This window comes from Triticum urartu, chromosome 5, assembly GCF_003073215.2.
Source record: "Triticum urartu cultivar G1812 chromosome 5, Tu2.1, whole genome shotgun sequence".
Taxonomy (NCBI): Eukaryota; Viridiplantae; Streptophyta; class Magnoliopsida; order Poales; family Poaceae; genus Triticum; species Triticum urartu.
In genome coordinates, this window is record NC_053026.1 from 530,220,199 (window position 1) to 530,292,287 (window position 72,089).

At 45.7% G+C, this 72,089-nt stretch overlaps 3 protein-coding genes and 1 non-coding gene across 4 annotated transcripts; 3 read left to right on the plus strand and 1 right to left on the minus strand.

Moving 5' to 3' along the window:
- The first annotated feature begins 23,298 nt into the window (after positions 1-23,298).
- LOC125510407 (cyclic nucleotide-gated ion channel 17-like) lies at positions 23,299-28,280 on the plus strand. The gene is made up of 7 exons (XM_048675576.1): positions 23,299-23,598; positions 24,290-24,800; positions 25,416-25,628; positions 26,035-26,339; positions 26,448-26,559; positions 26,966-27,202; positions 27,358-28,280. The coding sequence occupies exons 1-7, from the start codon at positions 23,540-23,542 to the stop codon at positions 28,039-28,041; spliced, it is 2,121 nt and encodes a 706-aa protein (XP_048531533.1). The 5' UTR covers positions 23,299-23,539; the 3' UTR covers positions 28,042-28,280.
- A 151-nt stretch (positions 28,281-28,431) lies between these two features.
- On the plus strand, positions 28,432-30,265 carry LOC125510408 (BTB/POZ domain-containing protein At3g05675). The gene has a single exon (XM_048675577.1). The coding sequence runs from the start codon at positions 28,469-28,471 to the stop codon at positions 29,861-29,863; it is 1,395 nt and encodes a 464-aa protein (XP_048531534.1). The 5' UTR covers positions 28,432-28,468; the 3' UTR covers positions 29,864-30,265.
- A 486-nt stretch (positions 30,266-30,751) lies between these two features.
- Positions 30,752-30,824, plus strand: TRNAR-UCU. Its single transcript has one exon. It is a non-coding gene; the product is annotated as a tRNA-Arg (tRNA).
- A 1,350-nt stretch (positions 30,825-32,174) lies between these two features.
- Positions 32,175-35,458, minus strand: LOC125556603 (BTB/POZ domain-containing protein At2g46260-like). Its single transcript, XM_048719299.1, has 5 exons — positions 35,175-35,458; positions 34,213-34,340; positions 34,073-34,136; positions 33,226-33,505; positions 32,175-33,108 (listed from the first exon to the last, which is right to left on the minus strand). Exons 1-5 carry the CDS (start codon positions 35,341-35,343, stop codon positions 32,490-32,492), a joined length of 1,260 nt encoding a protein of 419 aa, XP_048575256.1. The 5' UTR covers positions 35,344-35,458; the 3' UTR covers positions 32,175-32,489.
- Between the last annotated feature and the right edge of the window lie 36,631 nt (positions 35,459-72,089).

Below are 72,089 nucleotides of genomic sequence, written 5' to 3' on the forward strand. Positions count from 1 at the left end.
ACCGAACCCTTCTTGGCCTATCTTAATAGGCAAGAACTCCTAGTGATCAAAACGAGGCCTGTCACATTGTCCGACTCTCTAAGGCCTACAAAGTTCACGAAGGAGAACTCTACAAGAAAAGCACTACTGGAGTCCTTCAAAGATGTATCTCCGAAGAGAAGGGGCGGCAGCTCTTGGCCGAAATACATGCTGGCCTTGGCGGCCATCACGCCGCAGCTCCGGCCCTTGTAAGCAAAGCCTTCCATACATGTTTCTTTTGGCCCACGGCCCGAGAAGATGCATAGGCCCTTGTACAGCGCTACGTAGGATGCCAACTCTTCGCCAATCAGAGCCATATGCCGCCCACTGCCCTAAGAACTATCCCCATTACCTGGCCTTTTGTGGTCTGGGGGCTAGATATGGTCGGACCCCTTAAAGGGGGAAACCACAAGAAGAAATACCTACTGGCCTGGTCATGGTGGATAAATTCACTAAGTGGATAGAGGCCAAACCAGTAAAAACAGCTGAAGCCGGACCAGTGATAGATTTTATATCCAGCGTCATACACCGTTATGGTGTCCCGCACAGCATTATCACTGACAATGGCTCCAACTTCACAGTCGATGAGGTAAAAAATTGGTGTGCTAACCTGGGCATCAAGCTCGATTACGCCTCCGTATATCACCCTCAAACAAACGGTCAAGTCGAGCGGGCCAATGGCCTAATAATGAGCGGCATCAAACCCATACTAGTGTGATCCCTAAAGGAGTCGGATAAACACTGGGTCGAAGAACTCGATTTCGTACTGTGGGGGCTGCGGACCACGCCCAACTGCACGACCGGATACACACCATTCTTCATGGTGTACAGTGCAGAGGTTGTCTTGCCCTACGACATTATTCATGATTCACCTCGAGTTCGCATGTATGAAGAGAGAGAGGCAGAGCTTGATCGACAGGACGACTTAGATGGCCTGGAGGAGGAGCGCGATGTCGCCAAAGCCCGGTCCGCATTTTATCAACAACAAGCTCGAAGATACCAAAGCAGAGAAGTGCGGGCAAAGACTTATTGTGATGCCTGGATATTCAAGCTACATTAACCCTCCGCTAATGATGCCACGTCACCACGATTACTGTTGTTAATCTTGCGATGATTCAAATCCTGTTCAAATTTCAAATTTAAAATCAAGTCAAACAATTAAAGTTTTCAAAAGTCAAAACTAAAATGTTCTAAATGTGACAAATAATTAATTGGCAATATTGGTGGAGAAACCACATTTTTATAAGATAGTTAAATGCACTCAGGTAATTAAAACAAGAGCTAAAACATTAATTAAATGCCTTTTATAAATTATATAATATAAACCATCTTAATTAGGGTTCAAACTTTTTGTGGCAGTAGGTTTAAACATAATACTAATTTAGAAGTTTGTTTTGTATTTCAGTTAAACTAAAATACAATAAAGACTAAAAGAAAACAAAAAAATAAAATAGAAAAATTAAACAAAAGGGAAAAACAAAACTAACAAAAAAAGGAGGACCCCCAGGCCAACTGGGCCAGAGGAACCAGCCAGCCCATCTGGCCCTAACCGGCCCAGCCCCACTCCCTTAACCGCCCACTACGACCGAACCCTAACCCTATCCACCCCACTCGCTCCCCACGATCCCCTCTCTGGTCGCTCCTCTCCTCTTCTCTCAATCCGATCGGGAAGGGGATCGAACCCCCCCCCCAGCGCCTGAGACCGCTGACCCTGGCGTCGCCCCGACGGCCGTGCCCCGCCACCCAGTGCTGCCCGATGCCGCTTGCCGTTGCCCGCCGTCGCCTCCCCGCCGCTGTGCGCCGTTATCGTCGCCGGACCTCTACGTCGCCCGAAGCCGCGCCCGCTCGACGTCGCCGTGCGCCACCACCGCCGCCCGAAGCCCGCGCCGCTTCCTCTCCGTCATCGACCTCGTCCACAACTCCTCCCCGAGCCCCGCTGCCTCGAACCCTACGGCCCCCGTGAGCTTCCCCCCTCCTCCGCTCTCCCTCGCCCTGCCGCTCGCCCCTCCGCCGCGCGTGCGTCCATGACCGCGCCCACGCGCCGTCCAGCTGCCGCCCCGGCTCCCTCCGCCTCCCTGCTGTCGGCCCGCACTCGTGGACCCCTTCCCCCTCATGGTCTCGCCGTGTGCCCGACGCGCCGCACGCCCGCCGCCGTGCTTTGCCGCCCGCATCGGCGCCTTGCTCGCGCCCAACACCCGTGGCGACCGCGCCGACCCCGTCCGAGACCGCACACCCCCGCCCTCCTTCTCCTTCCATCGCAGCTCGCTCCTACCACTGGCCGCGCACGGGCCGTGGCCTCGCCGGCTCTGCCAGCACCGCCACAGTGGCATGCGCCATCGCGGCCCCCCTCTCCCGCTCGCGCTTGCTGTCGTAGCGCGCGCACCCGCCGCACCCGCGCATTGCCCATGCCCCGAGCCTCCCTCATCACGCGCTAGCCCCATTGCGCTGCTCCGGCCCCGCCCGTCTCTGGCCGCCTCCGCTCAGGGCCGCGCCCTCGCTCCCCGCGCCCGCCTCGCCTTCGCCTGCCGTGGACGGACGGCGAGCCACGTCGCCGACCACACGCCCGGCGCCGGCGCTCCGGCGCACACCCGCGCCCGCCCCATTGCCTCGGGTCCGCCCTGATGGGCACCACACCCGCAACCGCGTGCCCGTGCCTGTTAAGGCCCATAGGGCCTATGACAGTTGGGCCCCACGCCCCAGAACGTTTCAAAAATAATAATTAATTAATTGAATTATTATAAATAAATAAATATTAATTAACTTAATTGATTTTGTTTAAAATTAACTAATTATGATTAATTAACCTAATGACTAGTTAACCTAATTAACTAGTGCTAATTAGTTAAATAGTCCCTAACAGGTGGGACCCACCTATCAGGTTGACCAGGTCAACACCCTGTTGACTACTGACGTCATGCTGACGTCAGCAAGCACTATTCTAGATAATGTTGAATTAAATTAATTAAATAAATGCTAAAATTAATTTAAATCTTTTAAAATCAATATAACATAAATCGTAGCTCGGATGGAAAAACTTTGTACATGAAAGTTGCTCAGAACGATGAGACGAATCCGAGTACGCAACCCGTTCGTCCACCACGCATCTCTAACATAGCGAACATGCAACTTTCCCCCTCTGATTCATTTGTCTGAAAACACGAAACACCGGGGATATTTTCCCGGATGATTCCCCCCTTCACCGGTATCACCTCATACCGCGTTAGGGCACCCCTAGCACCGCTACTTGTCATGTCATGCATCGTTATGCATCTGTTTGCGTTGTATTCATTGTTTCTTCCCTTTCTTCTCTCTGGTAGACTACGAGACAGGCGTTGCTGCTGGTGCCCTGGTCGACTACGTTGTTGATGACCCCTCCTTCTTGCGAGAGCAACCAGGCAAGCCCCCCTTGATCACCAGATATTGCCTATTCTTCTCTCTACTGCTTGCATTAGAGTGGTGTAGCATGTTACTGCTTTCCATTAATCCTATCCTGATGCATAGCCTGTCATTGTTGCTAAAGTTATTGATACCTTACTTGCAATCCTAATTGCTTAGTATAGGATGCTAGTTTATCATAAGTGGCCCTACATTCTTGTCTATCTGCCATGCTATACTATCGGGCCGTGATCACTCGGGAGGTGATCACTGGTGTATACTTATATACATATTATATATTACCTATGGTGACTAAAGTCGGGTCGGCTTGTAGAGTACCTGCGAGGATTCACGGATTGGGTCCGAAAGGATGTTTGTCCCGACGTCCCTCTGAGTGAACCTTTGTGGCGGAGCGACAGGGTAGGTTGAGACCACCTAGGAGAGGGGTGGGCCTGTTGAGGAACGTTGCAGAAAACAAAAATTTTCCTACGGTTTCACCAAGATCCATCTATGAGTTCATCTAGCAACGAGTGATCGGATGCATCTACATACCTTTGTAGATCGCGAGCGGAAGCGTTCAAAGAACGGGGATGAGGAAGGCATACTCGACGTGATCCAAATCACCGGAGATCCTAGCGCCGAATGGACGGCACCTCCGTGTTCAACACACATACGGTTAGCGTAACGTCTCCTTCTTCTTGATCCAGCAAGGGGGAAGGAGAGGTTGAGGAAGATGGCTCTAGCAGCAGCACGACGGCGTGGTGGTGGTGGAGCTGCAGTACTCCGGCAGGGCTTCGCCAAGCGCTATGGAGGAGGAGGAGGTGTTGGAGAGGGAGAAGGAGGCAACCAAAGGCATGGATCAAAAAACCCTCCTTCCCCCACTATATATAGGAGGGCCTAGGGGGGCGCCGGCCCTAGGAGATCCAATCTCCTAGGGGGCGCCGGCCAAGGGAGGTTTCCCTCCCCCCAAGGCACCTAGGGGTGCCTTCCACTTGTGGGACTCTTCCCCTTTGGAAACCCTAGGCGCATGGGCCCCTTGGGGCTGGTGCCCTTGGCCCATGTAGGCCAAGGCACACCCTCTTACAGCCCATGTGGCCCCCGGGGCAGGTGGACCCACCCGGTGGACCCCCGGGACCCTTCCGGTGGTCCCGGTACAATACCGGTGACCCCGAAACTTGTCCCGATGGCCGAAACAGCACTTCCTATATATAATTCTTTACCTCCGGACCATTCCGGAACTCCTCGTGACGTCCGGGATCTCATCCGGGACTCCGAACAACATTCAGGTTACTGCATACATATCCCTACAACCCTAGCGTTATCGAACCTTAAGTGTGTAGACCCTACGGGTTCGGGAGATATGTAGACATGACCGAGACGACTCTCCGGTCAATAACCAACAGCGGGATCTGGATACCCATGTTGGCTCCCACATACTCCACGATGATCTCATCGGATGAACCACGATGTCGAGGATTCAAGCAACCCCGTATACAATTCCCTTTGTCAATCGATATGTTACTTGCCCGAGATTCGATCGTCGGTATCCCAATACCTCGTTCAATCTCGTTACCGGCAAGTCACTTTACTCGTACCGTAATGCATGATCCCGTGACCAGACACTTGGTCACTTTGAGCTCATTATGATGATGCATTACCGAGTGGGCCCAGTGATACCTCTCCGTCATACGGAGTGACAAATCCCAGTCTTGATCCGTGTCAACCCAACAGACACTTTCGGAGATACCTGTAGCATACCTTTATAGTCACCCAGTTACGTTGTGACGTTTGATACACCCAAAGCACTCCTACGGTATCCGGGAGTTACACGATCTCATGGTCTAAGGAAAGGATACTTGACATTGGAAAACTCTAGCAAACGAACTATACGATCTTATGCTATGTTTAGGATTGGGTCTTGTCCATCACATCATTCTCCTAATGATGTGATCTCGTTATCAATGACATCCAATGTCCATAGTCAGGAAACCATGACTATCTGTTGATCAACGAGCTAGTCAACTAGAGGCTTACCAGGGACATGTTGGTGTCTATTATTCACACATGTATTACGATTTCCGGATAATACAATTATAGCATGAATAAAGACAATTATCATGAACAAGGAAATATAATAATAATGCTTTTATTATTGCCTCTAGGGCATATTTCCAACAGTCTCCCACTTGCACTAGAGTCAATAATCTAGTTACATTGTGATGAATCGAACACCCATGGAATTCTGGTGTTGATCATGTTTTGCTCTAGGGAGAGGTTTAGTCAACGGATCCGCTACATTCAGGTCCGTATGTACTTTACAAATCTCTATGTCTCCATCTTGAACATTTTCACGAATGGAGTTGAAGCGACGCTTGATGTGCCTTGTCTTCTTGTGAAACCTGGGCTCCTTGGCAAGAGCAATAGCTCCAGTGTTGTCACAAAAGAGCTTGATCAGCCCCGGCGCATTGGGTATGACTCCTAGGTCGGTGATGAACTCCTTCACCCAAATTGCTTCATGCGCTGCCTCCGAGGCTGCCATGTACTCCGCTTCACATGTAGATCCCGCCACGACGCTCTGCTTGCAACTGCACCAGCTTACTGCCCCACCATTCAAAATATACACGTATCCAGTCAACGTAACCTTTTACGATGAGCTCTTCGTCACCTCCATAAACGAGAAACATTTCCTTAGTCCTTTTCAGGTACTTCAGGATATTCTTGACCGTTGTCCAGTGTTCCTTGCCGGGATTACTTTGGTACCTTCCTACCAAACTTACGGCAAGGTTTACATCAGGTCTGGTACACAGCATGGCATACATAATAGAACCTATGGCTGAGGCATAGGGGATGACACTCATCTCTTCTATATCTTCTGCCGTGGTCGGACATTGAGTTGAGCTCAATTTCACACCTTGCAGCACAGGCAAGAACCCCTTTTTAGACTGATCCATATTGAACTTCTTCAATATCTTATCAAGGTATGTGCTTTGTGAAAGACCTATGAGGCGTCTCGATCTATCTCTATAGATCTTGATTCCTAATATATAAGCAGCTTCACCAAGGTCCTTCATTGAAAAACTCTTATTCAAGTAGGCCTTAATGTTGTCCAAGAGTTCTATATCATTTCCCATCAAAAGTATGTCATCTACATATAATATTAGAAATGCTACAGTGCTCCCACTCACTTTCTTGTAAATGAAGGCTTCTCCATAAGTCTGCGTAAACCCAAACGCTTTGATCATCTCATCAAAGCGAATGTTCCAACTCCGAGATGCTTGCACCAGCCCATAAATCGAGCGTTGGAGCTTGCACACCTTGTTAGCATTCTTAGGATCGACAAAACCTTCCGGCTGCATCATATACAATTCTTCCTTAAGGAAACCATTAAGGAATGCTGTTTTGACGTCCATTTGCCATATTTCATAATCATAGAATGCGGCAATCGCTAACATGATTCGGACGGACTTCAGCTTTGCTACCGGTGAGAAAGTCTCATCGTAGTCAACCCCTTGAACTTGTCGATAACCCTTAGCGACAAGCCGAGCTTTATAGATGGTCACATTACCATCCGCGTCTGTCTTCTTCTTAAAGATCCATTTATTTTCTATGGCTCGCCGCTCAACGGGCAAGTCAGTCAAAGTCCATACTTCGTTTTCATACATGGATCCTATCTCAGATTTCATGGCTTCTAGCCATTTGTCGGAATCCGGGCCCACCATCGCTTCTTCATAGTTCGAAGGTTCACCGTTGTCTAACAACATGATTTCTAAGACAGGGTTGCCGTACCACACTGGTGCGGAACGTGTCCTTGTGGACCTTCGAATTTCAGTAGGAGCTTGATCAGAAGTATCTTGATCATTATCATTAACTTCCTCTCTAGTCGGTGCAGGCACCTCAGGAACATTTTCTTGAGTTGCGCCATTTTCCGGTTCAAGAGGTAATACTTCATCAAGTTCTACTTTCCTCCCACTTACTTCTTTCGAGAGAAACTCTTTCTCTAGAAAGGATCCATTCTTGGCAACAAAGATCTTGCCTTCGGATCTGAGGTAGAAGGTATACCCAGCAGTTTCTTTAGGGTATCCTATGAAGACGCATTTTTCCGACTTGGGTTCGAGCTTTTCAGGTTGAAGTTTCTTGACATAAGCATCGCATCCCCAAACTTTTAGAAACGACAGCTTAGGTTTCTTCCCAAACCATAATTCATACGGTGTCGTCTCAACGGATTTCGACGGAGCCCTATTTAAAGTGAATGCGGCAGTCTCTAAAGCATAGCCCCAAAAAGATAGCGGTAAATTGGTAAGAGACATCATAGATCGCACCATATCTAATAGAGTGCGATTACGACGTTCGGACACACCATTACGCTGAGGTGTTCCAGGCGGCGTGAGTTGTGAAACTATTCCACATTTTCTTAAGTGTGTGCCAAATTCCTGACTCAAGTATTCTCCTCCACGATCTGATCGTAGAAACTTGATTTTCCTGTCACGTTGATTCTCAACCTCACTCTGAAATTCCTTGAACTTTTCAAAGGTTTCAGACTTGTGTTTCATTAAGTAGATATACCCATATCTACTCAAGTCATCAGTGAGGGTGAGAACATAACGATAGCCACCGCGAGCCTCAACACTCATTGGACCGCACACATCAGTATGTATGATTTCCAATAAGTTGGTTGCTCGCTCCATTTTTCCTGAGAACGGAGTCTTGGTCATTTTACCCATGAGGCATGGTTCGCACGTGTCAAATGATTCATAATCAAGAGACTCTAAAAGTCCATCTGCATGGAGCTTCTTCATGCGTTTGACACCTATGTGACCAAGGCGGCAGTGCCACAAGTATGTGGGACTATCGTTATCAACCTTACATCTTTTGGTTTTCACACTATGAACATGTGTAGCATTACGTTCGAGGAAGAATAAACCATTCACCATCGGAGCATGACCATAAAACATATCTCTCATATAAATAGAACAACCATTATTCTCGGATTTAAATGAGTAGCCATCTCGAATTAAACGAGATCCCGATACAATGTTCATGCTCAAAGCTGGCACTAAATAACAATTATTGAGGTTTAAAACTAATCCCGTAGGTAAATGTAGAGGTAGCGTGCCGACGGCGATCACATTGACCTTGGAACCATTCCCGACGTGCATCGTCACCTCGTCCTTTGCCAGTCTCTGCTTATTCCGCAGCTCCTGCTTTGAGTTACAAATGTGAGCAACTGCACCGGTATCAAATACCCAGGAGCTACTATGAGTACTGGTAAGGTACACATCAATTACATGTATATCACATATACCTTTTGTTTTGCCGGCCTTCTTGTCCGCTAAGTATTTGGGGCAGTTCCGCTTCCACTGACCACTTTCCTTGCAATAAAAGCACTCAGTCTCGGGCTTGGGTCCATTCTTTGGCTTCTTCCCGGCAGCTTGCTTGCCGGGCGCGGCAACTCCCTTGCCGTCCTTCTTGAAGTTCTTTTTACCCTTGCCCTTCTTGAACTTAGTGGTTTTATTCACCATCAACACTTGATGTTCCTTCTTGACTTCTACCTCTACTGATTTCAGCATAGCAAATACTTCAGGAATGGTCTTTTCCATCCCCTGCATATTGAAGTTCATCACAAAGCTCTTGTAGCTTGGTGGAAGCGACTGGAGGATTCTGTCAATGACCGCGTCATTCGGGAGGTTAACTCCCAGCTGAGTCAAGCGGTTATGTAACCCAGACATAGTGAGTATGTGCTCACTAACAGAACTATTTTCCTCCATCTTACAGCTGAAGAATTTGTCGGAGACTTCATATCTCTCGACCCGGGCATGAGCTTGAAAAACCATTTTCAGCTCTTCGAACATCTCATATGCTCCATGTCTCTCAAAATGCTTTTGGAGCCCCGGCTCTAAGCTGTAAAGCATGCCGCACTGAACGAGGGAGTAGTCATCGGTACATGCCTGCCAAGCGTTCATAACGTCTTGTTCTGCAGGGAGAACAGGTGCGTCACCCAGCGGTGCTTGTAGGACATAATCTTTCTTGGCAGCTATGAGGATGATCCTCAGGTTCCGGACCCAGTCCGTGTAGTTGCTGCCATCGTCTTTCAGCTTGGTTTTCTCTAGGAACGCGTTGAAGTTGAGGACTACGTTGGCCATTTGATCTACAAGACATATTGTAAATATTTTAGACTAAGTTCATGATAATTAAGTTCATCTAATCAAATTATTCAATGAACTCCCACTTAGATAGACATCCCTCTTCTAGTCATCTAAGTATAACATGATCCGAGTCAACTAGGCCGTGTCCGATCATCACGTGAGACGGACTAGTCAACATCGGTGAACATCTTCATGTTGATCGTATCTTCTATACGACTCATGCTCGACCTTTCAGTCTTCTGTGTTCCGAGGCCATGTCTGTACATGCTAGGCTCGTCAAGTCAACCTAAGTGTTTGCATGTGTAAATCTGTCTTACACCCGTTGTATGTGAACGTTGGAATCTATCACACCCGATCATCACGTGATGCTTAGAAACGAACGAACTGTCGCAACGGTGCACAGTTAGGGGGAACACTTCTTGAAATTATTATGAGGGATCATCTTATTTACTACCGTCGTTCTAAGTAAACAAGATGCAAAAACATGATAAACATCACATGCAATCAAATAATAATAGTGACATGATATGGCCAATATCACAAAACTCCTTTGATCTCCATCTTGGGGCTCCATGATCATCTTGTCACCGGCATGACACCATGATCTCCATCATTGTGTCTCCATGAAGTTGCTCGCCAACTATTACTTCTACTACTATGGCTAACGCGTTTAGCAATAAAGTAAAGTAATTTTCATGGCGTTTCTCAATGACAGCAGGTCATACAAAAATAAAGACAACTCCTATGGCTCCTGCCGGTTGTCATACTCATCGACATGCAAGTCGTGATTCCTATTACAATAGCATGAACATCTCATACATCACATATATATCATTCATCATTCATCACAACTTTGGCCATATCATATCACAAAGCACTTGCTGCAAAAACAAGTTAGACGTCCTCTAATTGTTGTTGCAAGTTTTACGTGGCTGAATTAGGGTTCTAGCAAGAACGTTTTCTTACCTACGTGAAAGCCACAATGTGATTTGTCAACTTCTATTTACCCTTCATAAGGACCCTTTTCATCGAATCCGCTCCAACTAAAGTGGGAGAGACAGACACCCGCCAGCCACCTTATGCAACTAGTGCATGTTAGTCGGTGGAACCGGTCTCACGTAAGCGTACGTGTAAGGTTGGTCCGGGCCGCTTCATCCCACAATACCGTTGAAGCAAGATAAGACTAGTAGCAGCAAGAAAGTTGACAACATCTACGCCCGCAACAAATTGTGTTCTACTCGCGCAAGAAGAACTACGCATAAACCTGGCTCATGATGCCACTGTTGAGGAACGTTGCAGAAAACAAAAAATTTCCTACGGTTTCACCAAGATCCATCTATGAGTTCATCTAGCAACGAGTGATCGGATGCATCTACATACCTTTGTAGATCGCGAGCGGAAGCGTTCAAAGAACGGGGATGAGGAAGGCGTACTCGACGTGATCCAAATCACCGGAGATCCTAGCGCCGAAAGGACGGCACCTCCGTGTTCAACACACGTACGGTTAGCGTAACGTCTCCTTCTTCTTGATCCAGCAAGGGGGAAGGAGAGGTTGAGGAAGATGGCTCCAGCAGCAGCACGACGGCGTGGTGGTGGTGGAGCTGCAGTACTCCGGCAGGGCTTCGCCAAGCGCTATGGAGGAGGAGGAGGTGTTGGAGAGGGAGAAGGAGGCAACCAAAGGCATGGATCAAAAAACCCTCCTTCCCCCACTATATATAGGAGGGCCTAGGGGGGGCGCCGGCCCTAGGAGATCCAATCTCCTAGGGGGGCGGCGGCCAAGGGAGGTTTCCCTCCCCCCCAAGGCACCTAGGGGTGCCTTCCACTTGTGGGACTCTTCCCCTTTGGAAACCCTAGGCGCATGGGCCCCTTGGGGCTGGTGCCCTTGGCCCATGTAGGCCAAGGCGCACCCCCTTACAGCCCATGTGGCCCCCGGGGCAGGTGGACCCACCCGGTGGACCCCCGGGACCCTTCCGGTGGTCCTGGTACAATACCGGTGACCCCGAAACTTGTCCCGATGGCCGAAACAGCACTTCCTATATATAATTCTTTACCTCCGGACCATTCTGGAACTCCTCGTGACGTCAGGGATCTCATCCGGGACTCCGAACAATATTTGGGTTACTGCATATACATATCCCTACAACCATAGCGTCACCGAACCTTAAGTGTGTAGACCCTACGGGTTCGGGAGACATGTAGACATGACCGAGATCGCTCTCCGGTCAATAACCAACAGCGGGATCTGGATACCCATGTTGGCTCCCACATGCTCCTCGATGATCTCATTGGATGAACCACGATGTCGAGGATTCAAGCAACCCCGTATACAATTCCCTTTGTCAATCGGTATGTTACTTGCCCGGGATTCGATCGTCGGTATCCCTATACCTCGTTCAATCTCGTTACCGGCAAGTCACTTTACTCGTACCGTAATGCATGATCCCGTGACCAGAAACTTGGTCACTTTGAGCTCATTATGATGATGCATTACCGAGTGGGCCCAGTGATACCTCTCCGTCACACGGAGTGACAAATCCTAGTCTTGATCCGTGTCAACCCAACAGACACTTTCGGAGATACCCGTAGTATACCTTTATAGTCACCCAGTTACGTTGTGACGTTTGGTACACCCAAAGCACTCCTACGGTATCCGGGAGTTACACGATCTCATGGTCTAAGGAAAGGATACTTGACATTGGAAAACTCTAGCAAACGAACTATACGATCTATGCTATGTTTAGGATTGGGTCTTGTCCATCACATCATTCTCCTAATGATGTGATCTCGTTATCAATGACATCAGTGTCCATAGTCAGGAAACCATGACTATCTGTTGATCAACGAGCTAGTCAACTAGAGGCTTACTAGGGACATGTTGGTGTCTTTTATTCACACATGTATTACGATTTCCGGATAACACAATTATAGCATGAATAAAGACAATTATCATGAACAAGGAAATATAATAATAATGCTTTTATTATTGCCTCTAGGGCATATTTCCAATATCATCACGCTTCTGTTGGGGAACGTAGCAGAAATTTAAAATTTTCTACGCATCACCAAGATCAATCTATGGAGTAATCTAGCAACGAGGGAAGGAGAGTGCATCTACATACCCTTGTAGATCGCTAAGCGGAAGCGTTCAAGTGAACGGGGTTGATGGAGTCGTACTCGTCGTGATCCAAATCACCGATGATCCTACGTGCCGAACGGACGGCACCTCCGCGTTCAACACACGTACAGCCCGGTGACGTCTCCTACGCCTTGATCCAGCAAGGGGAGAAGGAGAGGTTGGGGAAGACTCCATCCAGCAGCAGCACGACGGCGTGGTGGTGGTGGAGGAGCGTGGTACTCCAGCAGGGCTTCGCCAAGCACCGCAAGAGACGAGGAGGGAGAGGGGTAGGGCTGCGCCAAGAAGGAGATGTTCTCGTGTGTATGGCAGCCCAAAACCCCCACTATATATAGGGGAAAGGGAGGGGCTGCGCCCCCACCTAGGTTTCCACCCCTAGGGGTGGCGGCCAGCCCTAGATCCCATCTAGGGGGCGGCCAAGGGGGGAGAGAGGGGGGCGCACCACTAGGTGGGCCTTAGGCCCATCTGAGCCTAGGGTTTCCCCCTTTTCCCTTCTCTCTTCGCCTTGGGCCCTGGTGGGGGGGGGCGCACCAGCCCACCTGGGGCTGGTCCCCTCTCACACTTGGCCCACGCAGCCCTCTGGGGCAGGTAGCCCCACCTGGTGGACCCCCGGGACCCTCCCGGTGGTCCCGGTACGTTACCGATAGCACCCGAAACTTTTCCGGTGACCAAAACAGGACTTCCCATATATAAATCTTTACCTACGGACCATTCCGGAACTCCTCGTGACGTCCGGGATCTCATCCGGGACTCCGAACAACATTCGGTAACCACGTATATCTATTCCCTATAACCCTAGCGTCATCGAACCTTAAGTGTGTAGACCCTACGGGTTCGGGAACCATGCAGACATGACCGAGACTCTCCGGTCAATAACCAACAGCGGGATCTGGATACCCATGTTGGCTCCCACATGTTCCACGATGATCTCATCGGATGAACCACGATGTCAAGGACTTAATCAATCCGTATACAATTCCCTTTGTCTAGCGGTATTACTTGCCCGAGATTCGATCGTCCGGTATCCCTATACCTTGTTCAATCTCGTTACCGGCAAGTCTCTTTACTCGTTCCGTAACACATCATCCCGTGATCAACTCCTTGGTCACATTGCGCATATGATGATGTCCTACCGAGTGGGCCCAGAGATACCTCTCCGTTTACACGGAGTGACAAATCCCAGTCTCGATTCGTGCCAACCCAACAGACACTTTCGGAGATACCTGTAGTGCACCTTTATAGTCACCCAGTTACGTTGTGACGTTTGATACACCCAAAGCATTCCTACGGTATCCGGGAGTTGCACAATCTCATGGTCTAAGGAAATGATACTTGACATTTAGAAAAGCTTTAGCATACGAACTACACGATCTTTGTGCTAGGCTTAGGATTGGGTCTTGTCCATCACATCATTCTCCTAATGATGTGATCCCGTTATCAACGACATTCAATGTCCATGGTTAGGAAACCGTAACCATCTATTGATCAACGAACTAGTCAACTAGAGGCTTACTAGGGACATGGTGTTGTCTATGTATCCACACATGTATCTGAGTTTCCTATCAATACAATTATAGCATGGATAATAAACGATTATCATGAACAAGGAAATATAATAATAACCAATTTATTATTGCCTCTAGGGCATATTTCCAACAGTCTCCCACTTGCACTAGAGTCAATAATCTAGTTCACATCGCCATGTGATTAACACTCACAGGTCACATCGCCATGTGACTAACACCCAAGAGTTTACTAGAGTCAGTAGTCTAGTTCACATCACTATGTGATTAACACTCAATGAGTTTTAGGTTTGATCATGTTGCTTGTGAGAGAGGTTTTAGTCAATGGGTCCGAACCTTTCAGATCCGTGTGTGCTTTACAAATCTCTATGTCATCTCCTAGATGTAGCTACCATGCTCTATTTGGAGCTATTCCAAATAACTGTTCTACTTGGAGCTATTCTAAATTGTTGCTCCATTATATGCATCCGGTATCTCTACTCAGAGCTATCCGGATAGGTGTTAAGCTTGCATCGACGTAACCCTTTACGACGAACTCTTTTTACCACCTCCATAACCGAGAAAATTCCTTAGTCCACTAGTTACTAAGGATAACTTTGACCGTTGTCCTGTGATCCATTCTTGGATCACTCTTGTACCCCTTGACTGACTCACGACAAGGCACACTTCAGGTGCGGTACACAGCATAGCATATTGTAGAGCCTATGTCTTAAGCATAGGGGACGACCTTCGTCCTTTCTCTCTATTCTGCCGTGGTCGAGCTTTAAGTCTTAACTTCATACCTTACAACTCAGGCAAGAACTCCTTCTTTGACTGATCCATCTTGAACACCTTCAAGATCATGTCAAGGTATGTGCTCATTTGAAAGTACCATTAAGCGTTTTGATCTATCCTTATAGATCTTAATGCTCAATACTCAAGTAGCTTAATCCAGGCTTTCCATTGAAAAACACCTTTCAAATAACCCTATATGCTTTCCAGAAATTCTACGTCATTTCTGATCCATAATATGTCAACAACATATACTCATCAGAAATTCTATAGTGCTCCCACTCACTTCTTTGGAAATACAAGTTTCTCATAAACTTTGTATAAACCCAAAATCATTGATCATCATCAAAGCATACATTCCAACTCCGAGATGCTTACTCCAGTCCTTAGAAGGATTGCTGGAGCTTTGCATACTTATTAGCATCTTTCAGGATTGACAAAAACCTTACGGTTGTATCATATACAACCTTTCCTCAAGAAAATCGTCAAGGAAACAATGTTTTGACATCCTATCTGCAAGATTTCATAAATAATGCAGTAATCGCTAATATAATTCCAACAGACTCTTAGCATCGCTACGAGTGAGAAAGTCTCATCGTAGTCAACTCCTTGAACTTGTCGGAAAACATCTTAACGACAAGTTGAGCTTTCTTAATGGTGACATTTACCATCATTGTCCGTCTTGCTTTTAAACCCATCTGTACTCAACGGCCTTACGACCATCAAGTAGTTCTTCCAAAGTCTACACTTTGTTTTATATATGGATCCTCTCTCGGATTATATGGCCTCGAGCCATTTATCGGAATCCAGGCCCACCATCGCTTCTCCATAGTTCGTAGGTTCATTGTTGTCTAGAAACATGACTTCCAAGACAGGATTACGTACCACTCTGAAGTAGTACGCATCCTTGTCATCCCACGAGGTTTGGTAGTGACTTGATCTGAAGTTTCATGATCACTATCATAAGCTTCCACTTCAATTGGTGTAGGTGCCACAGGAACAACTTCCTGTGCCCTGCCACACACTAGTTGAAGAGACGGTTTAATAACCATATCAAGTCTCCACCATCCTCCCACTCAATTCTTTCGAGAGAAACTTTTCCTCGAGAAAGGACCCGATTCCAGAAACAATCCCTTATTGCTTTCGGATCTGAGACAGGAGGTATACCCAACTGTTTTGGGTGTCCTATGAAGATGCATTTATCCGCTTTGGGTTCGAGCTTATCAACCTGAAACTTTTTCACATAAGCATCGCAGCCCCAAACTTTTAAGAAATGACAGCTTAGGTTTCTCTAAACCATAGTTCATACGGTGTCATCTCATCGGAATTACATGGTGCCCTATTTAAAGTGAATGTGGTTGTCTCTAATGCCTAACCCATAAACTATCGTGGTAATTCGATAAGAGACATCATGGTATGCATCATATCCAAATAGGGTGCAGTTATGATGTTCGGACACACCATCACAATATGGTGTTCCAGGCTGTATTAGTTGTGAAACAATTTCCACAATGTCTTAATTCTGTGCCAAACTCGTAATTCAGATATTCATCTCTATGATCATATCATAGATCTTTTATCCTCTTGTCACGACGATCTTTCAACTTCACACTGAAATTACTTGAACCTTTCAATAATTCAGACTCGTGATTCATCAAGTAACTATACTCAACATCTACTCAAATCATTTGTGAAGTAAGAACATAACGATATCCACTACATGCCTCAGCACTCATTGGACTGCACACATCAAAATGTATTACTTCCAACAAGTTGCTTTCTAGTTCCATTTTACTGAAAACGAGGCTTTCAGTCATCTTGCCCATGTGGTATGATTTGCATGTCTCAAGTGATTCAAAATCAAGTGAGTCCAAATGGTCCATTTGCATGGAGTTTCTTCATGCATATACACCAATGGACATGGTTCGCATGTCTCAAACCTTTCAAAAACGAGTGAGCCCAAAGATCCATCAACATGGAGCTTCTTCATGCGTTTTATACCGATATGACTTACGTGGCAGTGCCACAAGTAGGTGGTACTATCATTACTATCTTTTGGCATGAACATGTGTATCACTACGATCGAGATTCAATAAACCATTCATTTTAGGTGCAAGACCATTGAAGGTATTATTCAAATAAACAGAGTAACCGTTATTCTCCTTAAATGAATAACCGTATTGCGATAGACATAATCCAATCATGTCTATGCTCAACGCAAACACCAAACTCGATGGTAGAAGGAGCGTGCGATGCTTGATCATATCAACATTGGAAACACTTCCAACACATATCGTCAGCTCACCTTTAGCTAGTCTCCGTTTATTCCGTAGCTTTTATTTCGAGTTACTAACACTTAGCAACCGAACCAGTATCTAATACCCTGGTGCTACTACGAGTACTAGTAAAGTACACATCAACACAATGTATATCCAATATACTACTCTCGACTTTGCCAGCCTTCTCATCTACCAAGTATCTAGGGTAATTCTGCTCCAGTGGATGTTCCCCTTATTATAGAAGCACTCAGTCTCGGGTTTGGGTTCAACCTTGGGTTTCTTTACTAGAGCAGCAGCTGAATTGCCGTTTCATGAAGTGTCCCTTTTGCCCTTGCCCTCCTTGAAACTAGTGGTTTAACAAACCATCAACAATTGATGCTCCTTCTTGATTTCTACTTTTGTGGTGTCAAACATCGCAAATATCTCAAGGATCATCATATATGTCCCTGATATATTATAGTTCATCACGAAGCTCTAGCAGCTTGGTGGTAATGACTTCGGAGAAACATCACTATCTCATCTGGAAGATCAACTCCCACTCGATTCAAATGATTGTTGTACTCAGACAATCTGAGCACAAGCTCAACAATTGAGCTTTTCTCCTTAGTTTGCAGGCTAAGAAAATCGTCTGAGGTATTATACCTTTTGACGTGGGCACGAGCCTGAAATCCCAATTTCAGCCCTCAAAACATCTCATATGTTTTGCGACGTTTCAAAACCGTCTTCGGTGCCTCAATTCTAAACCGTTTAACTGAACTATCACGTAGTTATCAAAATGTGTATGTCAGATGTTCGGAACATCCACAGACGACGTTCGAGGTTCAGCACACTGAGCGGTGCATTAAGGACATAAGCCTTCTATGAAGCAATGAGGACAATCCTCAGTTTACGGACCTAGTCCGCATAATTGCTACTATCAACTTTCAACTAAATTTTTCTAGGAACATATCTAAACAGTAGAACAGAAACGTGAGCCACGACATAATTTGCGAAGACCTTTTGACTATGTTCAGGATAATTAAGTTCATCTTATGAACTCCCACTCAGATAGACATCCCTCTAGTCATCTAAGTGATTACATGATCCGAGTCAACTAGGCCGTGTCCGATCATCACGTGAGATGGACTAGTCATCATCGGTGAACATCTTCATGTTGATCGTATCTACCATACGACTCATGCTCGACCTTTCGGTCTTCTGTGTTCCGAGGCCATGTCTATGCACATGCTAGGCTCGTCAAGTTAACCCTAAGTGTTTTGCATGTGTAAAACTGTCTTACACCCGTTGTATGTGAACGTAAGGATCTATCACACCCGATCATCACGTGGTGCTTCGAAACGACGAACTGTAGCAACGGTGCACAGTTAGGGGAGAACACTTCTTGAAATTTTAATGAGGGATCATCTTATTTACTACCGTCGTTCTAAGCAAATAAGATGTATAAACATGATAAACATCACATGCAATCAAATAATAGTGACATGATATGGCCAATATCATATAGCTCCTTTGATCTCCATCTTGGGGCTCCATGATCATCTATTACAAGAACATGATCAATCTCATACATCACATATATCATTCATCACATCCTTTTGGCCATATCACATCACATAGCATACCCTGCAAAAACAAGTTAGACATCCTCTAATTGTTGTTTGCATGTTTTACGTGGCTGCTATGGGTTTCTAGCAAGAACGTTTCTTACCTATGCAAAACCACAACGTGATATGCCAATTGCTATTTACCCTTCATAAGGACCCTTTTCATCGAATCCGATCCGACTAAAGTGGGAGAGACAGACACCCGCTAGCCACCTTATGCAACTAGTGCATGTCAGTCGGTGGAACCAGTCTCACGTAAGAGTACGTGTAAGGTCGGTCCGGGCCGCTTCATCCCACGATGCCGCCGAATCAAGATAAGACTAGTAACGGCAAGAATATTGAACAAAATCAACGCCCACAACTACTTTGTGTTCTACTCGTGCATAGAAACTACGCATAGACCTAGCTCTGATACCACTGTTGGGGAACGTAGCATAAATTCAAAATTTTCCTATGTGTCACCAAGATCTATCTATGGAGTCATCTAGAAACGAGGGAGAAGTGGATCTACATACCCTTGTAGATCGCACGCGGAAGCGTTCAAGAGAACGGGGTTGATGGAGTCGTACTCGTCGTGATCCAAATCACCGATGATCCTAGCGCCGAACGGACGGCACCTCCGCGTTCAACACACGTACGGAGCGGAGACGTCTCCCACGCCTTGATCCAGCAAGGAGGAGGGAGATGTTGATGGAGATCCAACAGCACGACGGCGTGGTGGTGATGGAGCTCGTGGTTCTCCGGCAAGGCTTCGCCAAGCGCTGCAGAGGAGGAGGAGGTGTAGGGGCTGCGCCAGGGGAAGGGTCTTGGTGTTCTGGCAGCCCTCCCACCCCCACTATTTATAGGAGAAGGGGAGAGGGGGCTGGCCCCTTCAGATCCCATCTAGGGGAGGGGCAGCGGCCAGGGAGGGAACCCTAGATGAGTTTTGGGCGCCCCTACCCTTAGGAGACTTGCCCTCCAAGCCAGGAGGGGAGGCTGCCCTAGGGGAGGCGCCCCCACCTCTCCTGGTTATGTGAGATGGGGTGGGAGGGGCGCACAGCCCCTTAGTGGGCTGGTGTGCCCCTTCTCCTTGGCCCATAAGGCCCCCCAACACTTGTCGGGGCCTCCGAAACCACTTTCGGACACGCTGGTCGTCACCCGGTACCCCCGGAACAATTCCGGACTCCAATACCCTTCGTCCAATATATCGATCTTCACCTCCGGACCATTTCGGAACTCCTCGTCACGTCCGGGATCTCATCCGGGACTCCGAACAACCTTCGGTGACCACATACTATTTCCCATAACAACTCTAGTGTCACCGAACCTTAAGTGTGTAGACCCTATGGGTTCGGGAACCATGCAGACATGAACAAGACATCTCTCCGGCCAATAACCAATAGCGGGATCTGGATACCCATATTGGCTCCCACATGTTCCATGATGATCTCATCGGATGAACCACGATGTCGGGGATTCAATCAATCCTGTATACAATTCCCCTTGTCTATCGGTATGTTACTTGCCCGAGATTCGATCGTCGGTATCCCCATACCTCGTTCAATCTCGTTACCGGCAAGTCTCTTTACTCGTTACATAACGCATGATCCCGTGGCTAACTCATTAGTCACATTGAGCTCATTATGATGATGCATTACCGAGTGGGCCCAGAGGTACCTCTCCATCACACGGAGTGACAAATCCTAGTCTCGATTTGTGCCAACTCAACAGACACTTTCGGAGATACCCGTAGTGTGCCTTTATAGCCACCCAGTTACGTTGTGACGTTTGGTACACCCAAAGCATTCCTACGTTATCCGGGAGTTGCACAATCTCATGGTCTAAGGAAACGATACTTGACATTAGAAAAGCTCTAGCAAAACGAACTACACGATCTTGTGCTATGCTTAGGATTGGGTCTTGTCCATCACATCATTCTCCTAATGATGTGATCCCGTTATCAATGACATCTAATGTCCATGGTCAGGAAACCATAACCATCTATTGATCAACGAGCTAGTCAACTAGAGGCTTACTAGGGACATGTTGTGGTCTATGTATTCACACATGTATTACGGTTTCCAGTTAATACAATTATAGCATGAACAATATACAATTATCATGAACAAGGAAATACAATAATAACCATTTTATTATTGCCTCTAGGGCATATTTCCAACACCCCCTCCCATAGGGAGTCCGAATTGGACTAGGGGAGGGGGCATGCCCCCCTTTCCTTCTCCTCTTCCATCTCCCTTTCCTCTTTCCCCCTCCATGAGAAGGAAAAAGGGGGGGGCAATCCTACTAGGAGTGGAGTCCTAGTAGGACCCCCCTTGGCGCGCCCCTGGTGGCCGGCCTCCTCCTCTCCCTCCTTTATATACGTGGGTAGGGCACCCCTTGGAGACACACCAATTGTTCCAAGCTGTGTGCGGCGTCTCTCTCCACAGTTTACTCCTCCGGTCATATTCACGCAGTGCTTAGGCGAAGCCCTGCGCGGATCACATCACCATCACCGTCACCATGACGTCGTGTTGATGAAACTCTCCCTCGACCCTCTGCTGGATCAAGAGTTCGAGGGACGTCATTGAGAGCTGAACGTGTGCCGAACTCGGAGGTGTCGTACGTTCGGTACTAGATCGGTTAGATCGCGAAGACGTTCGACTACATCAACCACATTATACCAACGCTTCCGCTTTCGGTCTACGAGGGTACGTGGACACACTCTCCCCCTCTCGTTGCTATGCATCAGTTAGATATATCTTGCGTGATCGTAGGAATTTTTTTGAAATTGCATGCTACGTTCCCCAACAATGGGTACATGCAGCCATGTCTTACACAACATTGCCCCAACCTTCCTTAGCGTAAATGTGAGCTACTTTTGCCGAACGTCGTACCCATCGAACCTTGTAGGCTCCTTTAGAGGACAACAACCCCTACCCCTTACTTCCTCAATCATAGGTCCATACACTAAAAGTCTCTCACGTTAGATTGAGTTTGGCTGCCACAACTTGGTAGTCGGTCTCCATCACTAGATTGTCTATGCTCAACTCTTCGGCTAGCTACACCACTCGGCAACACACCTTGACGTCTGCTAACTATGGCTTAGTTTTGGTGGAAAAAACTGTCATGCTCCCGCAATGAAGATGCCCTATGGTTCCTAAGGACAACACCATCACCTCCTCTGTCGCCGATTTAAGTGTTGCCTTGTCAGCATTGGCTTTGACCCACCCATCCTCAGGAGGAGTCCAAGGAGACCTCGTCGGGGGGCGGATGAAAAGCCTGAATACGCTTAGGAGCAGTTGTTCATTCCTCCAAGAAGAAGACCACCTTGTCGACCATGATATTAGGGTCACATATTCTGCAACCGTCTTTTACCTCATTTCACGTCGACGAAATCTGATAGACCGCGTGAGAGAAATTTCTGAATCATACAAAACAAAAATCTCTTCAATATACAAAGTGTTTCGCGAGAAGCTTGTTGACGAATATTGGCATTGCTAGTTTTACTTGTGTTTTCGTGATTAAATGTGTGTTGTTTGGTCTTATGATTTAGTAATGATCCTCGCTTGGGACAAAAAGCTGCTCTTTGAACAATCGTAATTCACATGTGTCTATTGGTAGAGTTGTTTGAATAATAATGGAGAAAATTACGGTGTGTAGCCCCTCCTATGCATGCTTTTCTTCCCCTCCCTTGCAAGGCGACTTAGGCAAAGCCTTCCCCCTCCCCCATCGATCTCCACCGATGAGTCCATGGATCCAAACTCGGGCTAACTCAAAACCACGTGGATTTGCAGGATTTTGAACAGATCCCGGCAAGGGTGAGGATAACCGAACAAACACTAAGTAGTTGAATTCCCGAACTTAATTTTGCATGTGCAATTTGCCTTTCAAACCCTATCTTTGTCTCTCACAAGACCATCCTCATAATTATTTTGACCTAGACTGAAGTTTATCAGAGTCCCCACGCATAGAGAGAGGACTATCACGACAAGCTGGCGGTGCATGATGATGACTGAGCCAGACGTTGGGCTTGAACCAAGATGCGCTCACAAAAGTAGACTTTGGAACCATATGGTACTATCCACCTGGGTAGACCCCTCGTCCAAGAATGAGCACTCCATTCAGTCGTGTGCGTAAGGCGGTTTAGGATCCTTGCCGGTCAAACATTCTTCCATCGCCATGAAGAACCGGACCAACACCGCCGCCGCGAAATCGATATGGATAGACCCGAATAGAACAATGTTTTATGATTTATAATCATTTTCATTCGAGTCGTCGGAGTATCTCGATAACAATAGAAGGTCAGAGCTACATCATGGAGACCGTGTCAATGTCCAAATCGACATGCATTTGTGTCAGTCTGAAGGGGGAAGGGTGGATTGACCTTGCAATGAAAATATCGGACCCCACCTGCCAGTGTGAGGGATTTTTTGACCGTGTGGGCACCCCGAGCTTTCGGCAGACACTTCCACGAACGAACAGGCAGCCATCGTCTGGTCCGCTCGGTCCAACCTTTCCTCTCCCGAAAAAAAAAGAAACAACTGCAAAGGCAACAGCCTTTCTCCGCCGAATCACCGGACCCGCGCGCGCGAGCTCGTCGTGGCATGGTGGCGATCCGCGGCCGGCAGCAGCGCCAGCAGCTTCGCCGCGCTCTCCGTGCCCCGCTCCCCTGACCGGCCGCGCGAGATTCGGAGGAGCGGCGGCGGCGGACGCCATGTTTGGGTCCCGGGTCCAGGATGGGGTGGAGATGCAGCAGCGGCGGACGACCAACAGGTGCGTGCCCGCGTTCTCTCGGCTCTCGTGGGCGGCTGGATTTAGCGGCACGGGGCCTCCCCGGAACGCTGCCCGTGAAGAGGAGGGACGGCCCTCCTGGGACGATCGAGGATGCCGCGTTAGATTATTTTTGCTTGGACTAGGTGTTGACTTAGGGGGAGAGGAGGATTCTGGCCATGGTTTGAGTTGGAGTAAGTTGTAGTGAGTTGGAGTTGGCAGGATTTAGCTTCGGCGTCTGCTTCGTTGCTGCCTCGGGGGATCGAACCAGCCGAATTCGAGTTTTGGTTGCTTAGGCTTGACAAGGCGTACAGTACGTTGGGGAGTGGTGGTAGTTTTGGAGCTGGGAATAGGAATGTGAGAGCTCATTTTGCTTCCCTATGTTCTAGCATATGCATGTTTGTTTGCTACTAGTACTCATTTGTATGCATCCAGAAATTAAGGACCAAAAGTGAAATAGGCTATATTTTTGACTCAGCTTACTTCATTTATCTACCAGTTTCCGTGCATCGAGGAATTAAGGACCAAAATGAAACATTATGTCATTGCGATGCTACCTAGTTACCAGGAGATTGCAGATGAGAACAACTCCTGTTGTCATCTGTTCCTGTGGGAGCTCTCAGTATCCACAGACCATTTCGACGTTGTGCAGTTTTTAGCACTTCTCTAAGTTGCTCTTCTACTCTGTCTTCAGGATCTTTCCCGATGAGAGGCAGGATCAATCCAAGATGCCGTTTCAAGCCGGACGGGTCGACAGATTCGCTGCCAACAGGATAGACCCAAAGACCCTCGAGAAGCTCAAATTGATGAATGAGGGCAACGTGCCATGGCACAGCCGCATCCTCGACCCCAGAAGCAGCGTGCTGCTGACATGGAACAGGGTGTACCTGGTGGCCTGTCTCTTCGCGCTCTTCATCGACCCTTTCTTCTACTACCTGCCATTTGTCAGAGTCATGGACCAAAGCACTGGTGTTTCGTGTGTTGCCGAGGACCAACGATTGAGAAATACTATGACCGTTCTGCGGACACTCGCTGACTTGTTTTATGTGCTCAACATTGCGATCAAGTTCCATACTGCATATGTAGACCCAAAGTCCAGAGTCCTAGGGAAGGGAGAGCTTATTGTGGATCTAAAGAAGATTCAAAGAAGATACGTCACATCAGATCTCTGTATAGACATACTTGCAGCCATACCACTTCCACAGGTAAATAACTCGAATCTTGTTGCGGCACTTGTCGCATTTTTCATGGCAACTACCTTAAGTATATTCCACTTTTCCAGCTAAAGTGTTAATATCCATATTCTTTCGTACTTAAATTGATTCATTATCATCTTTGTGGCAAAGATTGGTATGGTTCGTTGGGTGAGCACTGAACAGCAAGCCTTTAGTTGAGCCTATTGGATTCTTTCCCTTTGATTCGCTTTCCAAACCAAGACATCTGGACAGTGCCTCTTGTTTTTACATTAACCACATGAATTTAACCAGAAAATCGAAACTTTTAAAAGGTGGACCCAACTAGGTTTCCTCTGCAAAGAGTCAAAAAATACCCAAAAGATTTATTTTCTGTTAACTGCCACTTATATCCCATAGGTCTTTTTTCCTTTTCGTACTTCATCTGTTAATCGCCACTTAGATAATTTGTAAATGTTAGGAGTTTATGAAATCTAGAATTGCCAACTTATTTCAGCCAAACTTTATGCAAAATAAATTTATCTGTATAACTGAATTGTTTGACGACTAATTATCCCAAATATTGAATATCTATTACTTGATTGTTAAATCTACAGTGATAATGTGAATCTTCTGTTTTTTTTGCAGGTTACTGTTTGGTTAATCATGCCTGGGATTAAACGCTCAGATTATAACATCCAAAACACTACATATGCTCTTATTATTTTGGTTCAGTATGTCTTAAGAATGTATCTCGTTGTACCTTTAAGCAATCAAATCATCAAAGCTGCCGGAGTAGTTGCAAAGTCAGCCTGGGGAGGAGCAGCATACAATCTTCTGCTCTACATGCTTGCAAGTCATGTATGGTCACCTCAACCATTACCTCAGCCGTGTAATCAATTCCTAGTCACTTACTCAGAATAAAGTTCTAGGGAATTTGCAGCTCATGTAGTTTGTAATTCTATGTACAACTGAAAGATAAGTAGAAGTCGCCTCTGCTAAATATGGAACCTAAAATATCAGTTCATTAGGTTTTTCATACCTCATCTCGTAACTGGAATAGGCCAAAAGAGAATAATTCATGTGTATTTGTTTTCCTGGAATGCATTATTACTTATTAAAATCTGAAGATATGGACAAAACTGTTGGTGGTAGACATGCATGTGAGCTAGAAGCAGAAGACTATCACTATCATCTTGCATTTCTTTGCTCACTTTTGTGCAATAAATACTTCAGTGTCACTTCTGACCTGTGTGCATCACTGCAGATTACCGGGGCAATATACTATCTTCTCTCCATTGAACGGCAGATTACATGTTGGAATCAGCAGTGCCTTGCTGAGTCGAGCAATGCGTCTTGTAACATTGGGTTTATAAGTTGCGAGAATACTGGTTCGAGGAGTTATCTTGAGTGGCAAAGTAAAACGCAGATATTTAACAACTGTGATGCCACTGCTGATCCTCCAAAATTTAATTACGGAATGTTCTCGAGTGCATTGACTAAGGGTGCTGTCTCAACTTCATTCCAAGAGAAGTACTTCTATTGTCTGTGGTGGGGCTTGTTGCAACTTAGGTAGGGTTCCATCATTATCTTCTGTTACTTTGGAGTTATTGTGCATAAGTTTCTGTGTCTTGAATATGGTTAACCAGGTCTATTTGGTGTTTGTTGTCACCTTTTCAGTTCAAGCGGAAATCCTCTTCAAACAAGTGCATTCATCGTAGAGAACATATTTGCTATTGCAATTGGAGCTATCAGTCTCATACTCTTTGCTCAGCTGATTGGTAAAATGCAGGTAATATTACGAAATTCTCTGCTCTAAACTAGAAATGGAGGCATCAAAGCTGATGATTCTTATTTTATTTATTATACTTGTTACTTAGTTACCCTGTGGATCGGCTAAGCGTAGCAAACTTATTGCACTATTTGATAACTTGGTAGCAGCCTTCAGCTCAACAAGTTTGTTATGCTACATTTGTTGTTGTGCGGAAGTGTTAATATTATCAATGCTATTCTGTGTAGTGCTATCATGGATTGTATTGTATTGTTCTTCTTAATGGATGCATCAGGCTCGTGTGATGTATGAACTTGCATTTAATGGTTTGAAATGATTAAAATAACATAAAGCTTCTTCTGCTCTGTATGTGCAGTAAGCCATCTCCACTTTGACAGCTACTTACCTTTTCATTTTCATCTTTTAGACATACTTGCAGTCTGTTAGCAAAAGGCTTGAAGAGTGGAGGTTGAGGCAACGGGACATGGAGGAGTGGATGAGACATCACCGGCTCCCACCCGACCTTCAAGAACGCGTCCAGCGGTTTGTTCAAGTTAAATGGCTTGCAACGCGTGGAGTGGAAGAGGAATCCATCTTGCAAGCTTTGCCTGCTGATATACGTCGGGATGTACAGCGCCATCTTTGTTTGGATCTTGTTCGACGTGTAAGTTGTTGTTATACCCCTATCCGATGACTGAACAAGTAAAACTTTTTTAGTTTCTCAAAGGTCTTGATAGAACATTCTGTACTGGGGCACTCAAATTCAAATTCTGTCTCTTGTTCCTTGGCGGGTTTCTGATCTTTCTTTGTAAAATGTAGGTCCCTTTCTTCGCTGAGATGGACGACCAACTCCTGGACGCCATCTGCGAGCGGCTGGTGTCGTTCCTGTGCCCGGAGGGCACATACATTTCTCGCGAGGGCGATCCTGTGAGCGAGATGCTCTTCATAATCCGCGGCAAGCTGGAGAGCTCCACGACCAACGGAGGCCGGAGCAACTTCTTCAACTCCATCCTCCTACGACCTGGTGAATTCGCCGGTGAGGAGCTGCTCACCTGGGCCCTGCTGCCAAAGACCAACATCCACTTCCCGCTCTCCACAAGGACCGTCCGGAGCCTGACGGAGGTGGAGGCCTTCGCGCTGCGTGCCGAGGACCTCAAGTTCGTGGCGAACCAGTTCCGGAGGCTCCACAGCAAGAAGCTCCAGCACACGTTCCGGTTCTACTCCCACCACTGGAGGACGTGGGGCGCCTGCTTCATCCAGGCGGCGTGGCGGCAGCACCAGCGGAGGAAGCTGTCGGAGAGCCTGAGCCGGTGGGAGTCCTACTCGTGGTGGTCGGAGGAGCACCCGGCCGCCGATAAGCCTAAGCAGGAGGGCACCTCGAGGACCGCCGCTGAGATGCACAAGTTTGGCTCCGCGTCCAGGAGGTTCCGCGCCGACGACACCATGATCCGCAGGCTGCAGAAGCCCGACGAGCCCGATTTCTCCGCCGACCATTTCGACTGAAGCCATCATCTCGCTCTCCGATGCGCGACGCATTGTTTCGAATACCTGTTTTTGTTGTAAATCTAGTACGTACATAAGAAGAAATGTTGGAGTTTCCAGTGCCATAGATCATCCAGATATCCTGCTAATGTATAACACACATGACACATCCCTTTTGTGTGTCACTGTAACAATATGAACTTAGTTCTGAATGAATCTGAAGCTTGATATTTTCCCCCTGTTTCTGCGGGGATTCGACAGTTTTGTGTGAAATTCATGTAAAACTAGCACTGAATTATACAGTTACTAGCAGCTACAAATTACAGTATAGCTGACTTCTGAATTCTGATTGTGGTTTCAGTTATATCTTTTCTTCAGTTACAAAGTGAGTGAGTGTTGTTCGCTGTGGCCACCAGTACCAGCCCAGTCCCCAAATCCAGCAGGAGGCATGAGGGCGGCGGCGCGGCCCAAGATCGGCGACAGGGCGACGAGCGACGTGGTGGTGCGGCTGCGGACGCCGGACTCGGGCCGGGACGAGTGGCTCTACTGCCACTCCCGCGTGCTCGCCGCCGGGAGCGCCTACTTCGCCGACCGCCTCTCCGACGCCTGGCCGACGTGCCAGATCCTCGACTCCCGCTACTGCGTCGAGGTCCACTGCCGCGACGCCGACCTCAGCTCCCACGTCACCGCGCTCCGCCTCCTCTACGCCGCCGAGCCCGTCTCCCGCTTCGGCGTCCGCGGCGCGCTCTCCCTGCTCGACGCCGCCGCGCACCTCGCCTGCGCCCGCACCGCCGCCGCCTGCGCCGACTACCTCGAGTCCGCCCCCTGGGACGAGGCCGACGAGGAGGAGATCCTCGCCGCCGCCCCGCGCCTCGGCGCGCACCGCGCCCGCGTCCTCGCGCGCCTCCGCCCCGCCGATCCGGCCCCCGCCACCGCCATCTTCCTCTCCGCCTTCCGCCACGCGACGGCCGCGCCGTCGGCCGCCTCGCGGGAGCTCAAGTCCGCCGCCCAGGAGCAGCTGGAGTACATGCTCACCGAGGACGACGACGCGCCGCTGCTCGCCTTCGGCGCCGGCAGCAGCGACGCCGTCAAGTCTCAGGTGAAGGGCTGCGTGACAGGCCTACTGAACAGCTTCAGCAATTTCACCAGCTCCGCACTGATGAAGCAGAGGGAGGCCCCTTGCTCCGGCGAGCTTCAGCAGGATCTGCACTCCTTCGTCTCCGACATCGCCTGGGTCTGCCAGGTCCTGGGCAAGCTGGAGATGATGAAATTCCTCGCAGCCTACTGGGTGGAAGCATCGTCGGCCGTCGTCGCGGCCGTCGAGGCGGCGGCGGCGGAGTGCCACCCGGGGCCTGAATGTCTGAAGACCAGGCTGAAGGTCGTGGAGATATCCGCGAAGGTCCTGGAGGCCGTCGCGTTCGGCAACGTCGTCCTCCCGGCGGAGAAGCGGCGCCACGCCGTGAGCGTCTGGATCGGCTTCGCCGGGACAACGAGGCATCTGGTGGATGAAGCCGATCGTGGCAACGACGACGGCGACGGCGACGACGAGGACGGTAATAATGGCGACGGAGACACTGAAGCCGAAGCTGCATCAGCATCAGCATCAGCAGCAGCAGCAAAGATCGGCCTGGACGGCGAGGTGTGGCAGGGGCTGGAGTCGGCGATCACCTCGATCGTGACGACGCTGCCGTCGAACACCCAGGCCGAGGTGCTGTCGGAGTGGCTTCAGTCGAAGCACGCCGCGTTCCCGGACCTGTCGGAGGCGTTCGACGCCTGGTGCTACAGGTCCAAGGTCGCACGGAGGAGGCTGTCTTTCCTGAACAGCACCAATAGGGCGTCCTGATCCCCGGCCGGCCGGCCGGCAGGAGAGATCCATTGCCGTCGAGAGGAATGCATACTTCATGATGTCCATCTGCATGGTCTGGTCTGCAGTTGGCCTCTTCGGATCATCATGGACAGCACTGAGCATCTGCCTTTCTTCACCAACACCAATGGACATGGAATTCCATTGCTTTGCTATATATGGTCATATACATACTCACATTGTCAATCGTAGGCGTGGCTCGTGGGAACTGCTGCAAGATCTCCTTATGAACTTGCAGTCAGCATAGTAGATGCAACTTTTCGGACATACCATAGCTGATGGAATAAGTAAGCACCATCCAACCAGTGCCCTGCCCTGTGGAATCGGGGACACTCATGTGAGTGTGTACTCTGTGGTGCCAACAAGTTTGATGATACTTGATCTTTTTGTCAGACTCCAGCGACCTGTCGCTCGCAATGACAGCTGCTGGTTGGTCGTGTCGTGCCGTGAAAATGGAGCTGGCACCGGGGACGGGCCAGCGAAGAACATCGGCAAATACCTGAACTTTGATGTTTACCGGTTTCGATTTCAGATACCGGGAATGGAACTTGATGTAAGCCATCGGCCCCAGAATGTCTGATCAAGGAGCCCCTGGTGTCCGTTTGCTTCTTGCTTGAGCATTTCGGGTCAAGAGCCAGTCTTCCATTCCATGTTGTCAACTCGTTGGGCCTAAGCTTGATTGTTGTCAACTTGTGAAGGAAATAGCTCAAGGTGTCGTTGTCTGCCATGTTTCTTGCCTTTTCCGTTTCTCTGGCCAGGATGGTTTGTTACGTATGTTCCACGCGAGGCCTTCCGGCAATTGTCCACCCGATTACTGTTGCTCCTGGTATCTGATTTTAGCATCGGTTTTATTTACTGTGCACAGCAGCGCCCATGGCCTAATGGATAAGGCGTCTGACTTCTAATCAGGCGATTGTGGGTTCGAGTCCCACTGGGCGTGCTTCTCCTTTTTGTTTTGCATTTCCCTTCTCCTTTTAGTATTTGTTGTTGTTGTTGTTATTATTTTCTTTTGAAACGTACCATATAAATGAGTAATCAGCATTAATTTTTAATTTGTTATTATTGTCTTGCGGTGGCGGTGCTACATGCATGTTTTTTGTGGTGCCTCTCGATTTTTAATTTATTAGTAGTATTGTCTTGCATTGGCGGTGCTACATGCATGTTTTTGTGGTGCCCCTTCCTTCAACTTGGATGCGAAATACTCCCTCTGTCCCAAAATTATTGTCTTAGATTTGCCTAGATACGGATGTATCTAATATTAAAACATGATCTGATACATCCGTATTTAGACAAATCTAAGACAAGAATTTTGGGACGGAGGAATAGTACTAATCAGCATACTAATTTTATTTAGATTATTCTTGCTTGCTAGCCCTTATCACCGGCTCCATTTTGTACTACTAAGCAGCAGATTCTCCTTTTTCTTTCTTCTTGCGACTGATTTCAAGAATGGTTTGTTTCTGGTGAATCACCATGCTGTTAAGATTCCAGGTTTCATCCATGCTATTGTAGTACTACCTTTCAACAGAAACCCTGAACCTGAAAGCTCAAGCTGCTGCTTGTTTTGCTACTCGATGGTACTCCCTCCGTTCCCAAATATAAGTCTTTTTAGGGATTACAACAAGCGACTACATACGGAGCAAAATGGGTGAATATATGCTCTAGAATATGTCTACATACATCCGTATGTCGTAGCCCATTTGAAATGTCTAAAAAAACTTATATTTAGTAACGGAGGGAGTACTACTTAAGATCAACATGCTAGAGTAATCTTCTTCATTCAAGGGTGTTTGGGTATATCAACATCAAAATCAGCCTGCAAGTAACAAATCCAGACATGTACAGAAATAAGTACTAACAAGTGAACAGGCAACAGCAACTGAAAAACATACCAAAAAGACATGGCACTCGAAGGCGGCTTTCAGTTGTGGTGTACTGGCAACTGCCAGCCTAGTCACAACAATCACATTCAGATAAAGGGTGCTGGATACATTCGGCCAATTAGTGAATGGACTTCTGAACATAATTTTGCGCTGATGGTTATGAGGCCGGTAAGAGCACGCGAGACCGTCAAACCTCCAACAACAAATGCTAGTGTTCAAAACAAAGCATGGAATCACTGCATAGCAAACATTAATTAATTCCAGTAAAAAACGCTGAAATTCCTAATTATCAAAGCAACAGACTTGTGATCACAGTTGCCAATTTCGTATTATGCGAGCGCACATATTGTTAAAAGAGAAACGTATCAACCGCTATGAAAATAGTACTAAAATGTCCAGAGATAATCATCATCAACAGATGATCACATAATATTCGCCAAGAACTATAATCCATAGAATCACTGCATAGCAAAACACATGCGCACACTTCAAAGTTTAGCATCTGGTACTTGAGATGGTGAAACCTCTAGCAACAAATTCCAGATGATTTCATGCTAGTAGAATCCAGTTACCAAAGAGAGAACAAATGCTAGCAAAATACCGGAACACCCCAGTTGAGATTTCTTCATGCTTCACATAACAATGGCTTCTCCTCGCCCACAAAAACAAACAAAGAGGGACTTCAGCAAGGCGCATAAAGCTTATGGCTAATGCGCGCATCACTATGGCTCCGGCGTTATCTTCACCTGAACCCGCAGATGGACTTTGCCGTCAATGAAGTGGCTGTCGTCAGCAATGAACTTCGACCAAGGAATCATGCATCCAACACCTCGCCTAATATTGCTGGTGGTGGCGCGACAGTGCTTGGTGGAGAACTTGAGTGACGGTCTGGTCTTAAACCCGATGATATAATCTATTGCCCCGCTGGCTGCCCCCCTGTCTTCTTCTAGCATCTTTACTAAGATGGAAAAAAATGGTACTTGCTCTATCATCTTGCAGTCTGCCAGGAGGCAGAAGCCACGCCCCGCGCAATGGAACGGCTGCGAACGCAGAACTCCTGACGGGAAGAGCCCCAAGCACTTCTCGCGCTTTATGGTAAAGTTGATTATACAAGACGGGTGATCAATTAGAACGGCATCCGTCATACTGAGAGCTCGTGGCACCAGTGGAAGTATCCGTGAACTCAAGATCTTGTGTCTCTGTTCTGAATTTGGGTACTGCAAACAGGCCCACCTGAGCAGGAAATCATAGATGGATCCTTCAGATTCAATCCCGAGGCGGTTCCTTGATAAGATAACCTGAATCCCAGCGAGAGGGATCCTCATCAGTTCATCTTGGAACCTGAAATGAGATTAAACCATGCCTTGAGATAATGATTTTGTCACAACAACGTCCACATGTTTCCTCAAAAAGGATAAAAGATACTGTATATCTGAAAATCAAATGGGGATCACTTACTTTGTTGACAGGAATTCCTTGTACCTTTCAGCAAGGAATGTCTTGGCTACCTCTTTGACGGCAGATGCCATTGAGATGGAACGTGGGATATCTAGGCACCTCACTGCCGATTCTGGCGTCATAGGCTGGTCTATGAGCCGCTGACCGCAGAGCTTCATGCAAGATACAACCTCAAATTTATCAGCAGCCATCAAAATATCAACCAGAAGAGTGGGCTCGGTTGTTGGTGTCAACTTTCCACTATACATAAAGCGTAAAAGCTCAATGAAGGCCTTTTCCTCTGTTCCAAGTAAAACATGAAAGCAAGGAGGCATAAGGACTAATGAAACGGTTCAATACATCTCAAACTGGTAACAGTTAAATAAAGAAGTACTCCCTCCGTTCCCAAATGTAAGTCTTTTTAGAAATTCCAACAAGGGACTACATACGGAGCAAAATGAGTGAATCTGCGCTCTAAAATATGTCTATATATATCCGTATGTTGTAGTCCATTTGAAATCTCTAAAAGGACTTATATTTAGGAACGGAGGGAGTACAAAAGAAAAGGGATAGCTATTTTGTATGCATAGATGGTTATGTAATTAGTTGGGAGAAACTATAATAATGCATAAAAGAATAAAAAATATCGACTTCAGAGATAAGGTCTGTGGGGGAAATGAGAGTAACAAATTTATCATCAAAATTACAGCCCCCTCTCTAACATAAGCAATCATCTTTTAAATTCTACAAGAGGTAATCATATTTTTAAATAAATAAATAAATGAACAATATGATAACAATAGGAAACTGGAATCATCAGTTATAAGAATATAAGATGAAGATTGTCAGACTAGAGTGAACACTGTACCTGAATCAGCAATTGTAACTGTTGCATGTCTCTGGTCAGACTCTTTCATGCCATTTGAGAAAAGCTGAGAAGCACGCAGCTTATCAGAAAGCTAATTTCACTGATGATAGAACAAATGCATTTCAGTTCATCAGAATTACCTTGAGAAAAAAAGTACTTTGTGCTGCAAGAATCGCCGAACTAATATGTATGGTATTGACTCGTAAGACTGGTGTACCCATTAGTGCCATTACAGTACAAGAGGAGTCGATATCTTTTCCATCATCGCCTGCAAAAAAACAAAGCAGATAAACACAGAGAGCCATGCAAAACTAGGGGGTAGAACGGTGGAAGGCACATAGCAGAATTACTAGAGAAATTTTGCTGTCACACTAAATCTATGAAGGATCATATAATCATGAAATAATCACTTCATGTTCCAACTTCCAGGTATACATTCGACGTGTCGATGACACATTTGATAATAATTTGCTCTTGCCTTTTTGTTCTGGACCTATTGATTTTTCATTAAAATACACAATTATTAGCAGATTCAGACATTAGTCATCAAGCAACACATTTTTCTTGTGGAAGATGTAAAATAACTGGTCACCTTGTTCCTTTAATCTAAGGCTGAAGCATTGTGCTACCAAGATCAGACCTGATTACACGCCAGACGGGCCATATGCATAAGAGTTAAGAGTTAAGACACATGACCTGTATGTATGTACCTCAACAGCGATATACACGAACTTATCACATACATATTATTCCAAATCTGTTTAGTTGTCCAGCTGCTATTCTCAACTTGTATAATGGTATGATGTAGTTTGAACACCAATGCTGCAATTGGACGTATGGGCAAACATATGTACCAGTACTGGTTTGTTAACTGTTCTTCTGAATAAAATTACGTCAGAGAAAATGGAATGCATTTTAGAGTAACCCACACCACCTAGAAATCTAAAACTAAAAAGGAACTTGTATAAATAAAATGTATCAATATTGCATCTCCTTCCCCTTTTAAACAAACAAAGAAATGTAGCTGAAACCCCCAAATAAGCCAGGAGAAATCCACATCCTAATCACGTCCAGTGGCTAATGGTACTGTGCCCGTACGCACCATCGGCGTCCTCGCGGCGGCGCTTGCGGCTGGCGCCGGAGGCGGGCGCGTCGTGGCTGCCGACGATCTCTATACGCAGGACCCTGTCGGAGAAGGCCTCGTTGTCGAAGGCGAACTCGAAGCCCCCCGCGTCCACCTCCGTCCCCGTCGACGCGTCGTCTCCGGCCATGCGCGCGCCGTCTCCAGACTCTGGAAGCGCCGGTGGCCGTAACCCTAGCTAACCAGCAGAGTGGATTTGATCATGGCAGATTCAAAGAACCCCGCCGCTGTCTACAAACTGCAAATAGCTGAATTAGCGCTAGCTAACAGTTTTTTTTTTTTTTTGAGGAAAGCGCTAGCTAACAGTTTAATTTCCTCTGGAGCATCCGATGGTTCTCGTTCACGCGAACATATATTTTCGTTTCCAACCACGTTTTCCTGCTACGTGATGGGAACAATCTTTTTGCCGGAATGAAAACATTTTCCAGTGTCGTCAATGAAACACGTCTTCACGTCGGTGAAAACACATTTCACGTGAGTTTTTTTTATTAGAAAAAATTCCGATCTATCTATACAGTACAAAGAACACAAAAATAATAAAAATTGCTTCTATATCCGTAGACCAAGTAGCGAGGACTACAAGGATTGGAGCAAACTGAAGGTGTGCCGCCGTCATCACCTCTCCCTCACAGGAGTCGGGCCAAACGTGTTGTAGCAGATAGTCGAAAAGTCGTCGTGCTAAGGAGTACCAGTGCACCAGAACAACACCCGTCATCAATGAAGATAAGTATAGATCGAAAGTATCCAACTTATAGACACACAAGAAACGAAGACGAAAAAAGACTGGACCCAAACGGATCCACCAAAGACTAGCACCGACTGATTCCCACGAGATCCGCTGAAGACTAACCTCCAGACACCCTCCGATGACGGTGGACGCATCACCGGAATAGGGGCCAGGCCGAGAGAAACTTATTCCATCTTGAGCTGCCACCGCCTCGTCTTCCTGAGAATGGCACAAACCCTAAACGAACTCACAAAAACACAGAGCAAGATCCCTCCCGCCGACAAGGACCGGGGTCCACCACGCCTCCATGGCCCTAGGGCCAGCCAACATGAGGCGACGGCGATGGGAGGCGGAGGAACCCTAAGTTCTTTCTTTAAGAGTTTTCACTGAGTTGTTAATATTAAGTCATACAGAAGTTGTTTTATTAGGATAATACAGAAGTTGCTATAAGTTTCATTGCTTAAACTCAGCGCATATTTCCTAGGCCGGGCTCTAAAACCTTATACAACGGGTGTTCGAGTGAAAAAATGGTTCTTTTTTTCTAACATTAATTTGCACACGGGTGCTTAGGGAGACAAAAATTAGGTCACGAACTCGTTCCCAAATTTCACTTTGGTCACTGGACATAGAACTCCCAAAATACGGTCATGAAAGTCATATTAGTGTACACCTACGGTCACCACATACATTTGGCTCCGTATTCTGCTAACATCATGTACTGTTTGATTGATTGACTGTCCACGTATGTGTCAGCAGGCCAATAGCAGAGTGAAATTCATTGGTGGTCACTGGACTTGTCCTTAAAATACACTTGATAACCGTATTCAAGATTAAATTGAGAACTTGCATGTGTTTTTGTTGTTGTTGCAAAAACATTGTGTAGTGCATTTGTACATGATGCCGTGAAAGTTCCCCTCTCCCAAATCCCTAGTCCCCTTCCACCATCATTCGTCGATTACCTACCAAACCGTCTACCACGTCCCCATCCTTCGCCACCGTCGCTCGAGGGAGCCACACCCATTGGAGCTCAAGGCGGACACTATGTCCGTCCCCGTTAGTGGTCACCGGAGCTTCCACACACAACCGATGCCTAAATCAATGAAATTGTCAAGCTAAGGTATGAGGACCACAATGCAATCCCACGGTGATGCTCCTGGTTGTCTCCCAACGCAAGCCCTAGTGGAGGCTTTGCCGCTGCAGCCAGCACCACCCGGGGGCCTTAGGCGGTGCATGTACGCCGATTTTCTTCAGTTTTTTTTCAATATATGTCTAATTTTTTCATGCACATTGTACATTTTCCTTATACATTGGATACATACTTTACACATATTAAAGATTTTTTAAATATAAGTTTTATGCCTACTTTTTTCAATACGTGTTAAACATTTTTCAACTGCACATGAAAACAAATTTTGAATGATACAAAACATTTTTTTAAATATAGACAATTTTTACATTTAGGATTTTTTTAAATGTCATAAACATAGTTTTGAAACGCATGCACATTTTTAAATATTTTGATTTATTACATGATTTTTATATTGTATAATTTTTAAAAAAATGCCACTTAGATTTTCATCGAGCACGTGATTCTCTTTTGTCACATATTTTGTTTTGAATGGTAGAAACATTTTCTAAAAGTTGAGTGATTTTTTTTGCATGAAAATTTTTTATATGCGGTGAACACTTTCAAAAAATTAAAATTTTTACATAATATATGTATAAATTATTTTTTCAAAAGATAAACAAGAGAAAAAACACATATGTGATGTCAGCGTGACAAAATAATATGGCTACTAGGTCGCTCCGTTACTGACTCCTTTAGGCGAGCTCGGCCTACGTCCTGCTAAAGCCGTACAATGACATGTTAGCTGGGCCGGCTCATTAACAGCGGCTTACAAGTGAGCTTGATTTTGCTGCGTTTTAGTATCGTTTTGCTTTACTATTTTTGTTGGCTTTTATTTTGGTTTATTCTCGTTTTCCTTCATATTTTCTCTTTCATTTTTCTAATTCATTTTTTATTCCTCAATTTTTGGTTAACTTTTAAAATTAGAAATTCTTTGACAAATAAATAAATAAAACATCTTCTTAAATTCCGATAACAATTTTTGATATGCACATTAAAGAATGAAAATATTTTTTGAGTATTTGGATTTTTTCTCAATTCATGATATTTTTAGAAATTTGAGAATAGTTTTTAAAAATATGTAAATATTTTAAAATACACTAACAATTGTATACTTCAAGAACATGTTTTAAACACGTGAATATATTTTAGAGTCACAAACATTTTCTAGATTGCAAAGATTTTTAGAATTTACGAAGGTTTTTGAAATCCATGAATATTTTTGAATAAATTTCTTGATCAATTTTAAATTTATGGGAAAAATTTCATATTTATGATAAAATTGGTTAAAATAGTACCAACACCGAAAGTATATAAATAAAATAAATATGAACACATGCACCAACAAAGAGTGCTCGCTAAAGAACGCTCGAGCTGTGCCGGCCTAGGAAAGCAGACACTTGTGTATTTCCAGCATTTTGTCGAGAGAGCGAACCGTTGGAGGTCTCGTAAGCAAAGAACCGTTCCCTTACTGAAAAAGGGCGCTAATAAACATCTGACGTTTCCTCAGGGTAATAAATCGAGCGAACGATCGTTCCCACAACCAGGTAGGAACGAATGAACGTTTTGGTTTGCTTAAAAAAAGCCAATCCAGCAAATGCTCCAAAATTGGCTTGCGAAAAAAGATAAATTTGACATGCTGTTATATAATGATTTGCCATGTTCTTGTCCTGTTGTATAAAAGTTTGTGAGAAAATTATCATGTTGGAGCAGAGTAATTCCCATGCGTTTTTAGTGTTTTGGTATAATTGCCACTCAAAGAATGGTAAAAATTGCTATTCTCAGGATTTGCCATGTTGGCTGAAGGGAATTGCGAGGCTATATAAACAACAAAGGTGAAATTGCCAAGCTCCAAACACACAAATTGCCATTCCGAATTTCTTCGCTAAGATTGCCATCCGAAGCAAACTGCTTTAGTGCCCTAACTCGTAATTCACTTAGAGGGGTGCGTTGGGCCAAACGTTTTAGGATTTGCACACATAATCTGACATGTGTGAGGGTGTTCGCTTGGAGGTACTGAAAATTAGTCATCAGATTTTTAGCATTCCAAAAAAAAGGAAATAAAGATCCATTCCAATGACAGGGACATATCAGATTGATGTTACTTACACCTCAAGTTTATTGGAGAGCTGCTAATAGGCGCCTCCAGTGCCGATTAGTCGGTCTGGCGCCTACTACGCGCATAAGTCGGTTGCATTCACAAAGCCCACTCATTCGCACATGTTATGTTCGTTCACATGGACTCATTCATTCGTTCGTTCACGTGGACTCATTCGTTCGCTCATTCACAAAAGCAGAATAAACGTTTTGTAAGAAAGTTTGCGAGTTCAAAAAAGTTCACGGATTTGAAAGTTTTCATGGATCTTGAAAATGTTCATGAAATTGAAAATATTTTGCTAATTGGAGAAAAAGTTCTCAATTTTTTTTACAAATTGTGAGTTTGAAAAAATTGATGGATTTGAAAAGGTTTGTACATTTTTAAAAATTTCATGAAATTTGGAAAAAAGTTCACGAAGTTCTCTAAAAAAGTTCAACGCTAAAATTACAAGAAAATTAAAGAAACTTCATGAATTCGAAGAAGTCCACGAGTTCAAAAAAAGTTTATGGGACTTGAAAAAAGTTCACGGATTTTGAAAATGTTCACAAATCCAAAATAAATCATAGATTTGAAGAAAAAACATTCATGTTTTGAAAAAGCTCACAAAACTGAAAATGTTCATGCATTTGAAAAAGTTCATGAAACAAAAAAAAGTCAAAATGGAGAATTTTCATGCATTTGAAAAACAAGTTCAGGAAGTTTTAAGAAATTCATGCATTGAAAAAAAGGAAAAAAACTGGAGAAAGGAAAGAAAAAGGGAGACAAAAAACTGAGTAAAAACCAAAGAAAAACTGGACAAAACAACACCAAAAGAAAAAAACAAAGTATTCTTTTTAGTGTTACATTTGACGCTCAACAAAGAAGAGAAAATAAGTTACCACACACAACAGGTGAGTGGTCCCAAATGGTTATCGTGGTTGGTAGTGAACCTGAGGTTTAGAGTTTGAATCTCAGGTACGTCCATTGTTTTTTTTTTTGCGAATCAAGAGCTTTATAACTCAATTAGGGGGGATTACACGGGAGCTGAATACAACTAGCTAAGAAATGAGGCATATAATTTATCCACAAGCATCTCCTCCTCCCTTCTGTGGCTTGCTTTGCACACCGATGGGCCGCTTCATTGGCTTCCCTATGTACAAACACCAGACCACAGCTCATAAATCCTCCCACAAGCTCTTTGATTTCGTGGCAAACAGCTGCATCCGCTGCTCTCTCTGAAAGTTCAGAGTTGCACATCCTAACCACCTGCTGAGCATCACTTTCAATACATATCTGTGAGTAACCCATGTCTCTGGCTAGTTGAATCCCGTCCCGAATAGCGTACAGCTCCATAGTCTGGGCACTTGATGCAAAACGATACCACAAGGCCTGCGCTCTAATTAGGTTGCCCTCTGAGTCTCGGACCACCAGCCCTATACTTCCACACCCTGCCTGCTCAAGAAAAGCCGCATCCACATTGATTTTCAGAGTTCCTTGTTCTGGTGCTTGCCAGCGATCTTCCTCCCTGGTCACCACAGGTCGGGTAGTTTCCCATGTTGTTGTAAGATCAACAGCATTATCAAGAGCCCATCTAATAGAAGCTTGAACTGATCGTCCCTTCTCACCATGAGTACGAGCATTCCTTTCAGACCATGCCGCTCAACAGCCACATAGTACTATGCATACAAATTGGTCTGATCCCAGTTTTCCTTCAATCAAATCTGAAGCCCACGAATGCGGATGTAACACTGGGATTTTAATCTGCATCATGGTCTTCATCTCCTTCCAAAAGAGTCTTGCCCAAGTGCAATCGAACAGGGCATGAGTTATAGTTTCCTCCTTGCCACATAGGTAGCAGAATGGGGCCTTTTCAATATGTCTGGTAAGCAGGACAGACTTACAGGGGACAAAACCCCTTATAACTCTCCACCAAAAATTCCTGACTCTTGGTGGTACCGCTATCTTCCATAGTTTGTTCCATAAGGCATTTCCTGCCGCTCCTGAAGAAGACGGTTCGTAGGCATGTCTCATGCTTGTGCTCAGAATTTTATACGCCGACCGAACTGAAAAGTTACCATTCCTCTCCACCTCCTAGGCCCAACAATCTTCACCCCAATTCCCTATGGGTTTTAGCAATGGCATGCACATCAGGTGCAACAAAGTTTGCTTCCAAGGCAGCAAGATCCCAACTATTATTCACATGATCAATAAGCTCCTCCACCTTGGTGCATGCAGCCCCTGGTAACCGAATAATTGGCCGATAGCCATGATTGGAGGGAATCCAAGGGTCCTCCCAGATGTTAATACTCGCACCATCCCCAACACGTTTAATCAGCCCTAGATTTAGGCATTCTCTCCCATGTAGTATTGCCCTCCAAGTATGAGAGGAGTTCCTCTTTTTTTTAGCTGCCAAGAAATCTGAATCATGATAATATCGGCCTTTAAGCACCTTTGCACAAAGTGATTCAGGGTTGGTCAGAAGTCGCCACCCTTGTTTAGCCAACATGGCTTGATTAAAGAGGCCAAAATCTCTGAAGCCCATTCCCCCCTCACATTTTGGGATAGCTATGTCCTGCCACTTTTTCCAATGCATTTTCTTTTTCTTTTCATCACCTCCCCACCAGAATCTTGCAACAATACTTGTGATCTTTTTGCAGGTCTTTTTGGATAGTCTAAAACATCCCATTGAATAGGTAGGGATTGCTTGGCATATAGACTTGATTAGAACTTCTCGTGCTGCACTACTCATCAGTTTTGGAGTCCACCCATTAACTAGCTTCTTGATCTGCGTGACAATGTGCTCAAAATGACTCTCTGATGAGAGCCCAATAGCTGTGGGCAGCCCAAGATACTTTTCAATCAACGCTTCTACATCAATCCCTGAGCTATCATGAGTTGCTGCCTTCATCTCATCTGTGCAATTTGCACTAAAAAAGATAGCCGACTTATCTTTATTCACCAACTGTCCTGAACCTTCTTTGTATGTTTCTAAAATCTCATTGATTCTGGTTGCACCTTCACTTGTTGCCTGAGAAAAGACTAGACAGTCGTCCGCAAAAAGCAAGTGAGAGACCCAAGGGGCATGGATACCAACTCTGATTCCTTTCCGTAAATGAGCAGATCCATATGACTTGAGCAAACAAGTTAAACCTTCTGCACATATATAGAAGAAACAAGTAAGGTGAAATAGGGTTGCCTTGGCGTATACCTTTCGAGGGGTTGAAAGAGTCTGAGAACACCCCATTCACACAAATAGAGAAGGATACTGTCTCCATGCAGGCCATCACCCTTTCAACCCACTGATCTGCGAAACCCAGTTTTAACTGAACTGCTCGGAGATAGGACCACTCTACCCTATCATACGCCTTTGCCATATCAAGCTTGATAGCACAAGCCCCTGCTTTCCCTTTCTTCCTTTTCAAATAGTGTATACACTCATAACCTGTTAGAGAATTATCCGAAATAAGACGACCCGGTACAAAAGCACTTTGTTCTTCGGAGATGATTTCATCCAGTATTGGTCTCAACCTGAGAGCCATTACCTTAGATACAATTTTGTACAACACATTGCACAGGGAGATCGGTCTGTACTGAGTAAGATCTTGAGGTTCTTTGATTTTTGGGATCAAGACAAGCACTGTCTTATTAATAGCCTCAGGCATATTACCTGTTTCGAAAAACAACTTGACAGCCGCACACACGGACTCCTTCAGCAAGTTCCAGTGCCTAATATAGAAACCTGCAGTAAGACCATCGGGCCCTGGGGACTTACTAGGATGCATCATAAACAATGCATTTTCTATCTCAACCTCTGTTACTGGCGCACATAATCGTTGGTTCATTTCCTCTGTGACCTTGCCAGGGATAGAGTCTGTAACTCTCTCCGGTCTAGTATTAGCTGCAGCTGTGAAAAGGTTTTGATAGAAATTGACCGCTTCTTTCTCCAGGTCCTCTTGAGCAGTTGCAACTCCTCCGTTTTCACGTTTCAGAGATTTTATACGATTTGTTCTCTGCCTCTCACGGGCCCGTGCATGGAAATACTCTGTATTCCGATCGCCTTTAAGCTTCCAGCCAACCCTCAAACGTTGTTGGGCCATCATTTCTTCCCGGGTTATTAATTCTGATATTCTCCGCATTAAGCTTTTCTCTTGCCTGGATGGCCCCTGGCCCAGCGCATTGAGTCTAATTTCCTCCAGCTTCACCCTTAAGCTCTTGAGCTGCTTTGAGACTGACCCAAACTCGTCACTGCTCCATTTTTGTAGACGTCCTTTTACCCGAGAAAGAGATTCTTGCACGTCCAGCAGAGAGCCAATGCGTGGGACCCAAGCCGTGTCCACCACCTTGTCATAGTTTTCATGCCTAGTCCAAGCATTTTCAAAACGGAACGGTTTGAAACGCCTTTCACGTCCTACCCAATCAGACTTTTGGACTGAGATGATCAAAGCACAATGGTCTGATTCTGTGGTTTGAACATGTTGTACAGTTGTGTTACCGAAAAGTTCCTGAAATTTATCATCACCAAGTCCTCTATCCAGCCTAACTTTAATGTTGTCATTATCTTGTTGCCTGTTATCCCACGTATATGGCAAGCCCATATATCCCAGGTCATCAAAACGACACTCATCCACAGCTTCCTGAAGCCATCCATTCTCCATTCATCACGTATTAGGCCACCAAATTGTTCCGTTGCCTCAAGGATTTCATTAAAATCTCCAGCACATAACCATGGGTTCTCATACTGTTCCCTCAAATATTTCATAAGTTCCCAACTATTTTTCCTCTTAGCTCTAGCCGGCTCCCCATAGAAGCCAGTAAACCTCCACTCCTTATCTCCCAAGTTCTCATTCTGAATCAAAACATCAATATGAGAGTTGTTATATGATTTCAAGCTTACCACCGAGTCACTATTCCAAAACAGCGCCAAGCCACCGCTCAGTCCCTCACTTTTAACACCAAAGGCGTTCGAGAAACCAAGCCTCAACCGCAAGTCTTGAGCTCTCGTAGCAGACAGCTTAGTCTTCGAGAGAAAGACTAAGCATGGGTGATACAACTTCACCAAGTTGTTTATTTCATTCACTGTCTCGGGCCGCCCGCAACCCCGACAGTTTAGACATAGTATATTCATTGCGTCCGGCGGTCATCCACGAGGGATGCCGCCGATCCAACTACCTTTTCAAAAGATCCACTACTCTCTATTGCCAAACCATCAGTCCCTTTTAGCTTTTTCCTATTAGCATTTTTCTGAGGAGTTGTTAAAAGGTCCTTCTCATTGGTTCCATCAAAGAGACCAATCATTCCAGTCACCTTAGATGCATGATCTACAGCAACCAAAGATTGGCCCGGATTAACCCTTTCTGCATGGTCAGCCACTGAATTAAGGGCTAATCTTTTCCTTATTATTGGGTCATTCTCCAGCATAGTTGTATCCAAGCCCGAGTTCTGTTCAGCTTGCTTCAGCGGGTCTTGAACCTGACTTGGAACTTCCTGTGTCTCAACTTCTGCGTTCCAGCGCCAACTAGTCATGCCGTCATAGTGTGACTTTGTCCCATCGCCTCTCCCAAAACCCCTACCAAAAGATGCTCCTGTCCGGCCCCTTCCTGTACCTCTGCCGGTGCCGTGTCCAGCCCCCCGGTTTTGCCAACCATCAGCCAGAATGAAATCTCCCCATTCAAATTTGGAAGTGTCATGTTCCCCTGTGCTACATTCCTCATACCAGTGGCCTAACAAACCACAATGATTGCAAAAAGTGGGCATTTTTTCATACTTGACCTGATACCAGTCCTTTGTTCCTCCTTTTGTGATTGACACAAAGCACTCTAGCTTTTTTTTCCACATCCAAGTTCACTTTAACCCTGACAAAAGCACCCACATAGCCTGCTGGCAACTGGGTCTGCACTTCTAGAATTTGCCCCATCTTCCTGCACATTCCTTTTATCACGACCTCATTCAGGTAGTTGTCAGGCAACCTTAGAATTCTCGCCCAAACCGCCACTTTGTCCAAGACTATCGATCCAGGATTTGTAAACCCGTCATATTCCATCATCATAATAGCTTGGTTCCTGAATAACCAAGGTCCATTCATCATTGCAGTATTCCAGTCACCCAAACAGCCGAATTGCACAGTGAACAGATTGCTATCAATCAAGCGCCAGCGAACAGCCTTCGCTGGATTCCAGGCAGATCTCATGTCGGAATATAGGGCCGAAGGGCTAAATCCCTTATTTGTGTGCACCTTCGCGATAGCCAGCCACTTCGCCTGAACTCCTTGCAATTCCGGCACCTCTTCCCAGACGAAGTCATCTCCATCGTCTTCATGCAGATCGAGTCGATTGAGCAATTCCTCAACCTCTTCCCCATACCCCTTAGTGCTACTACTGCTCCCTGTAGCCATGACTGCCAAAACAAGCGCCAACTCTACCTTCAACCTCCGAGAGAGCCTCTTCCAACCAAGGCCGGGCAGGAGCACGGGGCTCCCCCGTAGTCAGCCTGAGTCGTCGGAGGAATGGAGGGTGGAGGAGGGGAGATCGAGCGGGAGGACTAGACTCTGGACAGCGGCGCCGCCAGAGGATTGAGAGCCTCTTTCAGCCACGACGGGGCAGGAGCACGGGCTCCCCTGAAGTCAGCCCGAGTCGTCGGAGGGATGGAGGGTGGAGGAGGGGAGATCGATCGGAAGATCTAGACTCTGCTCAGCGGCACCGCCAGAGGAGTTCGAGACCCTAACGAAACGCTAGGGGAAAAAAACAAAACAAAAAAAATTCTTTTTTTGGTTCGTCCATTGTTTGAACTCTGGATCGGCCTGAGTTTTTTTTTGTTTTTTTTTGGTACGTCCATTGTTTGAACTTTGAAGGTTGAAGTAAAGAGAAAAAAGTAGATGGGCCGAGCCAGAACGGAGAGGGGTGTGCGCCAGTTTATAGAATGGTATATAACCGACACTGACAGCCTGTTTGGTAAACACTCGGGCAAGGGAATGGGAGTTTGCACAAAGATGTTTATGAAGGTATTAGACATGGGAAGTAGACTTTTACTCCCATTCCCTTGTTTGACATATGATGGGAATTGGCATGGGATAGAACTCTGCTCACGAATTAACATGATACTCCCTGAGAAGAAATCGGTGGGAATTGGCTTTCTCAACTCCCAATTCCATTCCCTCTAATCAAACAGTGAACTTTTAATCTCCTTACCCCTCAACTCTCATTCCTCATCTCTAATTTCCTCGAACCAAACAACTTTCAGTGGCCGATCTTTAGTTGAAGCAAAACCAGGCCACGACCCGCCCATTTTTTCTTCAAAACAGTGGGCCAAGGGGGAAGGGGGATAGGCCGTGAGGGAAAGAAACATGTGTTCCCATTCAGCTAGGCCTGCCCAAGTCACGACTCCGCTTACTTTTACATCTTCATCTAGATACATTTGTTTGAGCGACGATTAACATAAGACCAAGGTAGTATATTTCTTAAAAAACAATGCTTTCCTTTTCCACATGGTGTATTCCTACCATGTACTGAAAGGAAAATGAAATGAGAAAAATACGTTGTTCCGTGGTACTAATATTCTCTGGGTGACTTTGGGTGCGCAGACAAGCAGATAGATGAGACAAGGCAGATTAGACATGAAAAGCGGCCGGCAGCAGGCAACGTGTAAGAAGTACGAACAACCAAATTTTGAGCCAGGCACCCGAGGGCCAACCCTAGCCCTCCATGTTCCTAACTAGCTAACTAGCTAATATGAGCTTACTACTTTCCATGCAAGCTTGATTACTTGATCCGTATGGACAAGCAATCCCCCAACTCAATGATGGAGTCCTTGCTAAGCTAGCAGGCGAGATTAGACTAGTCCTCGATCGATCACCAATTGGTTCATGCACTATTACAGAGCAGTAAACATCTTCGGCGCCGGCTTGACTTCTTTAATTCTCTTCCACAACCAACTAAGAGCATCTCCAAGGCCCCTCAAGACATTTTTTCGTCCGCCGACGTCAAAAAATCGCCCAGTCGCGTCCCCAAGAGCCCAGTTTTTGCCGGCTCGGCCCGAAATTGGTGCCGGCGGATCCAACCCGAACCTGGCGCGCTGGGGGTCGCTCGGGGGCGCCGGGCGAATCGTTTTTGGCGCGAAGAGCCGCGGGCCCGCCGCGTCAGCGACTCTACTCTCTTCTCGCCCCTCCGTCGTCCTCATCGCCTCGTTTCCCACGGCGAATCAATGCCAAAACTGCCGCGCGCTGCCGCGCCGGTCAGCCTCCATTGATGCCTCACGGGCGGCGCAGTGAAGGCTGGGCGACGCGTCCCTCGGCCGCCACGCAATCACACCACGCGTAACGCGTCGGCCAAGCCTACCACGCGGCGTCTCCGCCTATAAAGCCGACTGCAAGCGCGCCGGAGAGACTCACCCTGATCATCCACCGACGACGCGCTCATTTCTCCCTCTTTCCTCCTCTCGCCATCACCAGTTGAGAAAGCATGGCCAAGCGTTTCCCAGGCGACGGCGCGGCGGCGAACGGATTCGGGTGCCGTCATCTGCACGAGGACGAGGCTCGCCTCCTTTTCGAGGCCGAGTATCCGGTCCCACCGGACATGCGGGTGCCCGGGGCGTGGAGGATCAGCGCCGGCGGCGTGCTGGTGCCCCCGGTACCCACCGGCGCGGCGCGGCGCGCGGAGATCGCACGCATCCGCTTGTCCCTGCCGCGTGCGGCGAGGGAGGGGCCCCGTACGTCCCTGACAGCCCAATCTGGGAGCCGTACTTCCACCGCCGGCACGACGAGCAGCTCGAGGCCACCAACGGCGTCGTGCCCTCCGGCAGGTTCAACGCCGCCGGCCGGCGTCGGTGGTGGGGCGTGCCCGGGCGCATGTTGGAGTCCGTCCTCGAGTACATCGAGGGCGGCAACACGCCGCGCCTCGAGTACCCCGCTCCTCCGTCCTTCTCATGCCGCCGGGGAAGCTCCTGGACGCCGAGGCGCATGGAGACCGGGGTGTCCTCCTCCTCGCCCCGCGGCTCTCCCTGCCTCCACCTCCGCCCCGTCAAGCCGGAGCCCCAGGACACGCCTGTCAGCGCGTGTACCCGCAGCTCCGGCGCCCTCGTCGAGCCCAAGGTGGAGTCCAGCCTCCCCCCGGAGTACGAACAGATAGCCCGGCGCGGCTTCTCCGACGAGGACGCCATGCGGTGGTCGCGCGATGACTACTTGCGCGAGGAGATGGTCCGGCAGCGCCGGGCCCTGGAGGAGATTGCCGCCCGCAAACGTGGGCGCGAGGACGAGGACGGTGTCGTCGTCCTCGATAGCGACGACGACGACGCCCCCGGACCGTCCAACCCGCCGTGCCAACCGGGGGAGGGATGCAACAGGGACGGCGGAGGCGTAGGCGGGGGCGACGACGACGACGACGGCGGTGACTACACGCGGTTCTACAGCCTCCTCGGCATGTAGAACCGCGTGGGCGGGCGGCGAGGGAGACGGCGGGGGTAGCCCGCGGTAGTTTTTTCTTTTTTTCTTTTTGTAAAATATGTTTAAATTTGAACGAACTCGCCCGTGTTTGCTTTGTGTTTGCGCCGAATTTAAACATTTTAAAAACCCGTGGGGGGCCGCGACTGGGAGGCATCACGCCCCCAGTGCGCGGTTTAGCGCCGGTGCGCCCCCAGAGGGCGATTTTTTGCCCCTCCTAGGGGGCCAACGGCTGGAGATGCCCTAACATCACTAACGTGGCGAATTCAGTGTAGCTCATCAGATGATGAGATTACCGGTGATGAAACTAGCCTATCAATGTTCAAGTCTTAGACTTGCACCGGTGCTTGTATTTTTTTTTCTTAATTTTTTTTCTAGACTTTTCCGTGATGTTCATTCAGTCGAAGGATACATTTTTTGGACAATGAAATGTTTATGATGACTTTATCAATTTTAAGATGTTGTGTTGGCCTAGTATCTTAAAAATACTCATAGAGATAAATTGTGCATGCGTTTATTCATAGAGATAATTGTATGTGCGTGTTTACGAGCATCAACGATCATATGTAAGTACCCGCAAAAAAAAAACGATCATACGTAAGAAAAACTAACTCAATCCGTGACAAGTTAACTCGAACTAGCTAGGGAGTAGTAGTGTAGAAAAGGAGACGAGAAAACAAGTCAACCAAGGGAAAGGTGCATGCAACACGCAATGAAAAGAGGGGACGTACGTACGCCATGCAATGCCAGCCACTCGACTGCCATATCAGGGTCCAACACGATGTGGCCGCCCAGATATCGCCTGCCGCCCTCGATCAATGAACGGTTTAGCCGCCACAAGAGATTTCCCTCCGTACTCAACCATGAGCTCTCTGCCAACTGCATGCATGCGTCATTCAGCTAGCTCACAACATGCATCTTCCACGTACGCACGCATGCTTTATTTTTTCTTTCTCTGCAAACCACTGAAAGATACTCCGTACATCAACGGACGGCTGTTTGCCTCCGTACCATGGACTCTCTGCATGCATGCGTCGGTGTGCTAGCTCATCACACTTGCACCGCCCCCACTAGTTACTGGGACGTATTGTTGCTGGGACAAGGATTATCTGCTCCCGAGCCTAAATACGCTAGCATGAACAGTAATTCTGAAAATTGTAGAATAAAAAAAAATCCAAAATCTATTGTGGATGAACATCAACAATTTTTCTAACATCCTGCAAAATTTCACCTTGAAAAGGCATCAGTGGAGGCCTGTACAAAAAAAGACACGACTCAAAAGGACATACTTTGGCGCAGACATTTTAGGTTTTTTGGCACACACCTCCACGGATGTCTTTTCGTGGCCAAATTTACTTGGTGATCTTCATCCATAAAAAAAAAAATCAGTTTTTTGGAGTATTTTTTTTACTTCTTTGTCCTGAATTTACTTTTCACGCGGGTGCATTTGTGCTCGGGATTAAAGTAAGATTTTTGATATTGTTGTAACTTGATTGTACTTCTCTACCCTGCTAGAGGGAGGAACCACAAGACGACGACAAGAACTTCCAACTACCGAGTGGTTTTGCTGCGCATTTGAAGCTGTCTGCCTTTAAGGGGGGTGCAATATAAAAGGTGACGCACGATAGCAGTCTACTGGTTTCAGACTATGTGCTACTATGACGCCACTAAGGGCAAGCCCGAGGGCGATCTTAATCCAGCACAACTGGAAACTTTTGAGAAGATCGACACTCTCTTTAAAGGCGCTCTTCTGAGTGTTCTTGATGATTCCATTGTGGATTCATATATGTCGTTTGACGATGCCAAGGACATGTGGCCTGCGCTCGAGGCCAAGTTTGGTGCCTCGAACGCCGGCAGCGAGTTGTATGTCATGGAGCAATGCTATGACTACAAGATGACCGATGAGCGCTCTGTTGTACAGCAGGCTCATGAGATACAATCACTCGCCTAGGAACTTGAGTACATTAAGTGTGTGTTGCCAGACAAATTTGTTGTCAGGGGCATCATTGCCAAGCTTCCACCTCCGTGGAACAATTTTTCTACTTCCCTGAAAGACAAGAGACATGAGTTTTCCGTTCCGGATCTCATTGGTACTCTTGATGTTGAAGACAAGGCGAAAGCAAAAGACACACGTGCTCGAGTTGCTGAGGGAGCTTCTAGTGCCCACATGGTACAGAAGAAGTACTTCCAGCCCAACAAGTTCAAAAATAATAAGAACAAAACTCAGGGCAAAGACAAGTTTGATGCAAAGAACAAGCCGTCATATTCTACCAACTTTAAGAAGAATTCTCACAAGAAGGGGAATGGACTTTGACATGTCTGCGGTGATCCTAATCACTGGGCTCCGAAGTGTCCTAACCGCTTTGAGGAGTGCGAACATGAGAAGAGCGGCAAGTCCGCTAATGTTGTCATCGGTGATACTGATATGAAGGAATCTGGATACGGTATTCTTCCTACCATCCTTTTAGTATTTCAATCTCCTGATTGGTTAATTGACACCGGTGCTAATGTACATGTTTGTGCTGACGCCACCATGTTTTCTTCTTACCAGGCCACAAGGACTTCTCCCGTGCTGATGGGGAACGAGTCACATGTCATTGTTCGAGGTGTCGGCACGGTTGATCTGAAGTTTACTTCGGGAAAGACCGTGCGTCTGAAGAACATTCATCATGTGCCGTCCATCAATAAGAATCTCGTCAGCGGTTCCCGTTTATGTCGAGATGGTTTTAAGTTGGTTTTTCATTCCAATAAAGTTGTAATTTCCAAGTGTGGACAATTTGTTGGAAAAGGCTATGAGTGCGGAGGCTTGTTCCGCCTATCTTTGTCAGATATTTGCACTAAAGTTATTAATAATGTTTGCCACAGTAATGAGTCTGATATTTGGCATTCACGACTTTGTCATATTAACTTTGGTTGCATGACGCGGCTAGCCAATATGAATTTAATTCCGAAAATTCCTACTGTCAAAGGCTCCAAGTGCCAAGTATGTGTGCAAGCTAAGGAACGTCGCAAGTCCCATAAGACTGCAGAGGCAAGAGACTTGGCGCCAGTAGAGCTTATACATTCTGATCTTTGTGCGATGAATGGCATGTTGACAAAAGGTGGAAAGAGATACTTCATGACGTTGATTGACGACTTCACTAGATATTGTTATGTGTATCTTCTGAAATCAAAAGATGAGGCTTTAACTTTCTTCAAAAACTATAAAGCTGAAGCCGAAAACCAACTTGATCAAAAATTAAACGGCTAAGGTCTGATCGTGGTGGAGAGTATTTTTCCAATGAATTTGATTTGTTTTGTGCGGAACATGGTATAATCCATGAGAGGATGCCTCCCTACTCACCTCAGTCTAATGGGGTGGCCGAAAGAAAGAACCAAACTCTAACTGATTTGGATAACGCCATGTTAGACACATCGGGTCTTTCCAGGAATGGTGGGGGAGGTGCTAATGACTGCATGTCATGTCCTAAACCGAGTTCCCACAAAGTATAAGACCATGACTCCATTTGAGGAATGGGAAAGGAAAAGGTTGAAACTCTCTTACCTACGTACTTGGGGTTGTTTGGCGAAAGTCAATATACCAATTCCCAAGAAGCGCAAGCTTGGACCAAAAACTGTGGATTGTGTTCTTCTGGGCTATGCTTTTCATAGCATTGGCTATAGATTTTTGATAATAAAATCTAAGGTATCCGACATGCATGTTGGTACGATTATGAAGTCGAATGATGCAACTTTATTTGAGGACATATTTCCTATGAAGGATATGTCGAGTTCATCAAATCAGGAGATACCTACTCCATCTAGTGAGGAATTTGCTGTAATTCCTGAACCCACCATTGCGATGGAACACGTTGAGAATCTTGTTGAGGGTAACAGTGAAACTCCTGTAAGGAGTAAGAGACAGAGGAGTGCAAAGTCGTTTGGTGATGATTTCATTGTGTACCTCATGGATGACACACCCAGAACTATTTCAGAAGCCTATGCATCTCCTGGTGCTGACTACTGGAAGGAAGCTGTTCGTAGTGAGATGGATTCCATCTTAGCTAACGAAACCTGGGAGATCACTGACCATCCTTATGGGTGCAAACCTGTAGGATGTAAGTGGGTGTTCAAGAAAAAGCTTAGACCTGATGGTACAATTGAAAAGTACAGGGCACGGCTTGTGGCTAAGGATTATACCCAGAAAGAAGGTGAAGACTATTTTGATACTTACTCACCTGTGGCTAGACTGACCACTATTCGGGTGCTAGTATCACTGGCTGCCTCACATGGTCTTCTCATTCATCAAATGAACGTTAAGACGGCTTTCCTCAATTGAGAGTTGACGGAGGAAATTTACATGGATCAGCCAGATGGTTTTGTAGTACCTGGTCAGGAAGGAAAGGTGTGAAAGTTATTAAAGTTTTTATATGGCCTTAAACAAGCTCCTAAGGAGTGGCATGAGAAGTTTGAAAGAACATTAACTATTGCCGGCTTTGTAGTAAATGATGGTGACAAGTGTGTGTACTATCGCTATGGTGGGGGCGAAGGAGTTATTCTTTGTCTATATGTCGATGACATACTGATCTCTGGAACCAAACTTGATCTAATCAAGGAGGTTAAGGATTTCTTATCTCGCTGTTTTGAGATGAAGGATCTAGGAGTAGCTGATATTATCTTAAACATCAAGCTACTGAGAGATGAGAATGGTGGGATCACACTGCTTCAGTCTCACTATGTGGAAAAGATATTGAGTCGTTTTGGGTATAGCGACTGCACGCCTTCTCCAACTCCATATGATGCTAGTGTGTTGCTTCAAAAGAATCAACGGATTGCTAAAGATCAACTGAGGTATTCTCAGATTATTGGCTCGCTTATGTATTTGGCGAGTGCCACGAGGCCTGACATCTCTTTTGCTGTGAGCAAGCTGAGTCGGTTTGTGTCAAAACCGAGAGATGATCATTGGCGTGCGCTTGAGAGAGTTATGCGCTACTTGAAAGGCACTGCGAGCTATGGGATTCACTACACTGGGTATCCAAGGGTATTGGAAGGTTATAGTGACTCAAACTGGATATCTGATGTGACGCCCCGAGACCGATGCGCCAGGTGTGTTCCAGTTATCCATTGTTGTTGCCTTGTCATTTTCTCGCGTGTTGAATCTTACCATGTCGTCATCCGCATTGCATCATCATGTTTTCAAAACTTGCATCCATCCCGGTCTCCAAGTTCTTTCCGTTATCCGTTCTGAGCCCAAACACACTTGCACGCGCCCGTGGCACGTCCGGAATAGTATTTTATAAGTGGCCGGAAAATGTTCTCGGAATGGGTTGAGAGTGGCATGGCGGTCTTGTTATGTTGTAGGTAGGCCGCCCGCCAAATTTCATCGCATTCGGAGTTTGTTTGATGCCCCAACGGATAACTATAGCGACAATATAGTTGATCAAATGTCAGACGGATTCGGTCTCCGAAACTGCTACCGGGCCTCTCTCTCTCTCTCCTCTCTTCTTAGGCCATCTCTCTCTAGCACAGCCCGCCTGTAGCCCACCTAACCCCCCTCTGACCGAAACCGTTCGATTGCGATCGAAGGGTCCAGAAACGGACTCAAACCCCCAACCCTAGCCCCTCTTGCTATATATGGACACCCCCTCTCCATTTTGGGCAGCCTAGCCCCTCCACCTACCTCTAGCCACCAATCCTCCTCAATTTCCATGCCTACCCGCTCCCCCGCCGCCACTTGTCGCGGCTAGCTCCTCCCCAGTTGCCGTCCCACCACTTGGCGCCGTCTGTTTGACCACGCCGCCATCTGAGGAGTCGCCCTGGCCTATCGGGTGCCTCCACATCACCCCCCGCGTCCTCCCCGCGCCTCCCACTGTGTAGCCCGCCGGAGCCCATCGCGGGCCAAATCAGGCCCGAGCCGCCCCGCTCCTCCCACCTCCCGCACCCTCTCGCTCGATCCCGATGGGATCGGGAGCGCTCGCCGCCGCCCATTGGATGGAGTCATCTTCCGCCACCATCGCCGGGGATGAGTCCAGGCCAGTGCCTCGCGCTCTTCTCCTTCTTCCTCCCATCTCTCTTTTTTCCTCGCTCTATAATCTCTCCAGCCCTCTCTCAACCGTGGGTTAACAGGAGCGATGCATGGAGCTCGTCCATGGCGCCCGAAGCATGGAGCTCCGCTCCGTTCGCTGGATCCGTCCACCGATGCCCTGATCTGAACCCCCACGTCTAGATCTGGCGCTGCCCACCGTCTTCGACCTCCCTACAGCGTCAAAAAACACCTGCATCCCCTGCTTCGTGAAAGAGACCAGGCGGCGCCTTCTTTGACCTATTCCACTGCAAGCGTGGACGAGAACCACGTCGCCACACGGGGCCTCCTCTTGCCTCGCCAAGGCCCGGCCTAGCTCTCCACCGATTGGGCCTTGGCCCATGGTGAGTTGCCTTCCAGCTCCTGTTCCTGCTAGGCCAGCCAGTTTCGGCCCATTCACTATTTTTTTCGGCCGAACGAATTTGCAAATTAACCAGAGAAACGCAGTTTTGCAAAAAAGACCTTCATGTTCATGCATATTATAACTCATCATCCGTGCATCGGTTTAAAATAAATTATATATGAAATATGACTAGAATTTTATCTAGTTTCATAATATGCAACTTTCATCTATGTTTAAAATGTTTAAACTGTTGTTTGCATTAATTTTCTCCTATTGCCATGCTAAGATGCTTTAATTCATAACTAAATAACCGTAGCTCCAAACCTAACAAACTTTATATGTAAATGGGGTAGAAAAATGCCTAGTTTAACATGGTGCACTTTTCTTGCATGTTTAACAACTCTAAAATTGTGCTTAGGGCCGAACAATACCAAAACCTAAAAATATGCACATGAGGTTTTCCGGACTTGTTGCTTGTTGATCCGGCCTCATTTAAACTTGCCTAGAAGGTAGTTTTATTATGCTTAACCTCTTGCCATGTTTAACAACATTTAATATTGTTGGGTACATAAACGAGAGAGAACTAAATAAGTCATGTGGTGTTTCCTCAATATGCAACGGAGTTGCATATTGAGCTCCACTTAATTTGTAGTTTTGTTTGTGCATTTTGCCATGCCATGCCTTTTTAAACCGGACATGCATCATACTTGGTTGTGCATCATGCCATGTTGATGTGATGGTTGTTTACTATGTTGTTTGCTTCTTTCCGGTGTTGCTTCTTCGGGTTAGTTCTGATAACGTCGCGTTTGTGAGGATCCGTTCGACTATGTCTGTTTGTCTTCTTCATGGACTCGTTCTTCTTCCTTGCGGGATCTCAGGCAAGATGACCATACCCTCGAAATCACTTCTATCTTTGCTTGCTAGTTGCTCGCTCTATTGCTATGCTGTGATACCTACCACTTGCTATATCATGCCTCCCATATTGCCATGTCAAGCCTCTAACCCACCTTTCCTAGCAAACCATTGTTTGGCTATGTTACCGCTTTTGCTCAGCCCCTCTTATAGCGTTGCTAGTTGCAGGTGAAGATGAAGTTTGTTCCATCTTGGAACATGGATATTGTTGGGATATCATTATTATATCTTATTTAATTAATGCATCTATATACTTGGTAAAGGGTGGAAGACTCGGCCTTATGCCTGGTGTTTTGTTCCACTCTTGTCGCCCTAGTTTCCGTCATACCGGTGTTATGTTCCTTGATTTTGCGTTCCTTACACGGTTGGGTGTTATGGGGACCCTTGACAGTTCGCTTTGAATAAAACTCCTCCAGCAAGGCCCAACCTTGGTCTTACCATTTGCCTCACCACCACCTACTTTTCCCTTGGGAGTAGCGCTCCCGAGGGTCATCTTTATTTTAACCCCCCAGGCCAGTGCTTCTCTAAGTGTTGGTCCGAACTAGAGTCCTTTGCAGCGCCACCTCAGGGAAACTTGAGGGCTGGTTTTAGTTGTACGGAGTGCTCATCCGGTGTTGCCCTGAGAACGAGATATGTGCAGCTCCTATCTGGATGTCGGCACATCGGGCGGTCTTGCTGGTCTTGTTTTACCATTATCGAAATGTCTTGTAACCGGGATTCCAAGACTGATCGGGTCTTCCCGGGAGAAGGAATGTCCTTCGTTGACCGCGAGAGCTTGTGATGGGCTAAGTTGGGACACCCCTGCAGGGTTTGAACTTTCGAAAGCCATGCCCACGTTTATGGGCAGATGGGAATTTGTTAATGTCCGGTTGTAGAGAACTTGATACTTAACTTAATTAAAATGCATTAACTGCGTGTGTTGCCGTGATGGTCTCTTTTCGGCGGGGTCCGGGAAGTGAACACGGTTTTGTGTTATGCTTGAACGTAAGTAGTTTCAGGATCACTTCTTGATCACTTCTAATTCACGACTGTGCTTTGCTTCTCTTCTCGCTCTCTTTTGCGTAAGTTAGCCACCATATATGCTAGTGCTTGCTGCAGCTCCACCTCATTACCCCTTTCCTACCCATAAGCTTAAATAGTCTTAATCTCACGGTTGTGAGATTGCTGAGTCCTCGTGGCTCACAAATACATCCAAACAGTTGCAGGTGCCGATGATACCAGTGCAGGTGACGCAACTGAGCTCAAGTGGGAGCTCGATGAAGATCATGTTCGTTGTTATGCGTCTTTTCCGTTTAATCAGTAGTGGTGCCCAGTTGGGATGATCGGGGATCTAGCATTTGGGGTTGTCTTCTTTTATTTTGGTTCCGTAGTCGGACCTTGCTTGTATTGTATTATGGATGATGTATGTTTACCTTGTATTTGTGTGAAGTGGCGATTGTAAGCCAACTATTTATCCCTTTCTTATTCAGTACATGGGATTGTGTGAAGATTACCACTCTTGCGACAAACCTACCATGCGGCTATGCCTCTAAGTCGTGCCCCGACACATGGGAGATATAGCCGCATCGTGGGTGTTACAAGTTGGTAATCAGAGCCATCCCCGAATTAGGAGCCCCCTGCTTGATCGAATCGCTGACGTTGTTGAGTCTAGAACAAAATGTTTTGAGTCTTAGGATTATATATATCGGAGAGTAGGATTCTTTTTACTCCTCAGTCCCTTCGTCGCTCTGGTGAGGCCTCCTGACGTAGAGTTTTGACTCTTCTCTCCTCAAATTTCATGAATTTTTTTAGAATCACGCGGGTATCTAGGAATCGTTACGATGGTTTTGTGACGAGAACATTGTTCTTGGTGCCTCCTGACATTTAGGGGTTGTGGCAGTGTCCCGGGGAGTTGAGCTCCGAGGTGTTGTCGTCACAATTTTATCATTGCAGTTCTGGAATACCTGAGTTCGCCGACATCGAAAATCTATTTTATGCAGTTGTTGGTGAGATAACCTGGACGCCACCCAGTACTGGGGCGGGAGTTCGGGAGTATTTCCATAACTCGTATAACGGATGCTTTTCGAAGGTTGAGGTAAACGATTTCCAAAGATTTCTTGGTTATGTGTTGAAGGATGGATACAGTTGGATGTAGGAATTGCTAGTTTGGGTGAGATATTATGCTTCCCCTGTATACCCAACACCTGATTGCATAACCAAAAAGTTTCGGGAGTTTATAAGTGGGAATTCAAGTAGCTCCTAGGATATCTTTCCGACAGAAGTATGATATGAAATTGGGGTTCGACGTCTAGTGGTCCGCCTATCCACGGTTGGTTTTACAGTGGTCTCGTTGTGTCTTAAAGAGTCCTTGGCTATGCTGACCCGGGGATGCTTCGTATGTCATGTGCACTACCTTGTACATGATGGTGCTGTACGATCGAGCCCATGTGAGCCCCACCACGAAAACTTCGGACGGAATCTCTATCATATGTTTGTTCCGGCTTATTTTGCAAGACAATCCTTTGTTTTTGTTTTCAGTTGTGGTATTCGAGTTGCTTCGAAGTCAAGTGTTGATTCCATACCTTTCCTAAGTGGTATTCTCACACTTCTATGTGAATACCAATCCTTCTTGATCATCGAGGTTGTCATGTTAATTCTTTTCCAACCGGCATGTTTCTCTTCAAGTGGATCCTATCATTTCAACATCCGCAAGATCACCTCTCGGGTTTCCCAATGTTGTTCATTTCATCCATCCCAAATTGTCTTTGTTTTCCCACCCTCCCACCCTTTCCTTTTCTTCAAGGACTCAGATTTTTTAATCAAGTATCATTTTATTGATGGGACATCTCTCCATTCTTTTCTTTCAATGTTCTTATCCGACGATTCTCATGAAGATACTAACGGAGCTTCAAGTTCATCATTATTCGTTCTCTTTTTTCTCTGGTGGATTCAATTCAAGCCTTGTCGATCATATCCTTTCCTCGTTTCAAATGTTTTTCCCATACCGGTGCACTTCGTAATCATTCACTTCTCGCTATTCATTTGTTCTGGAGTGCTGAAGATATCTCAGAAGGCTCGTCTTTTCATTTAAGATCCGTTCAACCTGTTTCGAGGTTGTTATCTCTTTCAAGCCATTTAATTCGACCAGCGCAATCTTCCTTTTAAATCGTTCAACGGTGTTTCTCTTGAGTGGGCCCTAACCCACAGGTCTTTTTCCAGGATCTTACATGACTCTTGTAATTCTTTTCTGGAGTGATTCTCAAATCCTCTTCAAAGTTTGTCGTAAGAATGAATTATCATCAGTCATATGTATTTCTCCATGATCTTTCAAATTCTTTTCATCGTTGGCTCAACCTTTCCAATTTTTATTTCGGAGTGCCTCAAAAATTCTCAGTGGTGGTTCTCGTCATCATTCTCAACATTTGAAGACCGAAGAAGAGTTTCTCTACAATCATATCTGTTCTCTTGAAGATTCTTGGTGCTAGCTTTATGCCATCCTCTCATAATTGTTTTCGATTGTGAGAATTCTTTTCACCCATCCGAAGCAATTCAGGAGTCTTTTCAGTTTGATTCTCCAAAGTTCCCTATATCTTACCGGTGCATCGCTCAAGTATTCTCTAATCAGCTCGAGATCTCTTCGTTCACTTGCATCTAAATTCTCTCAAGTATCTTCGTTCATTTTCTAATTCTTCCCGGTGTTTCGTTATCTTTTCTTTGTTCATTTTTAAATCCTACCGGTGGTTCGTTGAAGAGTGTACCAAGATTACGCTATATCTCTCCTTAATCCTTTTCAACGAGAATAAGTAGTATGCCAAATCCGTTGCTTGTCATCAATTTAATTGGTGAAGGGTAAGCATAATGTAATTCTTATTCTTGTTTCTTCGAGTAAATTCAATTCCTTATTCCGGAGGTTCATCAAAATTCTCGGTTTCAATAGTTTCATCTTTTCTTTTCCCGGAGTTCCAAGCTCTCATCATCACGAAGATCCATCTAAATCATTGCAAGGTGTCACCTTGTGTTTTCTACTTCTCTTTATTTTTATCATCCTTTTATTACCGGAGTTCTTCATGGAGGCTCTACATCGTGGTTCGTCAAGGATTCCTTTCATTCTTCAATTGTTCTTCAAGATTTCTCTCGGAGTTAAGATCTGCCAAGCTATACTCAAAATTAAACATGGTGTTCAACACATGTCTTGTTTTGAGGAGTTCAAGCATTCTTCATCTTGCATTCCGAAGTGCAATTCTTTCTACCTTATCATTTGAGGTGGTGTTATGTCATTGTTGATAATTTCCGTTCGTGTTTCATGTTTCACAAGTTATCAAGAGTGAGATATTTTAAAGCCATTAATCTCTTTGTTGGAGTTATCTTTTGTCAGATTTCACCTAAAACCTTCCCTAAGGATTGTTGCTGTTATTGGTGCTCATAAATGACCCAAGTTCTTCATTTATCCTCTCGGTGAAATAAGTTTCTAGTCTCCTTGTTGATATCAGTCCAATCTATTGTTTCCGTTAGTGGCAGAATTTCACCTCATAATTTTGAGATGTCTTCCATAAGCCCACATCAAGCTTACCCTTTCGTTGTTGAAAATCCAACAACTCCGTTCTAGCATTTGTTGTAAGCGTGCTCTCTCAAGATCTTGTTTTCCCTCCATTCATTTCTTTCCATTCTTTCTTCTTCCGGAGGCATTGTGATGTTGCTCTCTTCACTCATCATCTCGGGTTGTGAGGACCGTGTTCTTATCAATTTCCAACCGGAGTGTCGTGTCCTCTTTTCAAGTTCTTCCCATTCTGTCAAGTTTTGCCTCCCTTCTCAACCGAAGTTCTGTCTAAAATCTTTCTTATCCATTGTGCCATTCTTTCAATAGTTCTGGAGGCAGTGTGTTGTTGTTTTCGTCAAGTATCATCCAATCTTGTCAAGTTCTTGTTAATTCCTTCCATTTTCAGTCGGAGTGCTGCCCAAATTATATCATTTTTTATTCCTTCTCTATCTTGTTTCAACCGGAGTGTTGTCATAATTGATCTTTATCGTTCCTTGTACATCTCGTTTCAATCGGAGTGCTTGCATGTACCTCTTGTCCATTGTAACACTTTTCTTATGTCTTTCAACCTATACGGTTCTAGTAAGGTTCCTTGTTCCTTTTTTCTAACGGAGTGTTTCCAATTTTGATCATCTCCGTTGTTTTGTTTTCTCAAATGGTTCAACCTCTCAAGGTTCATGGTTTCACTCGTTTGTCAAAGAAGCAACTTAGTTTTACCTCTTCACTTTCCTCTTCCGTTTCTCTCCGGTGCCATCCTAGATCTCGGGACGAGATCCTCTTGTAGTGGCGGAGTGTTGTGACGCCTCGAGACCGATGCGCCAGGTGTCTTCCAGTTATTCGTTGTTGTTGCCTTGTCATTTGCTTGCGTGTTGCATCTTGCCATGTCATCATCTGCATTGCATCATCATGTTTTCAAAACTTGCATCCGTCCCGGTCTCCAAGTTCTTTCCGTTGTCCGTTCTGAGCCCAAACACACTTGCACGCGCCCGCGGCACGTCCGAAATAGTATTTTATAAGTGGCCGGAAAATGTTCTCGGAATGGGTTGAGAGTTGTCATGCGGTCTTGTTATGTTGTAGGCAGGCCGCCTGCCAAATTTCATCACATTCAGAGTTCGTTTGATGCCCCAACAAATAACTATAGCGACAATATAGTCGGTCAAACGTCAGACGGATTCGGTCTCTGAAACTGCTGCCGGGCCTCTCTCTCTCCTCTCTTCTCAGGCCATCTCTCTCTAGCACAGCCCACCTGCAGCCCACCTAACCCCCCTCTGACTGAAACCATTCGATTGCGATCGAAGGGTCTAGAAACGGCCTCAAACCCCCAACCCTAGCCCCTCTTGCTATATATGGACACCTCTCTCCATTTTGGGCAGCCTAGCCCCTCCACCTACCTCCAGCCACCAATCCTCCTCAATTTCCGCGCCTGCCCACTCCCCCGCCACCACTTGTCGTGGCTAGCTCCTCCCCAGCTGCCGTCCCACCAATTGGCGCTGTCTGTTTGGCCACACCGCCATCTGAGGAGTCGCCCCGGCCTATCGGGTGCCTCCACGTCACCCCCCGCGTCCTCCTCGCGCCTCCCACTGTGCAGGGCCCGCCGAAGCCCATCGCGAGCCCGCCGTGGGCCAAATCAGGCCGGAGCTGCCCCGCTCCTCCCACCTCCCGCACCCTCTCGCTCGATCCCGATGGGATCGGGAGCGCTCGCCGCCACCCACTAGATGGAGTCATCTGTCGCCACCATCGCCGGGGATGAGTCCAGGCCAGTGCCTCGCGCCCTTCTCCTTCTTCCTCCCATCTCTCTTTTTTCCTTGCTCTCTAATCTCTCCAGCCCTCTCTCTGCCGTGGGATAACAGGAGCGATGCATGGAGCTCGTCCATGGCGCCCGAAGCATGGAGCTCCGCTCCGTTCGCTGGATCCGTCCATCGCTGCCCTGATCTGAACCCCCACGTCTAGATCCGGCGCTGCCGCCGTCTTCGACCTCCCTGCCGAGTTGCCCGCCGAATCCGCCGTTCGTGTCGCCAAGCCCGGCCGCAACCAGCGACACCTGCATCCCCTGCTTCGTGAACGAGACCAGGCCGTGCCTTCGTTGACCTGTTCCACTGCCAGCATGGACGAGAACCACGTCGCCACACGGGGCCTCTTCTTGCCTCGCCAAGGCCCGGCCTAGTTCTCCACCGATTGGGCCTTGGCCCATGGTGAGTTGCCTCCCAGCTCCTATTCCTGCTAGGCCAGCCAGTTTTGGCCCATTCACTATTTTTTCGGCCGAACGAATTTGCAAATTAACCAGAGAAACGCAGTTTTGCAGAAAAGACCTTCACGTTCATGCATATTATAACTCATTGATAACCCACAAGTATAGGGGATCGCAATAGTTTTCGATAAGTAAGGGTGTCATACCCAACGAGGAGCTAAAGGCAGAACAAATATTCCCTCAAGTTCTATCGACCACCGATACAACTCTACGCATGCTTGATGTTCGCTTTACCAAGAACAAGTATGAAACTAGAAATACTTTCTAGGTGTTGTTGGATAGGTTTACAAGATAATAAAGATTACGTAAATAAAAAGTAAGGGCTGTTTAGGTAAATACACAACTAAGTTAGTTTTAGTAAAGAGCTTTTTGTTACGAGAAAGTTATTTGTCCCTAGGCAATCGATAACTAGACCGGTAATCATTATTGCAATTTTATATGAGGGAGAGGCATAAGCTAAATACTTTCTCTACTTGGATCATATGCACTTATGATTGGAACTCTAGCAAGCATCCGCAACTACTAAAGATCATTAAGGTAAAACCCAACCATAGCATTAAAGCATCAAGTCCTCTTTATCCCATACGCAACAACCCCCTTACCCGGGTTTCTGTTTCAGTCACTCACGCAACCCACTATAAGCGAATCATTAACGTATTGCAACACCCTACAGCGGGGATCCCTCACGCTTGCGCGACACAGAGAGCACCATAGGACAACATCAATAATAAAACATGCAACTCAAACCAATCACGATCATCAAATAGCCCATAGGACAAAACGGATCTACTCAAACATCATAGGATAGCCATACATCATTGGGAAATAATATATAGCGTTGAGCACCATGTTTAAGTAGAGATTACAGCGGGTAAGAGAGGGGTTACACCGCTGCATAGAGGGGGGAAGAGTTGGTGATGACGGCGGTGAAGTTGTTGGTGAAGATTGCGGTGATGATGATGGCCCTCAGTGGCACTCCGGTGCCACTGGAAGCGAAGGGGAGAGAGCCCCCCTCCTTCTTCTTCTTCTTCTTCCTTGACCTCTTCCCTAGATGGGAGAAGGGTTTCCCCTCTGGTCCATGGCCTCCATGGTGGGGGAGGGGCGAGAGCCCCTCCGAGATTGGATCTGTCTCTCTGTCTCTCTTTGTTTCTGCGTTCTCAGATTCTTCCCTTTCAGCTTTTCTTATATTCCTGGAGATCCGTAACACCGATTCGGCTGAAATTTTAACAGGATCTCTATCCGGATATTAGCTTTGTTGCCGCGAAAGAAGGACATCAACCGCCTTACGGGGTGGCCACGAGGGTCAGGGGCGCGCCCCCTTCCTCGTTGGCCGCTCGAGCATCGTCTCGCGTGAATTTTTCTTCCCAAAAATCATATATATTCCAAAAAAAATCTCGATCAGTTTTTATTCCGTTTTCGTTTGATATGAATTTTCTGCGAAACAAAAAACATGCAACAAACAGCAACTGGCACTGGGCACTGGATCAATATGTTAGTCCCAAAAATAGTATAAAAAGTTGCCAAAAGTATATGAAAGTGGTAGAATATTGGCATGGAACAATCAAAAATTATAGATACGGCGGAGACGTATCAGCATCCCCAAGCTTAATTCCTGCTCGTCCTCGAGTAGGTAAATGATAAAAAAGATAATTTTTGATGTGGAATGCTACCTAGCATAATCTTGATCACATATCTAATCATGGCATGAATATTAAGATATGAGTGATTCAAAGCAATAGTATATCATTTGACATAAAAACAATAATACTTCAAGCCTACTAATAAAGCAATTATGTCTTTTCAAAATAACATGGCCAAAGAAAGTTATCCCTACAAAATCATATAGTCTGGCTATGCTCCATCTTCACCACACAAAATATTCACATCATGCACAACCCCGATGACAAGCCAAGAAATTGTTTCATACTTTTGACGTTCTCAAACCTTCTCAACTTTCACGCAATACATGAGCGTGAGCCATGGACATAGCACTATAGGTGGCATAGAGTGGTGGTTGTGGAGAAGATAAAAAAGGAGAAGATAGTCTCACATCAACTAGGCGTATCAACGGGCTATGGAGATGCCCATCAATGTGAATGAGTAGGGATTGCCATGCAACGGATGCACTAAGAGCTATAAGTGTATGAAAGCTCAGACTGAAACTAAGTGGGTGTGCATCCAACTTGCTTGCTCATGAAGACCTCAGGCATTTGAGGAAGCCATCATCGGAATATACAAGCCAAGTTCTATAATGAAAATTCCCACTAGTATATGAAAGTGATAACTCAAGAGACTCTCCATATGATGAACATGGTGCTACTTTGAAGCACAAGTGTGGTAAAAGGATAGTAACATTGCCCCTTCTCTCTTTTTCTCTCATTTTTTTGTTTTTTTGGTGGGCTTCTTTGGCCTCTTTTTTTATTTGGTCTTCTTTGGCCTCTTTTATTTATTTTTAAAGTCCGGAGTCTCATCCCGACTCGTGTGGGAATCATAGTCTTCGTCATCCTTTCCTCACTAGGGCAATGCTCTAATAATGATGATCATCACACTTTTATTTACATACAACTCAATATTACAACTCGATATCTAGAACAAATATATGACTCTATATGAATGCCTCCGGTGGTGTACCGGGATGTGCAACGATCTAGCGTAGCAATGACATCAAAAAACGGACAAGCCATGAAAACATCATGCTAGCTATCTTACGATCATGTAAAGCAATATGATATTGAATGCTCAAGTCATGTATATGATGATGATGGAAGTTGCATGGCAATATATCTCAGAATGGCTATGAAAATGCCATGATAGGTAGGTATGGTGGCTGTTTTGAGGAAGGTATATGGTGGGTTTAAGGTACCGGGGAAAGTTGCGCGATACTAGAGAGGCTAGCAATGGTGGAAGGGTGACAGGGCGTATAATCCATGGACTCAACATTAGTCATAAAGAACTCACATACTTATTGCAAAAATATATTAGTCATCAAAACAAAGTACTATGCCCATGCTCCTAGGGGGATAGATTGGTAGGAAAAGACCATTGCTCGTCCCCGACCGCCACTCATAAGGAAGACAATCAATAAATATATCATGCTCCGACTTCATCCCATAACTGTTCACCATACGTGCATGCTATGGGAATTACAAACCTCAACACAAGTATTTCTACTAATCCACAACTACCCACTAGCATGACTCTAATATCACCATCTTTATATCGCAAAACTATTGCAAGGAATCAAATATATCATATTTAGTGATCTACAAGTCTTATGTAGGATTTTATGACTAACCATGTGAATGACCAGTTCCTGTCATCTCTCTAAATAGATATAAGTGAAGCAAGAGAGTTTAGTTCTTTCTACAAAAGATATGCCCATGCTCTAACAAATATAAGTGAAGCAAAAGAGCATTCTACAAAAGGCGGTTGTATATGTAAAGAGAAACAGGCAATCCAAGCTTCAAATGATATAAGTGAAGCACATGAAGCATTCTATAAAGCCATACTCAAAAGATATAAGTGAAGTGCAATGAGCATTCTATAAATAAACCAAGGACTATCTCATACCAGCATGGTGCATAAAATAAAAGTGAAAACTAAAGCAAAAGACGCTCCAAGATTGCACATATCGCATGAACGAAACGAATCCGAAAACATACCGATACTTGTTGAAAAAAGAGGGGATGCCTTCCAGGTTATCCCCAAGCTTAGACGCTTGAGTCTCCTTTAATATTTACTTGGGGTGCCTCGGGCATCTCCAAGCTTGAGCTCTTGCCTCTCTTCCTTCTTCTCACATCGAGACCTTCTCGATCATCGAACACTTCATCCACACAAAACTTCAATAGAAAACTCGATAAGATCCGTTAGTATAATAAAGCAAATCACTACTCTAAGTACAGTTGAAAATCAATTCATATTTTGTTTTGGCATTGTGTATACTGTAATATAACTTTTTCATGGCTTAATCCACTAATATAAATTGACAGTTTCATCAAAACAAGCAAACTATGCATCAAAAATAGAATTTGTCTAAAACAGAATAGTCTGTAATAATCTGAACATTCACCATACTTCTGATACTTGAAAAATTCTACCAAAATTAGGAAAAATAAAAAATTTGTACAGAAAGTCAGTGCAAAAATAATCATAACCATTTGACGTTCCAGCTAAAAATGTAAAATCACGCACTACAGCCAAAATTTCTGTCCTGCACCGTACGAACCATCAAGCAAATGTAAACATCCTAAAGGCAAACCTTGGCACATTATTTTTATAATACAATGGAATTGTACAAGGGGATAATTATTTTTATTGAAAAGTTTCTGTAATAAAGATTCACAAAGTTGCCGTGAGCATGAACAAAGTTCAAGGAGCTCTCCCACTTCAACAATGCTTGTCTCTCTCACTTTCACTTTCCTTTTTGAAAAAGTTTTGGGTTCCCCTCTTTATTTTTGTTGTTTTTAAACTATATGAAAGCACTCAACAGAAATAAATGACTCTCTAAAACTTCCGGGTTGTCTCCCTGGCAGCGCTTTCCTTAAAGCCATTAAGCTAGGCATATAGTGCTCAAGTAGTGAATCCACCCGGATCCCAAGGTATATCAAAGCCAATTTTTATTAACAATGATTTGTAATTTAGTAGTGAGCACAAAGTAACATATATCATGCAACAACGAAGTCTAACTCTCTTCCTATGCATCAGCATGTCATAAAAGAACAATTCATGCACACAAAGTAAAGGCCAATGCATAGTATAAACAGTTTCTTGCAATTTTATCATGTGGGAAGCATAGAGAGGTGGAGATATAGTTCCTCTCTCATAATAATTGCAAGTAGGAGCATCAAGCACATGCATATTATATTCATCAAAATCATCATGTGTAACGGTAAAAGGCAACCCATCAATATAATCCTTAATAAGGGCAAACTTCTCCGATATAGTGTACTTGGGAGAATTCAAAAAGATAATAGGACTATCATGCGTGGGTGCAATAGCAACAATTTCATGTTTAACGTAAGGAACTATAGCAAGTTCATCTCCATAAGCATAATTCATATTGGCATCTTGGCCACAAGCATAGCAAGCATCATCAAAAATGGATATTTAAGAGAATCAACGGGATCATAATAGTTATCATAGCAATCATCCTTCGGTAAGCATGAAGGGAAATTAAACAATGTATGAGTTGAAGAGTTACACTCATTAGAAGGTGGGCGCAGGTGATCAATCCGCTCTTCCTCCTTTTGTTCTTCGCTCTCCTCCTCATCTTTTTCATCCAATGAGCTCACAGTTTCATCAATTTCTTCTTCCATAGACTCCTGCAAAATATTGGTCTCTTCTTGGATAGCGGAGACTTTCTCAATAAGTGCATTAATATCGTAATTGTATTCATAATTCTTATAACAATATTTAAGGATAGCTAAATTTTCAGGTCTATAAACCGAATCATCAAAGTCTTCAAACTCTTTAAACATAGATTCAATTTCATAAACACCCATAAAAGCAACAAATTCTTCTATTTGTTCCACATCATAGTAATCATATATACCATTAGCATAAGAAGCTAAGGTTTTATTATCATTAAATTCGCATGAAAAGGGAAGGTGTGGAGCCTTCATCCTAGAGCAACAAGTATAATCATATCTCAAGCATAGTTGCCTAGCATACCACTTCAATATATGAATTTGATCCCATAATAGTTTCCCTTTTTGAGTCAAGCGGTAATCCCTAAAGTATTCAAGTGGATCCAACGTTACTCCCATTACATAATTGAATGTGCTTTTCTCAGGATTTTTAAAGTAGTACATAATATCTTTCACATAACCAGCATCGAGGGTTTTAGGAAGTTCCCCATCTCAATGAGCAGAAAGTACACCTAATTTTTTTGGTATTTCGTGTTCCATATCCATAACTAAAGATATAGAACAACTAAGAACAACAAATAAAAAATTACTTTGTGATAAAGCAAACAAGCACACACGAGAATATTCACCCCACGCTATGACTCCCCGGCAACGGCGCCAGAAAAAGGTCTTGATAACCCACAAGTATAGGGGATCGCAACAGTTTTTGATAAGTAAGAGTGTCGAACCCAATGAGGAGCTAAAGGCAGAACAAATATTCCCTCAAGTTCTATCGACCACCGATACAACTCTACGCACGCTTGATGTTTGCTTTACCTAGAACCAGTATGAAACTAGAAATACTTTGTAGGTGTTGTTGGATAGGTTTGCAAGATAATAAAGATTACATAAATAAAAAGTAGGGGCTGTTTAGGTAAAGAGACAGCTAAGTTAGTTTTAGTAAAGAGCTTTTTGTTACGAGAAAGTTATTTGTCCCTAGGCAATCAATAACTAGACCGGTAATCATTATTGCAATTTTATATGAGGGAGAGGCGTAAGCTAACATACTTTCTATACTTGGATCATATGCACTTATGATTGGAACTCTAGCAAGCATTCGCAACTACTAAAGATCATTACGGTAAAACCCAACCATAGCATTAAAGCATCAAGTCCTCTTTATCCCATACGTAACAACCCCCTTACTCGGGTTTGTGTTTCAGTCACTCACGCAACCCACTATAAATGAATCATTAATGTATTGCAACACCCTACAGCGGGGATCCCTCACGCTTCCGCGACACGGAGAGCACCATAGGACAGCATCAATAATAAAACATGCAACTCAAACCAATCACGATCATCAAATAGCCCATAGGACAAAACGGATCTACTCAAACATCATAGCATAGCCATACATCATTGGGAAATAATATATAGCGTCGAGCACCATATTTAAGTAGAGATTACAGCGGGTAAGAGAGGGGTTACACCGCTGCATAGAGGGGGAAGAGTTAGTGATGATGGCGGTGAAGTTGTTGGTGAAGATTGCGGTGATGATGATGGCCCCCGGTGGCACTCCGGTGCCACCGGAAGCGAAGGGGAGAGAGCCCCCCTACTTCTTCTTATTCTTCCTTGACCTCCTCCCTAGATGGGAGAAGGGTTTCCCCTCTGGTCCATGGCCTCCATGGTGTGGGAGAGGCGAGAGCCCCTCCGAGATTGGATCTGTCTCTCTGTCTCTCTCTGTTTCTGCGTTCTCAGATTCTTCCCTTTCAGTGTTTCTTATATTCCCGGAGATCCGTAACTCCGATTGGGCTGAAATTTTAACACGATCTCTATCCGAATATTAGCTTTCTTGCGGCGAAAGAAGGGCATCAACCGCCTTATGGGGTGGCCACGAGGGTCAGGGGCGCGCCGCCTGCCTCGTGGGCCCCTCGAGCATCGTCTCGCGTGGATTTTTCTTTCCAAAAATCATATATATTCCAAAAAAATCTCCGTCAGTTTTTATTCCGTTTGTACTTCGTTTGATATGGATATTCTGCAAAACAAAAAACATACAACAAACAGGAACTGGCACTGGGCACTGGATCAATATGTTAGTCCCAAAAATAGTATAAAAAGTTGCCAAAAGTATATGAAAGTTGTAGAATATTGGCATGGCACAATCAAAAATTTTAGATACGACGGAGACGTAATACTCATCATCCGTGCATCGGTTTAAAATAAATTATATATGAAATATGACTAGAATTTTATCTAGTTTCATAATATGCAACTTTCATCTATGTTTAAAATGTTTAAACTGTTGTTTGCATTAATTTGCTCCTATTGCCATACTAAGATGCTTTAATTCATAACTAAATAACCGTAGCTCCAAACCAAACAAACTTTATATGTAAATGGGGTAGAAAAATGCCTAGTTTAACATGGTGCACTTTTCTTGCATGTTTAACAACTCTAAAATTGTGCTTAGGGCAGAACAGTACCAAAACCTAAAAATATGCACATGAGGTTTTCCGGACTTGTTGCTTGTTGATCCGGCCTCATTTAAACTTGCCTAGATAGGTAGTTTTATTATGCTTAACCTCTTGCCATGTTTAACAACATTTAATATTGTTGGGTACATAAACAAGAGAGAACTAAATAAGTCACGTGGTGTTTCGTCAATATGCAACGGAGTTGCATATTGAGCTCCACTTAATTTGTAGTTTTGTTTGTGCATTTTACCATGCCATGCCTTTTTAAACCGGACATGCATCATACTTGGTTGTGAATCATGCCATGTTGATGTGATGGTTGTTTACTATGTTGTTTGCTTCTTTCTGGTGTTGCTTCTTCGGGTTAGTTCCGATAACGTCGCGTTTGTGAGGATCCGTTCAACTACGTCCGTTTGTCCTCTTCATGGACTCGTTCTTCTTCCTTGCGGGATCTCAGGCAAGATGACCATACCCCTGAAATCGCTTCTATCTTTGCTTGCTAGTTGGTCGCTCTATTGGTATGCCGCGATACCTACCACTTGCTATATCATGCCTCCCATATTGCCATGTCAAGCCTCTAACCCACCTTTCCTAGCAAACCGTTGTTTGGCTATGTTACCGCTTTTTCTCAGCCCCTCTTATAGCTTTGCTAGTTGTAGGTGAAGATGAAGTTTGTTTCATGTTGGAACATGGATATTGTTGGGATACCATTATTATATCTTATTTAATTAATGCATCTATATACTTGGTAAAGGGTGGAAGGCTCGGCCTTATGCCTGGTGTTTTGTTCCACTCTTGCCGCCCTAGTTTCCGTCATAACGGTGTTATGTTCCTTGATTTTGCGTTCCTTACACGGTTGGGTGTTATGGGGACCCCTTGACAGTTCGCTTTGAATAAAACTCCTCCAGTAAGGCCCAACCTTGGTTTTACCATTTTCCTCACCACCACCTACTTTTCCCTTGGGAGTCGCGCTCCCGAGGGTCATCTTTATTTTAACCCCCCCAGGCCAGTGCTTCTCTAAGTATTGGTCCGAACTAGAGTCCTTTGCAGCGCCACCTCGGGGAAACTTGAGGGCTGGTTTTAGTTGTACGGAGCGCTCATCTGGCGTTGCCCTGAGAACGAGATATGTGCAGCTCCTATCAGGATGTCGGCACATCGGGCGGTCTTGCTGGCCTTGTTTTGCCATTGTCGACATGTCTTGTGACCGGGATTCCGAGACTGATCGGGTCCTCCCGGGAGAAGGAATATCCTTCGTTGACCGTGAGAGCTTGTGATGGGCTAAGTTGGGACACCCCTGCAGGGTTTGAACTTTCAAAAGCCGTGCCCGCGGTTATGGGAAGATGGGAATTTGTTAATGTCCGGTTGTAGAGAACTTGATACTTAACTTAATTAAAATGCATCAACCGCGTGTGTAGCCGTGATGGTCTCTTTTCGGCGGGGTCCGAGAAGTGAACACGGTTTTGTGTTATGCTTGAACGTAAGTAGTTTCAGGATCACTTCTTGATCACTTCTAGTTCACGACTGTGCTTTGCTTCTCTTCTCGCTCTCTTTTGCGTAAGTTAGCCACCATATATGCTAGTGCATGCTGAAGATGCACCTCATTACCCCTTTCCT

Coding starts and splice junctions, on each gene's coding strand:
- LOC125510408 (XM_048675577.1), top strand. CDS start 28,469: ATGAGGGCGGCGGCGCGGCCCAAGATCGGCGACAGGGCGACGAGCGAC.
- LOC125556603 (XM_048719299.1), bottom strand. CDS start 35,343: ATGGCCGGAGACGACGCGTCGACGGGGACGGAGGTGGACGCGGGGGGC. Junction 33,506..34,072: donor AGTTACAATTGCTGATTCAG/GTACAGTGTTCA, acceptor TACTTGGAACAG/AGGAAAAGGCCTTCATTGAG. Junction 33,109..33,225: donor AAGGAATTCCTGTCAACAAA/GTAAGTGATCCC, acceptor ATCTCATTTCAG/GTTCCAAGATGAACTGATGA.
- LOC125510407 (XM_048675576.1), top strand. CDS start 23,540: ATGTTTGGGTCCCGGGTCCAGGATGGGGTGGAGATGCAGCAGCGGCGG. Junction 23,599..24,289: donor CAGCGGCGGACGACCAACAG/GTGCGTGCCCGC, acceptor CTCTGTCTTCAG/GATCTTTCCCGATGAGAGGC. Junction 26,560..26,965: donor AGCTGATTGGTAAAATGCAG/GTAATATTACGA, acceptor TTCATCTTTTAG/ACATACTTGCAGTCTGTTAG.